General features: G+C 43.8%; 2 protein-coding genes and 2 long non-coding RNA genes across 4 annotated transcripts; 3 read left to right on the top strand and 1 right to left on the bottom strand.

The window, feature by feature from the left end:
* The first annotated feature begins 5,814 nt into the window (after positions 1-5,814).
* On the top strand, positions 5,815-17,137 carry LOC119399199 (activating signal cointegrator 1 complex subunit 2 homolog). The gene is made up of 2 exons (XM_049417567.1): positions 5,815-5,850; positions 16,688-17,137. The coding sequence occupies exons 1-2, from the start codon at positions 5,815-5,817 to the stop codon at positions 17,135-17,137; spliced, it is 486 nt and encodes a 161-aa protein (XP_049273524.1).
* A 27,045-nt stretch (positions 17,138-44,182) lies between these two features.
* Positions 44,183-48,596, top strand: LOC119400995 (uncharacterized). Its single transcript, XR_005185348.2, has 3 exons — positions 44,183-44,398; positions 45,395-45,421; positions 48,458-48,596. It is a non-coding gene; the product is annotated as an uncharacterized LOC119400995 (long non-coding RNA).
* A 12,623-nt stretch (positions 48,597-61,219) lies between these two features.
* LOC119400356 (uncharacterized) lies at positions 61,220-65,883 on the top strand. The gene is made up of 3 exons (XR_005185081.2): positions 61,220-61,477; positions 63,078-63,167; positions 64,486-65,883. It is a non-coding gene; the product is annotated as an uncharacterized LOC119400356 (long non-coding RNA).
* A 978-nt stretch (positions 65,884-66,861) lies between these two features.
* LOC119400994 (juvenile hormone acid O-methyltransferase) lies at positions 66,862-71,861 on the bottom strand. The gene is made up of 3 exons (XM_037667852.2): positions 71,140-71,861; positions 68,535-68,701; positions 66,862-67,045 (listed from the first exon to the last, which is right to left on the bottom strand). Exons 1-2 carry the CDS (start codon positions 71,683-71,685, stop codon positions 68,636-68,638), a joined length of 612 nt encoding a protein of 203 aa, XP_037523780.1. The 5' UTR covers positions 71,686-71,861; the 3' UTR covers positions 66,862-67,045; positions 68,535-68,635.
* Between the last annotated feature and the right edge of the window lie 228 nt (positions 71,862-72,089).

The raw sequence follows: 72,089 nt of genomic DNA, 5'->3' as shown, positions 1-72,089 counted from the left end.
CGGTTTTCTTTGGTTGGCTGGTATGCGTTGTTGGCGCTGCGGGTTGTTAATCTTTGTTATTCATCCCTCTATTTCCTTTTCTTTTTCATGCTTCACTTTGGCGTATATAAGGTGCATCATTCTGCCAATAAAACCAGTTGTCAGTCAGCGCTTTTGTGTCCGTGTCGTCTCTCTTGTGGGTGTGTGTTCGCGCTGTTACCCCCTTAATCTACAATATGAACCAACTCGCCCAAGAAGAAGTATTAACGACAATGCTGGTAGACTAACATGGCGGTTTCAGTGAAGTCAGTGTATCTATACAGCTACGAATGAACCTCCTGTAAGAAAACGTTCAACTTCGCTAAAGAGGATTATATATTTCGTGTGCCTCCTTCAAGACACCGTAACTTCGACTCCCCACCAAGTTAAATTGGGAGAAATATGCTTTTTTGTCACAAAAATGAGAGAAGCAGCTTTTTCTTTTCTAATATCTTCAATTTTGTGTTCTGATTATCAGCATGGCCTTTGGGCATATTCGTTGAAATACGTTGCACTTGCGTACAGCAAATTAGGAGTTCGATATTCCGGCTTCGGAAGCTGCTGGTAAAAAGCAATTTCTTATGAGCACCGATAACGTAACTGACATGCCTATGTAGACATTTTTGCGATTTTTTACAGAATTTCCAAAACTGATCTTTTTTTTTTATTCCTTCCCTTCTTCCGCATCGTACCTTCCCTTCCAGATCGCATCGATACGGTGAGTTATTCTCTGTTGGCCGCTGACATTGTTAACATACTTTCTTCAATTTTATTATGTGACTGAGAAACTAATATTTGAGGGTGCAAGAAACATGAGACCGGAAAAAAGGACAAGTAAAGAGGGACCAGAAACGAGGCACCAGAAATATACTGTAGCAAGATCGGCAACTGGGCTGGTTGGTACAGTTCCATTTTAGATTAAAGCAGCGCAAACAATAAATACGAAGTTACACAGACACAATAAGCGCTTACTCGCAACTGAAAGGTTTATAGGAAGAAGGCATAAAAACTAGTGCAGCTTTCACAATGTCGCGTAAGGCTGCGTCACAGCAGGGCTGGTGGGCACCTAGCTAGTCCTTGCTTGGCTAGGCTTTTGCCCTCTCAACTCTCTCTTTCCCACTCCTTGCTATACTATACTACACATGACTATGCTTTCTCTTTTTTTTTTTCAATCTTTTTTGTGTCTGTTTCTATCTCTTTCTCTCTATGTCTATTTCTGGACGTCTTTCTAGCTTTTTCTCGCTTTGTTCCCTTTCTTTCTCTTTCTCCTCCTGTTAGTAGTTTTCTCGCCTTCTATCCTTTCTCTTTGTTCTCTTTCTTTCTATCAATTGCTGTCTTTCTCTTTCTTTCAATCTCTTTCTCTCTCTCTCTCTGTACTCGTTCTCCCCTCCTCCATTCCCCCCGCCGCACCCTCACACCTGTCCTTCACACCCTCACTTTCCTTCCCCACCCCCTTGCCGTCTATACAAGGTTATACTATTGCTAATGTGCCTGGATAACATAGTAGTTACGATGCTCTCCTACGGATCGTGGGGACGCGGCTTCAAATCTCGCCTTGCCAAGAAATTTTTTTGGCCAAGAATTTCGCGTTTCTCTCTTTCTTTCCTTTTTTTCTGTCTCTCTCTCTCTCTCGATGCCTCACCCATCAGAGTTATTGCATCCCGCGCCGGAACAATCAGAGCACATGTTTTTACAATGAAGCAGAAGATGAAGAGGAGGATGAAGAAAGCGCGTGCCGGTTCTTGATCATGATTTTCTCTTTACGATGCACTTGCAAACCTCGACCATACCACCTCTGCTGTAAAATGAAGCCGATCTCTAGGCCAACTGCGGTGTCACCACAAATAGAAATCTTGCGAACTTGCATAAAAACAGAAAAAAAGTCACAGTTTCGCCGCAAGGGCGAAGCAATGAATGCGATAGCAAGAAATTAATGCTATACGAAGTGAGGCTCGCCAATGGATACTCTCAGTTTGAACAGCGCTCCTGTTGCAAGGGCGGCCGAAGCAGCGAAGGAAGCTAGCGTGCTTCAAGTGTAGAGCTGTGACACATGATAGTTCGCGCTCATCTTCTGTTTGTTCGTTTAGTGGCGTCCCTGAGCTCGAGTGACATTCGTACGCGCCGTAACATGAGCGCGGACATCACGGTGAAAGCTTGAAACATACCTCTTCCCCTCACCACGAGAAAACCGCGCGAGCAGACAGCGGAAGGGCAAGGTTCTCCCATGCGCAAATATAAGAAGAAGCGAGCGAGCTCGCCGACGACTTTTAAATGCGCCTGTCGGGCTCCTAGCGCCATCTCGCTGGTAATTAAGAAACGCTTATTATCGCCTGCCGACTCTTAGTCCGTCCAGCGGTGAAGGGTGTGTATATAACGCTCGCCGTTAGCTACGTGGAGGATCTGCGTTTCGTGGCGTAGTGGATAGTGCCACTGGCTGCGGAGCAAGAGGACCCTGGTTCGATTCCGCGCTTCGGAAGCATTTTTCTGAATTATTTTTCTTTGGGGCTTTTATATATATATACATACTTATACATATACGGCGCATGACGGCGGCAACGGCGACGGCGACGGCAAAATCCAGCCGAGACTGTCCATATAATTGCTATCGCAATAAAAGACAGGAAGCACGTTTAACAACCTGATACAGTGCCAAAAGTCAGTACATAAGAATGACAGCGCAGCATCGGAAAATCCTTACACATACACAACGGCCAAGATTATAACCGCCCCACCTCCAAGCAACCGATTTCTCTTCGCGATACCGCAAGATAGACCAGAAGATATAGGAACCAGTCGAAACAAGGACGAAACAAGGTACCAAAAGAAGTGCGCGACGTCGACGACACGTGACGTCCCTTTCTTCTGGCCTCTTCTATTGTACTTGTTTCTACTGGCCCTTGTTAAGGTTCTTGTTTTTATGGTCCCTTTTTTCTAATATCTTCTTCTGGTCCCTTGGTCCTTTGCACCATTCAGTTTTAGTATGGATTTCTGTCTGGCCCAGTATTCAGTACTTGTGTATGATTGAGAAACCTCTTTGTGAAATAGAACATCATATACCTATACCAACTCCTTTACATGCTCTCGCTCACTAAAAAAAAAGAATTTAGTTTACAACGAATACAGTGCACAGCCAGTCAGGCGAATTGTGTGACAGTCGAGTGAAAAGCCCATGATAAAAAAAAAATTCATACAGTTACTGAGTTCGCTCATTGTTTCCCCCACCTTCTTTGTGTGTCACTGCAGACGAGGCTGACGACAGTGGTGCAGACTATGAAGCGGATGAAAGAGCGTATGAATTCCTTTATTTTTTTAAGTTACTCGTTGTATTTCTATCACTTTTCAACAGCTTCGCAGTGTACTCTCGCGAGTACACTGCGAAGCTAGCCAAAAAGGTTTCCGTGCTTACGATAATGGGTTAACAATGATTTCCTTGCAGGTCAAATGAAGATGATGAGTTAGATTCAAGGGAAGGTAAGAAACTTCAAATTTTTTACAAGTTTATAGCACATTGTTAAATTTAGTGAGGGCAAAATCTACGATAATTGAAATATTCCCCATTTGCAAGCTACAACACTTCATGCGACATCTACAAGTGGAAGTAGGCTAGACAGACGAGGACCGTAACTAGGGGGGAGGGCAGTTTGAATAATCCTGACCACTCTCCCCAAAATTTTTTCATGTTTTAACTTTTCGGGTGATACTAAAATGTTTACCCGCCTTCACAGCGCCCACCAGTTGCCAAAGTTAGCCGTTCTACACACAACCCCCTCGCCCGAAAAAAATTCCTGGGCACGGCCCTGGGCAAGACAGAATAGTCGAAGGCTTCAAGAGATGAAAAGGAAACGTCAAGGTGTCGAAAGCAGTATGGCAGTGGCAGATGGTGTACTGAAATTATAAGTATTCGCCTAAGCGCGGGTCAGGAACAAACGGGCGTTAACGTATTTGACCAAATCAGGAAGAAGAAACGGGCATGGGCAGAGCATGTGGCGCGTAGGCAAGATAACCGCTGGTCATTAAGGGTAACCGACTGGATTCCAAGAGAAGGCAAACAGCCGAGGGGGAGACAGAAAGTTAGGTGGGCAGATGACATTAAGTTGTCTACGTGTATAACGTGGCGGCGGCAAGTACAGGACCAGGTTGGTTGGCGGAACATGGGAGAGGCCTCTGCCTGCAGTGGGCGTAGTCAGGCTAATGATGAAGCTAATGCTTAAGTGCTTTCAAGGCTGAGAGCCGCTAAACACGGTCTCTATTGTTCTGTATCTGTCTTTCATACGCCCACCCAAATGGTGTTGTTCAAGTCCAGGCCCCAGAGAAAGCGTCCTGCGCGTTACAGAATAGATATTAGAGATGCCAGTTTTGTGCTGGTTGCACGTGGCGGAAGTATGCGGAAATACGTCATAGACGTTGCGTGCTGGACACCACTTATCGGTTTGTGCTCCTGCGTTTCCGCACACGTGCTCTGTTCGGCAAGGTAGCAGAAGTATATACTACGGGCAGTAAAGTCTGGAAAGTCTCGTTTAAAAAAAACATTTGCATTTGAAAGGGTTTTTTTTACAAACTTCAGGTGTAACATATAGAAATGAACAAAAAAAGTCAGGGTCAGGTGGGCAAAAACGTAGGTGATGGGCAAAATTGCAGTGCTGGCAGCTTACTCAAATCTGTCTCGGACCGATTCTTTCGCGTTGGGCTCGCCGCCTGGTTTTCCGGCCACTTTCGCGGCGAAGCGAGTAAATTTCCGGTGAGTATTGCCGCTTTCGCCTCCTTCGAGGCCAAGTGTGAACACGCCTTAAACATCTGGTACTGCAAACTACCTCTATACGTAATGCGCGTAATTGCAGCAAGAATGTGAAAAATAACAACGGTATATCATTTCTTACAGACGAAGAAGCGGACGACGACGAGTAAGTCGTTATTGTGAATTTCATAACTCTGGGATCAAATAAGCTGTGTGTTAGCTAGAGGGACATCTGGTTACGGCTGGAGAGGGCTTTCCTCATCTTCCACGGTTTACAGCAAACTCTTTAGAAGTGAGGATTGAGGGAAACCGGTCAGATTAAGCTGTCTGGGCTATACAGCTAAAACGTAGGTCAATGACCGCAATAATTTTAATAAAATCAGCACAGCGAAGTGTATAGAATAAACATTCTTAGAAGTTTTTATTTTAAGATCACGAAACAATGCCAAACTTATTTGCTCACCGTATTGAGTAGTGCAAACCGAACAGGGATCAAACGAGTACAAACATATAATAAAAGAGGAGCTCGATGGAAGGGAATATAGTAATTGCAAATGTAAAAGGCTCTATTCAAAATGCAATAGCTAAGTCTTTTTATCGCGCGAAAAGCGAGGATGTTTAACAAAAAGCTGTACACCAGATATTCTACCAGAAGAAAAAAGAAGTTGAAACCTTACATATGTAAAGCAAATAATGTAACATGGACAGCGAGGAGGCAAGCTACGAAGCCCTAAAAAAGTTGCTATATATATATATATATATATATATATATATATATATATATATATGGAATTTATTTGAAGGCAGAGGGGTCGGTCTGAGCTAGTGCGCTTTAGCCTGCTACTCTGCACAGGAGAAAAGGAAAAGAAAAAAAAGGAGTGATGGGAGGTGGTGATGGGGATAGGAAAGATTTATTCTGCAGTGGCCTCGCCGCAATTACCAAGAAATATGTCGCCTAAAAACAACGCTGCGATTGCATTCTCACGGTGACCTGTGAAGATTAGTAGCCTTTTATTGATAAAACTTCTCCACTTTTGATATTGCTAGGTTGGAATCACCCGATGACCTATCTGACGAAGCTGACTCAGCAGATGAAGGTGAGCCATCCTCAAACCATAATATAACCACGCGCCCATTACTAACACATCATTTATTATTCACAACTTCTGTTACGTTGATGGTTAAGCCTTTCTCATTCTGGGTAGATAAGCACCAAAAAGCAGCTACATGTACGTAGTGACTACGATTACATTAAAGGGGTACTGACACGAAAATTTTCAGTTTTTTCTGCGTCATATGAAAGGCCAAGCCATCAAGAGCCTAGAAAATTTACTGCTAAGTGTGAGTGCACCCTGAAAAAGTAGTTGCAATATGTTTTTAAAGCTAGTTTCGGTTCCTACTGTACCCTGACGGCACAGCACGGTATGAGCTTCTCGCCAAGTTACTGCGCAAGATATCGTCACGTTTCCACGGCCGCTCGGCACTGTGGCTCCGTTGGTGACGCACAAGCGGTCATTTTGAATGTTTTGGTGATGTGCAATTGGCCATTTTGGTACTTTTTGCACCTGAAGTCATCACAACTAACCAAACCGCTGCGTGAAGTCACCAGAATTAGTACGGTAGCCTGACGTCAAGCTAGTGTTAATGTCGGTAGGTGCGCCATGGGGAAACTAACTTTAATATCAAAAGAAAATATCTTAGCATTTGCCAAGCTACACACTTAGTCAGAGCAGTCTCTGTATTCAGAAGATTTGTATGGCGGAGTGAACACCTTCGAAAAATGATGTCGCTACCCTTTTAAGCATATTGCGCAGCAAACTTTGATTAAAGCTTACTTTGCTAACGTAAGCAGCGAAGTAATAATCTTACATCGTCATCAATTTGCGGGGCTATTTTTTTCCACAAACAATAGCTGGCTGGAATAATGGAACTGAAGCATTTCCCCAGCGTCCGTGATCTGTATACCACGTAGGAAAGGGAAATTAACAACCACCCATCCGTAGCACGACGCCGCCAGGCGTTGGTCCCGGGTTCGATTCCCGGAGCAAGACAAATTTTCCGGCAACTAAGAAGCTTTCTTTCTGACAAATCCGTACGGTTTTTCTTGTGGGTCCGTGCTGCGACGGGTGGTTGTCCATTTCCTTTTCCTAAACTTTCCACCACCTTGCGGGATACCGCAGAACTCATTCTCAATGTGCTGTATACCATTTGGGTAAGAATTTTTATTTGTTTTTTGTGTATTCGTTAGACTTGTGTATCATAAAAAAGTTGTTAAAGTTCTTTTATGCTCTATACCTTATAACAAAAACAAATTGAGTGAGAAACATGTTACAAACTTGTTCCATTATGATCTTTTGTGTAAATAATCGTGTGTATCTTGTTCAACCTCCTTGGATTTGGTACTATTTATAAGCAAATAAATAAATCAATCAAAATAGGTACATTAATAAAGACGCGATAAAGCGTGAAACTATCTAAAGTGCAGTATTTCTTGCTAAGGACAGATGAGAAACGCAAAGGAGGACGCGACAGTGTTGGATGGAGTGACCAAATTAAGAAGTTGGCAGGCATAAAATGCAATCAACTCGCACAAGATAGGGGAAATTGGAGATCATCAGGTGACACCTCCTTACTACAATGGACACAAAATAAGCTGAAAACTCTTATGATGATCTAGACGTCTGAATCAGATGCTCGTTCTCATACAGCCGCTGTATAGTATAGCGGTGTAGCTGGATAAACATTGTTCGAGCGTCTTACGCTTGGAGACGCTACAAGTCTTAAGAACTTTTGTAAGCAGGGCCGGTGCCTACATAGTCCATTATGTTATATGTGTGCAGTTTACACGCACTAATAACCACGTTTCTGTATTCTTTTCTTCCTCCCCTGCAGAAAGGAAATAGACACGCTGCTGCAGATTATCGTTGAAAATAAATAAGCTAAAAATCATGCTATTGCGTTTTTTTCCTGTCAAAGCAGATTTTGTCTCTTGCGCAACAAAAATAAACTCTAACGATGTAAACTTCCAGCCCAACCTGCAATAGTCAATAAAGTAATCACAAATTTCTGTCTTGCTGAATAGTCCTCGCACGTCGCTAACGTGGCAAACTCTGAACTGACGTTCTACGACGCGACAACCAGTCTGCTGAGTAATAAAATGTGTTGTACTCTGTGTTTCGTTTACTTGCTCACTCAGCGACACATTGAAAATGATAACAGAACTTGTCACGAGGACGACAGATATTGCTGTTGTTACAAAAAGATTTCGCTGTAGTTACTACAGATTCCTGACAGTGCGACACACACGCACATTTCTGTCGTGCCACAGACATATTTTGTCACAACAAAAGTGACATCTGTCGCGTGTGTGTTCTTATAACAGAGAGCTGCCTCACTGCAAGGAATGTTTGTAGTGCCTCAGAGAAATGTGGTGTCACAATAGGCAACCACTTGTCACCACAGAAATGTCCCTTAAATAACGCGAAAACTGTGTTTAAGAACTACAGAAAGCTGTTGACACAGTAGACTCTCAACAGAGCCTCGCGACAGATGACAGGGTGTAATAATAGACTGCCATGTTCCAAAAGTACAAGGCACCAGGGTTTTGTGTCGTCGTAACCTGTCCTATTTTTCAGCTGGGATGGTTTCTCAATTGCGGGACGTAGAGTGTTTGTTTAGAAATGGCAGCCTTATAGAGAAGCATCCAGCTTTCTATCCGTAGTTTTGTATTTGGTGTTTATACTCTGCATGCTTCCTATAACTGTGCAATACTTAAGGGCAAGACTAGGACGGGGAGGGCTCGAGGAAGAAGTACTTTTGGCAAGGTCAGACTTCGGCGTCAGAATGCAATGTACAGACAGCTCGCAAACTGACATGCTAAAATTGAATGCACACAGTTTTCGTACATGAAGGAAAGAGTACACAGAGAAATGTCGACCAAAAATGAGAAGTTTGGTGACGTTGTGGCTCCTGGCGTTTTAAACGTTTCGAGACGTTGCTGCTTCAGTACAGAAGCTGAAACATCTGTGAAAACTTAAACATTTTAATTTTCGGTCAGCTTTTGTTTGTCTCTTTTCTTGATCATGCTTCTTCCCGACTAGACAAGTTCTCGCTGATTTCAGTTTTTCTGCATGTCTGAAATGACGATGTTGAGGTTAGTTTATTATGTCACTAACCTATATACGCGGCTACATTGTTTTGGACAAAGTAGTCTAGTGAATGCGTACACTTTTGGCTCATTATTTCCTTCATTTTTTTATGGAAAGCCAGCTGTCGGCGAATTACCGTATGATATTACAACTGAGCGGCATGTTGTTGGTATAAAAATGACCTGCTTGACACTTTTTAAATGGAGAAACACTTCAGTAGTTTAGGATTCATGGTCATGCCTTCCATCTTTTCAACTTGTTATGTCGAGTTGGTTCCAAGCGCGTGTGTGGGCGTGATGGACTTCATAGTGCGCCAGCTTGTGTCGTCTAGCAACAACTTTTTTATCAAGCGACTGTCCTTTACGTGACGACGCTGAACTATTTGTTGATTTAGCAGCTACTGCTCACCGAAGGTTCCTGGTCGGAATAAATGCTACCTGAACGTAATGATCTCTTACAACCATAAAATAACCGAAGAAATCAGGTTGAATAAGAAGTTTTGATTGAATCGATTCATTTATTGATTGGGTTCGATGGGCCAGCGCGAGGACATTGTAAGTAAAAAAGAGGGGTTACAAATACCAGACGCAGCTTCAGCTTTCTATAAAATAAGAAAAGTATGAAGCATTGGCGACTTGTGCACTTTAGAAGAAAAAGATGCCTCGCAAATACGAGAAGAGAAACAACGATAAGTAGAGAAAGTACCATGTGCAAAGATGGGCATCTTTAGGACTTGAGAACAAATAAAAAGTGACAGATGCATGGCAGGTCTGTTTTCAGGTACGTTTAGGCTGTAAACAACAGCGAAACGACATAGTGAACATGAATACCTGCACCCATATCGAATGCAAACGCTAATGCGACACAGCACCAAGTGTATGCAAGATGTTTTGTACGAAATCAAACAGCTTTTTTTTCGTAACAAAATTTATCTCTAACTTATGTCTTAGATATTCGCCATTTTTGGCGATGTCAGATCGCATTAATCCTGTCGCCAGTTTAACTTTTTATGGTTGATTTCCTTGTTCTTCACTGAAGTTCATGTGTATTGATCTGTACAGAAACCATCAAATAAATACAAACACGTGCCAAGGAGACCACAAAAATGAGCTCATCAATGTGATTTCTACGGAAGTATTGACGTGCTGCACGAACAGAACGGCAGTAAAAAAGACAGCACAGAGCGCAGTACTGTCTGCCTTTTCTTTCTTTCTGCTTGCGCTGCATGCCAATGGTTCAGTATAAACAAACTAGTCTGCAAGGAAACTTTGGTTCGTACTAGGGGTGTGCGAATATTCGAAAGTTTCGAATATTCGTCGAATATTACATTGGAAATATTCGTATTCGATTCGAAAATCGTGTATTCGAAAAGTTTCGATTATTCGATAACTTCGAATATTCAAAAAATTCGAATATGTGATTCGATTATCATGCATAAAATAATTCGTCTTCCACATTTCTGCTACGTTCGTATTACTAAAACGTTGCCGACAGGAGCGATAAACATCGTAAGTACACGGATGCACGATATCTGCCTGCGACGAGCGCCCCAATACGTATGATTTATTGCTGGTGCATCTCCGATGTGCATCGCTGTTGGCGATCATGTAACCGTACATTTTCAATATTATGCGGCGGTAACGTGCCGCACTACCACTCGTTCACTATGCGGGACCACTTCTGAAGAAAGACAGTGACCCACGTGACTGGTGGCGGACTGTAGGCACCTTCAGATACCCCAGTCTGGCAAAGCTTTGCCCCGTGCACCTCCCTATACCAGCCATTTCTGTTCAAAGCGAGCGTGCCTTTTCAGTGACAGGGGGGGGGGGGGGTTGTCTCTGTTACAAGGGAGCGCCTGCTGCCTGATCATGTGGAGCAACTCATATTTCTTCATGATAACATGTATTCATTACTTTCATTGTGCCGTGATATTTGCTTGTGTTGTGATGTGCATTGTGCTAGCCTGGACATTGTGTTCTGGAGATAGCAGTGTGTGTTGTGTTGCCAGTCAGGCTGTTAATGTTTTTTTTCTTCAAATAGCTACAGTTAAATAAAATATCGTTACTGTGGAGGCATTTTTCCTTTGATATTCGATATTCGATTCGATATTCGAAGGTGGATATTCGTATTCGATTCGTATTCGAAAATTTTGATATTCGCACACCCCTAGTTCGTACAGCTATAAAATATATTGATGTCATAGAGCGAAGTCCTATCTGTTATAGTTTGTAGAGAACTTCCAAAGTTACACAAAGACAAAATAGCTGTCTAAAAGAGCTGCTTAGGCTTGTTGGTACATAAGGTAAGTGAAATAGCCAGATCTTTCAATCTTACAAAACGCCAGGCAATGTCATCATGTGATTTAGTCAATTTCCCAGCCATTGTGACTGCTTCGGTTGTATTAAAAAGCACAAACCATTGTAAGCGCGTCATCCTATCAACAGTTAGCACTCTGCAGAGTGCTAGTCACTGGGAAGCACGCCACACGCGGCTGAACGCTAGTGGCAAAAAAGCAACTGGGCTCCCGCAAGCCAGCCATCACATCAGACGCAATGTGTTCGCTTTCTCTTCATCGGCACGTTACTGTCGAGAGTTGGTCACGAAGCGCCCCTCTTGAAAGGCAATCATGCGGCCCAGCAATTGGCACCGTCGCCTTGATGGAGTAAAAAGATAGAATTGAATGCAATGATTTACGCTTCTCAGTGCGAGACGCGCAAGTGCTCAGCTTTATTCAGTGAACCCTGACGAGAAATGAAAGCGCACTCAGAGCTTGTGATTGTCTTCATGTTTACTTTTAGAAGCGCTCCTGCGATGAAAGAGGTAGCGAATAGGAACAGAGACACCAACGTCTCAAACGTGTTTGGAGAATATAGTTGCGACGGCTTTAGTTGCGCACAAGAAGCGATGACGAAAAGATGAAAGGATGAACACATAGGACTATCTTTCATATCGAAATTTCGAGAAATATTCCCTTGCATGACTAGCATAGAGTGATCGATGGAAAGAAGATGAGAGCTTGCTCTATCGTGATTTGCGGGAAGGAGAAAATTTTGAAGGTGCTTTCAGATACAAGGTACACGTTCTGATTTCTTCATAAGACGATTCACACCCATTGGTGCGGATAGAATAAAAAGAGGAGCTTTGTCAAGCACGCCCTCTTTAAATGTGGCACTGTGCTCAATGGTCGCGGAGTCCGTCGCGGGAAATGTGTTCGCGATCAGCGCGGTGACGGTTGAACAGCCCATCAAAAGGTTTATATCGGTGCTGCTAGGAAAAAAAAATTTGGAGGTCTGCTCTAATTACACGCTTGGCCACATATATAATCATTTGGTTCTTCTTGTATGACTTGTGCGGTCGCCATGAATGGATATGTGCTTATCCTATGCATCCTGTCAATCTCTACGGGTAAGGCTCGTTCTTATGACTTCTGAGTTCCTTGTCCTATGAAGCCCATATTCTATTTACAAATTTTCTGCTTATACTGCTATAGGTTGTTAACGTCAGCACAAGGATGGGACAGACAGACAGACAGACAGACAAACGAAACCTAACCTAACGTGGTTGATCGTCAGGGCTTCATTTATATCAGTCTGTTTTTCCCGTCCTTGCGTTGTTACCCAGTTCTTCTACTCAGATTTCGCTGCTTTAACGTATTTCTTTTATCAGGAAACCTATTTTTTACACAAGGAAAATTCCTTCGGCTCAAACTTCAGACCTTCGTTTGATGTAAACGTAAGCTCCCCACATTTTGTTAATAGCGTTTTCTAAAAGGCTCTCTTTGGGATTTAGAAACTCTACATGTCACATGTTTTGACGTCTTATAGTAGAATTATGTGTTGCACAAGCGACGCTTTCAGTCAATTACCCTCTTTAAAGACATTTTATTGGTCAAATAATGAACTGCATCAGATGCTTTATACGTCAAAGTTTGTTCTCCAACTGCGGGAGGCGAGATGCTGCCCTGCTCAGCGGCAAATACACACAGTGCCCCATACCAGAGTTGCTTAGATAAAAAAATTAAAAAAAGAAATGTACGTGAAGGGGTCCTTGCTAACTACGTTACACGAAATCACACTCTAAATTGCAACGACTGAAAGGCATAAAATTGTAGCGACGCTGCGGTGAAGGTACCGCGTTAGTTTGCCGTGACATTCCTAATGTTGACGGAATTTACGAAGGACTTCATATTTGTTTATAAGTAATGAATGAATACATTGAACACTGAAAGAACGCAGGCACAATCAAATGTTATATCTTACTGTCACATGCGTTATTATACTGTGCTGTGGAGCTTAGAAGTATTTGTAGTCAGGTAAATTTTTTCGAAACATGAAATAAGCGAACTTCCTGGTCTACTTTCCCAGCGGCTGCCGAAAGTTACTATGGAGACGAAGAAAGGCAAGTAGTGACTATGAACGTCTGCTTTTCTAAAGCAATTCAGACTCAATCTGTGCAATTCTCGATGTTGAAATCATTCTATAACGTTATGCTCACTGCAAAACCAGTTGAACAATACAACAGAACACGATGACAGAAAATTTTTATGTCTTGTGTTTATAGATATGGCATGCTGTTGTTACCCTGTTGTCTGTCGCGAAGCTTTCTTGTAGCACCACAGGTCTCGGGGGTGCTAGAACAAATATTTCGGGTAATTTCAGGGACATTTCGGTTGTGATTCGGTGTCTGTAGTGGCAGCACGTTTTTATGTGGTACCCCAAACAACTGCTGTAGTGCTAAGCTCTCTGTTATAACAACACACACACAACAAAATTCACTTCCGTTGTCACGACAATATCTGTTGCAGAACCGAAAATTATGTTACTTCATCAGAATGCGGTAGTTACTACAGAGAAATGCTGTAAAAAGAGCAATTTTTGTTGTCCTCATGACTAGTTCGATTGTCATTTTGAGCTGGGAATGCAAGAAGTTAGGTGCTCTTATATGTGTGATTTGCGTTTAAAAGGCTTTTCTTAAGGTTTGGTTCGGATAATGGCGCATTTGGTGCTTGAAAACTGGCAGTTGACGCAAGCACCGATGTAACAATTGCGACAACTTCAGCATGCGTCAAACATTATCTAATGAAAGGTTCCTCGCACTCCCTTTAGTCTTTGTCCAATTACATGCTACATATACAAAGGTAGGTTTCGTGTTCGCCATGTCCACAATTCATTCCTAAGCTACAAGGTAAAGCGATTACCTCACATTGCTGCGAAAAGGCCATTATCCGATTATTACAATGATCACCTATTTTTTTCGAGACTTAAGGCAGGGAGTATGGCTACACCAAAAAGAAAGTCCGCTTTACACGAGGACACGCTGAACAAACTTATTTTGCACCATACCTTATGTATGTTAGTGCGAATGTTTCTGTGAGTGCTTGTCTACGCATATCCAAAATCGAGAAATTTCGGAATGGGTAGGGGTCGAACCTTCCCCCTTCCCCCTATACCACCGACCCCACTAACTACGCCAGTGTACAGAACGCTGAAGTGGTGGGGGAACTGGCAGAAAGGGCAACCACGTAGTTTAACATGAGAAACTGCGTATTTTCTTGACAAATACTTTTCTTATTGATGGAGGACTAACATCAATATATGGAAGCTGAAAGCCTAAGTTTGAAGGTTTCATGAAACGAGCCACCTCCAGCACTGCGTAAGTCTAAAAAGTATGCCGGTTGAAATAACTTTCCATTTATTGCTTTAATATCGCCAAGAACTTCGGTCTTTGTGTGTTCTGCAGGTGTTCTCATCTGTTATTTACATTATCCGCTTATTTGCTCGAGCCAACCTCAGCGCTTCTTTATCCATTTCTTAAATGAGTAGCACTTTATGAGCCCGCCTTGTTGTCCATCCACTGTCTCATGTCGCATTGTCCCGCAGCGGTCAATACCGGCCTAAAACAAGACTAACAATGCTCAAAACCAGTCAAAAATGAAGTACCAAGGTCTAAAATAATATAAACTAGAGAAACAACGAGCAGTCAGTCGCGGTAACATGCCTATAGTCGTGAAAGACTCTTCTGAATCATCCGGCTGATACTCAGGCCGTGCAAGAGAGGGCACTACTATCTCGGCAAGCGCGCGATTGCCAAGAAAATTGCTGCGTTGGCAGTGCTACGCACTTCTTCAGGTTTCACGGGAGTGGAACTGCGTTAGGCGCACGATTTAAAACTATAGCAAGACCTACACAAGAACGACATTAGCGCTACATTAACCGCAGAATTAGCGCTGAATACTCTGCATCGTATCACAATTTACAGGCACTAAATTTAACCTAGTTCTGAAGCACTCAATTTGAGTTTTTTTTCAATTAGTGATGGCATGTTGCTATATTCTATATTAGGACAGGTATTTATATTTCGCAGTTCTGCACTGAATATTGCCCTGCTAGAGATTATTGGTCAGTTGCCAGCTCGTAAAAAGATCACGTGCTAAGTGATGCCCACAGACAGAAAAGAGAGTTCCACACTTGCCGCCATTGCTGCGATCGGCACTGACTAATACTGCTATGTTTAAATGGACATATACACCCCATAAAGTGGACGGGAAGGTGACCGTCGCCGTAGCTCAGGGGTAGAGCATCGGAGGCGTTTTCGAAAGTCGCAGGTTCGGTCCCTGCCGGCGGCAAGTTGCCTTTTCGTCCACTTAGTTTTCTTCACATTTATATCCTAATTGCTACAAATAACATCCCCTATACTTTCGTTGGAATTATTGTCTGTTAGTTCTCATTAATATTGTGCCTAACAAAGAAAAAACGAGCCCTTAAAAGTAATCTTTTCTGCTAAGGCTCTCATGCAAAACTCTCACCACGAGTCTAACGGTAACGTGCATCCTTAAGATGAATATTTAGCTCGGGGCCAAACCAAATGCTTATATTCATATACGCGGAAAACGCATAAATATGGCCAATGCTGTATTGAAACGATCGAGCCGCATAAAGGGTAAACAGTTCCTGGAGATAAACGAGAGGAATTGAAGGGACCGAAAACCTTTCAGGACATGTCACGAGCTGCTGGTTTTAATGGAGGGGCCGTAAATTATAGCGACAGAATCGAGCCTGCTGTCGATGACTTAAAAGAAATTAAGTTTTTGAATTTTCGCGCTCATGGAGTCACGATAAACAGTACGTCCTTCCAACTTGCGAGGAAACACTGGTACTGATATGCTCATGGATTTGTATGTACTGTGTCCATAGCGAAAAAGGCGCTGCGAAACCAAAAACTCGGATAGGAAATCCAGGTCACTTAGATAACCGCCCCCTTTCTTAAGCTTTCTCTTAAGTTGGCACCTAAGGCGTATTTACGAAGCGAAATGTGCTCGTCCTAACGCCTGTTCTTGTGCTGACGATCGGTATTTACCATAATCTACATAATACGTCCTGTGATTACAACACTAACTGCACAACTATGTCTCTTAGTTGCTGCAAAAAAATTTGTGCATGTAAAATGAGCGAGTACTGCCGGTACGAAAAACATAAAATTGCGACGTAGTTATGCATAACTAACAAAATACTATTTCTTGTCTCTGCTAATTCACAGTGCCCGCCTTCTGAGTAGCGACCAGATTTATGATTACAGTGAAGAAGCCGCAGATGAGCAGCAGCATCAGCAGCAACACCACCAACAACACCAACAACACCAACAACACCACCAACAACAACACCAGCAGCACCACCAACAACACCACCAACAACACCACCAACAACACCAACAACAACACCACCAGCAGCAACAACAACAACAACAACAACACCAGCAGCAACATCACTACCAGCAACAACACCAACAGCAAGAACTGCGCCTGATACCCATCAAAGGCCAGCACCACCAACAGCAGCAAGAACGCAGTCCAACAGACACCAAAGGCCAGCATCATCAACAGCAGCAAGAACAGCGCCCAATATACCACAAGGGCCAGCAACCGCATCAACGACCGCAGCGTCCGATACACATCAAAGGCCAACAGGAGCATCAACGACCGCAGCATCCACCACACATCAAAGGCCAGCAACACCATCAACTACCGCAGCATCCCCAGGAACCTCAAGAACCAGAAGTCATGCCGGAAACTTACGGCTACTATGGCGGTAGCGAGGATACCGAGGGCCAGGATATGCGGCCCCTCGGATCGGCTGATCAGGAAGGCAGGATAGAAAGAGACGACATCTACGACGCTGGAGATTACGGAGATAACGGTGAAGAGAGGAATGATGAAGCATCGTTCGAAGAAGAAAAGTAGGGCAGAGGACAGGTCTGTGAATACGAGCCCCTGTCATCGCGGGAAAGCGCAGAGTAAGTACTGCCGAAGAATGTGTTGCTGGCCAAGATGATGTTTGCTAACTGACATATTGTAGCGCTCAAGCCTATTCACATGAAGGAACACAAGGTGACTGGACCGGCACTTTTCTAATATAAGACGAATGCCTCAAGAATTTCTGGAGGCATTCGCCATAAAATAGAAATTTTTTTTATTCTGTTAGCCAAACGGCTGTTTCATCGTATAACATGAAGCATAGTTTATTTTTCTGTATGTCCTGTTTTCCGCTAAGTCTTGTCATAGTAATATATGCCACAGATTGCTAGTCTCAGAATAAAGTTGCGATTTAGCGCCTGCCCCGTCATCTTGTGTTGTTTCTTGTGTGAATGTACAGCCGTAGGCATGGTTAACTCGAACGCTCCGCCGCGTGGCCTCAACCGGCTTCGACTGACGCCAGCGCCGACAAGCGTTGGGCACGGTACGTCCTTGATCCGATGTGGGATCCGGGCAGGTAGGTGTGGTTGAGTGTCATTTTGTGCTCTGTATCCCACGGCAGAAAAAAATTGGGGGGGGGGGGCGGTCATGGACCCGGTGTGCCACCCCCTGGCTATGCCACTGCTGCCAAGTTTGTGCATTCGACTCACCGGTCAGTCAGAAGAGCCACAGAAATTTACCAGTGAAATTGACCCACGCTCTATCGTTAGCTGCTGCAAACCCACCGTGTCCAACGCTGGGCGCCGCTGGCGTCAGTCAAAGCCGGTTGAAGCCACGGGGCGAAGCGTTCGAGGTAACCGTGCTTGCGGCTATATTTCAGCGCTACAAAATGTCAGAGAAGAACGGCGCGGAGACACTTGGACGCGTTAAATCGGCGACTGACGAGAGGTAGCCCAATCAATTTGATCTTGGGTTGGTCGCTTTGGTCGAAAAGCGACCGATTTAGTGAAGACACTCGCCCACCGGTGCTTCAGCTGCGCGAACTCGTTCGCGAATCTGGTGAACCAATCAGCACGTAGGAGCAATACGTCGGAATATGTTGAAGGTTATTTCACGGGACTATGCCTGTGCTATAGCAACGAAATAGTCGACAAACGCCAGACACAGACTTAAAAAAAGCAATGTAGTTTCTTTCAGATGAATACTGAACTGGTAACGTACTGGGCACACTGCAAGAGACTGAAAGAGACGGGAAAAGGGTATGTGAGGTTGAGGTAGCTAAAAGGCGCTACATCTGCAGCCGTACGAAAACCGACGACTCAGCGACGGCAGGGTTAGTATGCGCTTTATCGTGTGACGCTCTCCTGTGGTTTTCACAGCACCTTAGTTCAGTGTACACTCTAAAGTTACGTTGTAAGGAAAAAAGTGCAAAGTGCACCCTATAGGTAAAAAAAGGTGTCTATTGACTCTATTCTGCTACGTACGTAACGTAACTCTCTAAAGAGATTCGTTGTCTCTCTTTTGAAGACACATGGGGCGCATGACTCTCCAAAAGAGAGCTAACTTGTCTCCTTAAAGGGAGTTATATACGTGGTAAAAACGAGCCAAAGTATACATCGCGGTCGCCGGTGTGGACATTGGTTCACCTGAGCACAGCAGGTCTCGAGCGCGCGCCTCTTGACCTGAAATGCTACTCGGTCACCAGTCTCTGGCATTTGTAAGCCGCCGATGTGAGCGCTGCTTTAATGCTCCTAGTGGCACTACAGCCCTTCCTACCACTACTTAACAATTACTACTTAAAGCATATTTTTACACTCACCGAGACGCTCGCACGTCGGCTAATGAATTCAGTCTACCAATCTCGTGCAGTACCATAATTATGCAGCTTATTGCAAGAGCTCTTTGTAGCAACGCTGTGAAAGTCCACAACTTAAGAGATAGGTGCAAGGGGTCATGTTTCGCCCAAATACTGCATCGTTCATAGTCAGCGCTCCCACCTGGACGAATTTGTGAAATAACGGTAGTTCGGATATAGCCTTCTTTTGATGCCCCAACTAAGCACGTGTCTATGCAGTTTTTATTTATTTTGCAATTATGTGATCTTCAACAGAAAGGGTGCCACTGTAACTAGCAACTAGTGATCCCGCGAATGTCAGATGGCAGACCTTCATCTGGGGTTACTCGATTTATCATAGCTATAATATGAGGGCGCATATTACGACAAACACAGCCTTAAGCGAAGAGACGAAGACCATGTATGTTTTTGAGTTTGTCCTATAATTTGCACTTATCAATGCCTCAATGTGCAGCTACGCCTACCCTCAAAGTAGACGAGTAGTGCTGAAAACGTCCCCTTAATTTTTTCTGAATATTGCGCATAGCCTACATGCATTTAAGGAAACGCCATGCGGTGATAAAGTTGAGACGAAATAATACATTTGGCGAAAATAAACTGTTTTCTTCGTTTCTCCCTTTCCCTCTTCTTTTATTCCAGGGCGCGGCGAGAGTGGCAAGCAAAAGACAGCACTGACCTGCAACAGTTCGTACAGAAATAAAAAAAAAAACGTTCTACCTTAATCTCCACCAATGGGCGGGTGCAGTTTACGACTTCGCTCGCAACAATGACAAACTTGTGTCAGAATGCAACTATTACAAGTTGTGAAGCGTGTGCTTTGGCTTGTGGGAAATATATGTTCGCTAATTTTCTGTTTTTAACGAATCGGGACGTGTTCCCGTAGGAGACGACAATTTTTTTATAACATCCATCGTCATAATTGCTAATAACTTTCTATTTAATGTGTGTTTAAAGACGGCTCTGAAATGTGGCCGTAGTTACGACGCTTTAAAAAAATCGGGAGGGGGGGGGGTTAAAAGAAGGAGGGGTGTCCTAAACTAGCCCTGAAGAACCGTCTCACTTCTATGGAAGTTCGTTCTAGCCGTCGTTGGTATGTCTTCGTTTCTTGGCAAGAGCTAATAGCGTGAAACTCAACGCCACTGTTTACGTACAAAAAAAAAAGCTTCGAGGTCAATACGTTAGAGATAATAATACAACTTTCTTTCTTTTCCTAAACAAAGTAGGCGACTATAACTTCACATGAGTGGCTGCAATAGATTAGTGCACACTCCCTGGCAGTCACTTTAAGACCGCGATAACCATTTCCATTTGGTCGTTGTGAGGACGAAATGGCAAACCTATGGGCATTGGCAACAACGTGTCACTCGTAAGAGTTGTGTTTCCACAATTAAACACGGCGATCGAACGGCTCCAACGCCTTAGGCCTACCAGTAATCACAAAGCACATTGCAGAGCACGAAATACATAGAATAACGGAGAGCTGAGCTAGTTTGTAGGCATTCATATTAAAGAGAAATGGCGTGCAAACACAGACACAAGAGAGAACTCAGAACATTACAAACGGCGCTTGGGAGTCCTGACTTCTCTGTGTTGTCCATGTTTGCGCGCCCTGTTTTTTAAACAGAAATGCATAGGTTCCAGATACGCGTGAGCGTTTTAAGACAGCTTAATTGACGCGATATATTATAAATTGTTTATAGATATCTTTATAATGTTTGTAAACTAGACAGTTATTACACTGCATTATTAACAGAGCTTTTGCGGCATCACGTTATCATTAAAGCTTCTCTTCGGTGAACTGTAATTCGAAAGATTAACAGCTACTCTGCCAGGGCTTGGGGCAGCGCATTTCGCCATTTCTCACAGCTGAGCCATAAATAAAAGCAATACTGGTACTTTCAAGTGATGTTTTGAGGTATTTTTTATTAGTATCGCAGCTTGCTGCGGCGTTCCGCGTTGAGAATTCAAGCGTAGTCTTCGCTAGAACCAGCGACACGTCATATACCGGCATTTTGTATGTGGTTTCATTCCACGGGGCCTGCTAATTACTTTTCAAGCAATCGCAAGCGCCTAAGCATCACGCTTCAGAAAGACGGGCGTTTATTACGCGGTATTTGCATGCTCCGAAGGCAAGCGATTTCCCGCTGGCAACGCACATTTTGTTCGCCGACGAGCAGCTGTTTGCGCAGCTGTTCCTATACGAAGGGATGCAAGACACTTGAGAAGACGTGATGTACAGGACGCGCTCGAATATACGTTGGGTGGGAAAGAGGCCGCGCCTTCGCCGCATGCGAACCTGACGGCTCTTGCAAAGCTAAACAAAATAACCGTGTAAAAAAGTAATGCTCAAGGGTTCCTAGGTGGGCTTTGGTTGATGAATTGAGAAAAAAGCTAATGGCGCAAAAAGGACGGGGACGAAGTGAAGACACGAACTGACACACACGGGCACAAACTTCCCACTGTTCAATGCCAGAAACCACGCTAATTTATACATGCCGCCGAACAATGTAATTTCATTACAGACATAACACTGATGAACTAACAAAGCATCATGAGCCGCTGATTTAACAGACTCGAGACGTGCGCCTGAAACTCCATACAAAAGCACGTATCCATTATAGGATAAATCCGAATGAGAAGCAGATAAGAAGCAGATCATTGCAATGGCTGATGCTTATCTCAGTGGGGGCATAGACATATGTGCCATTCCGTTGAATTGCCACGACGAGCACAAAGTTGCTAAAACCCTTCTTTTGATATTGCATTTCGTCCCCGTCGTTTTGGCGCCATACCTATTTTTCTCAAGTAATGAAGCAACTAGCTCAGCAACAAGCCCTCTTGGTTCATGAACATTACGGATGAACAGCCCAAAACGCAGAAAAAATCACAGGGTCCCTTATGCAATCGCCAAGGACGACTCAAAGTCAAAAGCCATCGTTTTTATTGTCAGTCAATTGCATTGATAGAATGCCCTTTGGTATTCTATCAATGCAATGCTGCGATTGCACAGTTTTATCATCGCAGTGACGCATGCTTATCTCAAGGGGCATGAACAGATGTGTGTTTCCGCCTTTGCCACAACGAGCGCCAGGTTGCTAAAACCCTTGTTTTGATCTTATCATTTTATTGGTCATTCGTTGCTACTGACTAAGAAACGAACTGTACATAGCCAACATTTTTAAAGTATATTAAGATGTCGTACACCAACGCAGCCTTTTGTTTCGAAAGCGTCGCATCTAACGAAGCAGCGCACCGTAGCTTTTGACATCAGGTACATCAAGATAATTTTCAGCCATTTCTGGTTTCAGCCATTGCACTAATTACTATAAAGGCATTGTAAATAACGCAATTCTGCTATTTTTCTTTACAAAAGTTGTTCACAGTCGGTATGCTGAAGCGAATAACGAGCGCATTTGCGAAACCAGCGGAAGATTGACTCGGTGGCGCAATGGTAGCGCGTCTGATCAGAAGGTTGCGTGTTCGAATCGCGTCCGGGTCATGAATTTTTTTTTAAAGCTGGATGCATGCAATGTTTCTTTTTTACGTACACTATATATTTAGTTGCACAAGTAAGAGATGACGCTCTTGTTTCTTTTCCATGCACTTCCGGTCGAGCACCTACAGTTTTCCGAATATTTCGGAAATGTATTTAGAAAATGTATTTAGAAAATCAAACTGGTGCGAAATATATGGTTCCGGTCCAAGTTAAGAGTCATATTTGACAGATATGACATTGCAGCGTAAGTTTAAAGCAGGGCTCATTAACTGTCAAGATAATTAAATTAATTGATTGAGTTCATCGAAAAAGCGTAGGCTTTTCTTGTGAGCAGCTGGGATCATTGCGGCACCTGGCAGAGCAGATCTTATCCACGCATTTCTTTCTACGTGGCCTCCGAAATCCACTTCAGCAGCGTGCAAAACACAATGTTAACCCCAATATTAATGAGAACTAACAGACAATCGGTCCCTGCCGGCGGCAAGTCATCTTTTCGTTCGCTTTACTTTCTTCACATATATATTCTAAATACTACATATAACACCCCCTGTACTTTCCTTGGCGTTATTGTCTGTTAGTTCTCATTAATATTGTGTCTAACAAAGATAAACGAGCCCTTGAAAAAATCCAATGTTAACCCCAGTAGTATACCAAGGCACAGAAACGCCGAGGTGCGAGTGCTGCTACCAGACTCATATATCAAGGATTAGGGTGGCTCCAGATATTTGCTTTCAAGCAGAACTGAACTTTGTTATACGGCAGCAAAATTAATGACGTGCGACTGGTGCATTTGCGATCGCATATTCACTTTTGAGTGGGTGTCCATTTTAGGGACGCTTTTCAGAGAGCTTTAAAAAGAAAAGAAAACTTCCATTTGATCTAAAATTCATTAAAGTTCATTGTCTGTCCGTCCGTCCGTCCGTCCGTCCGTCCATCCATCCATCCATCCATCCATCCATCCATCCATCCGTCCGTCCGTCCGTCCATCCATCCGTCCGTCCGTCTGTACGTTTCCATTTGATCTATACATGGCCTATGCCATTCGACCATAAATAGTGATGATGGGTTAGCTTATGATTCAGTTATGCTTATGGGCCAACACAGCTTACGACGCTCTAGAATGGCTCGCCACCACTCCGCAACCCGGATGCCCAACCAAACTGTATGCACTTTTGCCTCTCATGGCAGGCCCGTAGCCAGAAATGGGGGGGCCCTAGGCCTCCCCTCCGAGATTTTTGTGAAGTAGATGTTTTTACCAGAAATAAATAATGAAAATAGGTGTTCTTCTCAAACATTCAAGATTTTGAGCAAGAGCCTCCCCCCCCCCCCCCCCCCGAAAAAATTTCCTGGCTACGGGCCTGTCTGACGGTATAATATGATGAGGTTCTAAAAGAACACCAATGTGTTCCTGAGTGACTTAAGAGCATAGAGTTTCTTACAATAATACCTAGAGGGGAATCTGGCGCTAGTGTCTACGCGGGCTCCTTGAGACGCGCTTCAACCACCATGGGAATGATGGGAAGTACAGGCTTCGGATTTGCTTCGGATGGATTAAGTTCTTGAGATTCGCAACGCTTGTTTGCCGAGTGTAATACAAAGTGATATGAAGTTAATTCCAATTAAAACTTGCTTCATTCTTTTGTATGTAAAACTTCTTGCAAAAAGTTTGCGTGATCGTGAGATGGAACTGAAACCTGGACAAATTCAACCACCAGGGTATGCATTGCTCTGCAATTGTGTTCCAGATTTGGCATCACCAAATAATGAATTATTTTTGTACAACACTTGAAAAGAAACACGCTTGTTTTTACCTCGAAAGTACGCATTATCTATTTGTGGAAATAACAGTACTGTATTGAGTGAGAAACACTTAACGTATTGTCTGCTGCGATGCCAGGTGCGTCTGTCGAAGTGGTCTGCCTCCAACGCATCTCTCGTTTTGTTGTGAAGTCGAGTCTAAGGAGCGCGACGGTGCGTCTACTTAGCTTCGCCGTCGTTTTGCAGCTGATTTGAACGAGTTTTGGTAAGACGCGCTTATCAAACAAACGTGAACTCGATGCAGTTTGCTGCACTGACATGGGACGCTACATCTGTGCGCAGCGGTGAGTGCACGACGCTTTGCTAAAACTGTCAAATACAACCTGTAAAGCTGCAGCGTCGCAGCAAAGCAAGAGATCTAGCGGTCTTCAGTCTCTTTGAACAACAAAGGCGCTGCTTGAATGCTTTGAAACGCACCCCACTACCCACGCCTCGCGAAGAACGAAACTGAAACTGTAGAAAAAGATCCGTAGAAAGTTCGCTAGCTAACGCTATCCAATCCGAAGCCTGCACTTCCCATCATTCCCATGGTGGTTGAACGATCGCAGCGCCAGTCTCTCTAGGGTATTGTATGAAACTCTATGCTTAAGAGGGTCGGGATTCTTGTTTTATCAAAACAATTGCGAATGAACCGTCCCGCCAGCGTGACGAGTGTACCTGAGGTATTACGTAATGACATTAGCAGAATGTCTGCCTTGGCTTTCAGATGCGAAGCACCTCATGCACTCGGGCTGTCTGCGTCTCCTGTCGTCGTAGCCCGTCGCGGTAAAGGAAGGGGCGAAGAAGACGGCGCGTGTGTTCAGGAAAAGATCGCGAGAACGCGCGCTTGCCCGAGAGAGACAACGCCACGTGTGCTTCTCCGAGTGGCAAATAAGACGGCGAGTTGGCTCAGGAAAAGCTGTTTCTGCGATGGGCGCTGGACGCTGTCTGTAGCAAGGAGTAGACGCTGTCCTCTCGTTGACGTGTCCCTACGGCGTGTCCCTATGTCATTGACGTGTCTCTATGGGAAACACCAGTGCTTCGCGCGTCCCCATTTTTCACGTTAGTGCAGGTGTTTTTTGTTTTTTCAAGCGGAACTTGCTCTAAATCGCAGAATTCGGTGGCGCCGAATGCAAAAAAGAAAGAAAAGTTAACCTGTTGCAGCATTTTGCGTGTACGTAGAAACGTGCGCGAGCAAGTATTGAACGATGATTGCGGCGCGGACAATATGCCTGCGTCAGTACGCAGTATGGAATTGGGATGCTTTGGATTTGCGCACTCTATGGAAACCGACAAACACGCACTACACAAGGACGAAGTTTTCAATTTTCGGATGCAATTCATGTCCGGTCATAATTGACTCGAGCATTCTTCCCGCATCTGAAGTGTCTAAAAGTTGGAGAGGTCAAAAAGATGATCTCAAAGAAACAAGTCAACATACCCGTGCAATAAATTTAGGGACTGTCTACCGTCCTTCATCGCTCTTCTGTTTTGTACCGCAATAGAAAGCGTACCGTCTGAAGTGTCCAACTTTGCAGCGGTTTCTCTGGAAAGTGAGTAGAAATTTTTAAAACAGAATTTTGCGATCTGCGTTCGGTCTTCTTCCATTGGCGTGAAACATGCCCACAACATTGGTAGGTGGACGCGATGACGATTGTAGTGCCGGTAAAAATTAAAATCGAAAGTATATGTGATTTCTGCAGGATTACTTTATTTTCGCTGAACACTATTGTAATGAATGTAGCAGTCGTTTTCAGCGCGCTAGCGGGTAAATGAACCCTTAAAATACGATTACAGAACACTTGTTTTGCTGTAATCGCAGTCTATGCGTTTATCTTAGCACTGCTGCCGCAATTCAAGCCAAGTCGATTCATGAAAAAGAGACGATAAATGCGCTCCTTCACAGCGTATCACATGTGAGACATCCTAAAACAATACAGTGGCACATTACGACCAGCGCGGAGAGCCGCTTGGCATAGCGCATGAGTTGAAGCAGACGAAATCGAAGACGGCGCCGCAAGCAGCGCCACCGGCCGCCTTTTTGGATGCGTGAGAAAAAAAAGCAAGAAATTACTTTCTGACGCAACCGAAAGGTGCCTCAAGTGCATAAAATACAATTACAAGTCATACATGTTTGTTTTTAAGTGAAATGAGTCTACGTGCGAGGATTTCTTGTCCTATCAGTAGGTTGAACCACATCGCCGTTGGGTGAGGCTAGCGGTCATTCTTTTACGATTTTCAACATCAAATTAAAAATATAATTATTTTTTTATGGGGCAGATGCATACTCGTTGCCGCCTATGTGACGAACGATCTTCTAATTTTCACCACAATCAGAAAAATTTTTCCGAGCGGTAGACAGTCTCTTTAATTTTATGGCAAGAAGCAGTAGAAACTATTCTTTTACGTGCCGGAGAACAACGAGTGATAGCGCTAGCTTGCGATATCTTTAAAGAAGACGGAAGAAATAGACAACAAATAATCTTATCGCAACATGCACCGGAAACTAGACTCCGGTTCGTAGGGGAGAGACGGGTGACATTTGTAGCTCAAGACAGGCGTGCCACAGTCGACCCCTCTAGTTGATAGCCACTGTTTGGGTTGTCTTGTTCTATGCCTTCATGTTGAATGCCCACCAACAGGCTAAACCTTATGTCGTCCTTACCTAAACTACCCCTGACCATCTCGCGTTCAAAGACGACGGAGTGCTTTCTTTCTCGCCTTCGCTACCCTTCCCACAGGCGATATCTCCTCCTCGCCACTTATTTCTTAAAAGCACGTGTACAACATCAGCACTAAGTGTTGAGCCTATCAGGGTTTAGCGCTTGTTGGCTAGGCGCTGTTATCTCCGTTTGCGCAGTCGGAAACACAGATAATGAAGTGAAATCAGTCGATCCCGCACGATAGTCATGCGAGACAAAGAATAACGGTTGGGCGGCTGCATGGCAAAGCAGTGTAGGAGAAAATTCACAACTGATATTTCGCGTATATGGACCAATCGAGAGTATGTACCGTAATAACGTTACTTGAATCACCGTTCATGCTTCAAGAAGCGCGACAGACAGACGAGAAATGCCTGGAGAGAATGACGCGCTCGTTTTCTTTTTTTCTATTTTCAGAGGCTGGTGAGGGGCCTTTTAAGTGGTATTCGCGAATATGGACGCAGAAGGCTACATGCTCAAATGCCACCGGCGTCCCTCTCATTCTTTAATGCCTAGCCTTGCGACGGTTCCGGCATATCTACTTTAGCCACAAACCAGCGTATTGCTTTATTTCAAGATGCTCTCGAATTGATTAATGGAGTGGCATGGTAACAGGCTTACTGTTTTGGAATTTGAAAAATAAATCTCTTTAATGAACAATATACAGTGAAAATTATTTATTCGTCAGCTCAAAGCGGACAAGTTACATAAAAGACCGCACATGTTATCAGGAAGAAAAATGCACCGTTTTTCGCAATGTTCGGGAAAACATCATAGGCATATGATCACTGCTGCTACTTGTATTTCATTGACTAATGCCGACCCGAAATATGGAGCACGCAAATCAGTACTAAGAAAACTTCTTGCTGGGTGAGTTTCTTCATATTTATTGACGCCATTGCAGAGGGAAACAGAACAAGCATAAATATATACTCTGCAGTGGACATCCGTGGTACGTTTCGGTGCTGCGATCTTCACTCGTGTTCGTTTTGTGCTGCAATGAAGCCATCCGTACTCAATTTTCAACATACCATAAAGTCGACGCTCGTGATTTTTTCTAGGTCCCAATCATCCGGAGGCTCCATCAAAATTGCGCAGAATTATCTGACAAAACACGAATGGCAGGCTCAAATGTATAACACAGTTTCCGTAGAGGTTTTCTGTGGTATGCTGAAGAACAGAACTACCTTAAATTTGGAATGTAACTGCGTTATTTATAATACGGTTGAAACTCTGTTTAATGAAGTGATGATGACGCCCCAAATATTTTGTTAAATCGAGCGCCTTTTCGATCGCTCGAAAGCTGGAGTTATAACGTAGCGACAACGAAACGTTACCAGGGCATTGTTTTTGTCATCAAGCCAGGCCTGCGCGTCTGAAAAGTTAGCGACGGTGGCCCGAGGGCTGCCCAGACAAAGGGGACGCAATGTCCGGGCAATGCAGGCCAGGTAGACGGTCATGTGAATCTATGACTGGCTACCGATATGCAATAACGCGGAGAACGAATTCAGTGACTGTGCGAGCAGGACGAGCGCGGAAGATGCGAGGAGATCATTAGGACTATCTGTCGCATAAGCCATTCAACAACGAAAGCAACCACAGAGACCTCAAGCTCCATCCGGTACATAAGAGCGCTACCGACTGCCGCTTCAGTTGTTCCGTGCATGGGTGAGGCAGGTAGCCTCGTCAAAGTAAAGCTACGGCCGTAACTAGGGCGTCTCATTGTTTTAACGCTATACCGTCAGAGCGCATGATCGAAGAAGACCCTATTTTAGTCAACATTGCAAGGAAAACAGTTTTTTTCACTCAGGTATCTCAGGAAAAACTTCTCTGACCCTTTCAGACGCACCTGTGAAGAACCGTCTATAAATGCGTCAAATCAGTACAGCTTTATGTCAAGGCGCTCAATGGCCTATTGCAACAAAAATAATGTCATAATATGTTAACTTGTGTGTGTTACTGTAACTAATCCTAATTAAATTGTAACTCTATTAAATTAAGTTGTCTATTTATCCTGCAGTCCTTGATGCTCTGTTTTTGCACAAATGGAATGAAATCTCAGGCTAGAAATATAGTGCAACTTCATTTTTGGTTACATCCACTTTGAGCAAAGAAAAATTATACTTTTCACATGGCTCGCATTAAGTGGCACGTCGAACGACTCTTCGAACGTGGTAGTGCCTTCAGCAAAGCGATGATATGCAACAGTACAATGCAAAATGAAGTTAAATGACGGCAAATTTATTATGCGGGAAGTTCAATTCCTCCAAAGCTCGATATATCTCGCTCTTTGTTAGCCCAGACCTAGTTAATACGAATAGCAAAAACAGGTAGTGTACACAATTGTGTACACAGCGTGTCAAAGGGTTAAATCGGGTATGGAAGTGAAATTATTTCGTTATTTCGGGTTGGTGTCAGCACTGAACCCGATGTGTGTCCACCGGGGGACGGAAATTTCTTTGAGCGGGAATTTTGTAAAATCTGGTTTCATTACATAGAGTTTAAACTGTAGTGAACATTGTCGCTAGGCGGACGTGGCGATATGCTCGCCCTGAGATGACGTGTAATCAAATTTCTTGCCTAGCGCCACGTGTTGATTTGCTATAAGTAAAATAAAATAAACAATGTTCCACGGATATTTTTCATTTCAGTTTCGCGTTCATGCTGACTCATTGCCTTGTTCTACGCCTAAAAATTTCGTTACTAAACGCCTTTATTACTGACGGTAAAGAAATTATACTGTTCTAAATTGGAGCATTTTCCTTAAAAAACGAGCTCACAGAGTTCTCTCACTAGCGATCGTAAACTAGCACTAGGCTTTGCAAGGACGAACAGCCTCAGCAAGCGTAATTATTTTTTTTTTGCGTTTGCCTAGCATTTCGAACAATAACCGTAGAGCATGCTTATTTTATTCTACACGAACAAACAAACGCCGACCATTGCAGGATACAACTATCAGTCACAAAGAAAGAAAATACGAATTCATTTATGACAAGAATCTGATTATTTCAGGAAGAATACCCGCCTTTTAATCGTTTGAAGCCGGCGTTCAAGATTCAGGCTATATATGCGAGATTCTGAAGACTGTTTCACACGTCGCCTTGGTGGGAAGGCTGGTCTGTTAATTTGCACGGGTGAGTTATTGAGTGAAACCATTCCTGCATCAGTGCCTCCTCCTTCATCAAGGAGGGGGCAGTCATGTCTCTGTACCATCAATGTGCGTGTTATAAGTTGTTTTAAGATTATAGAGTGTTTATGCGCGGTGCTGTAAAATAACTCCGTTTATATATCGCGTGTCCTTGTTCGTTAGTGAGTTAGGAGAAGCAAGTTTTTTTTTTGTCAAACGCACAAGTTTTACACTGAAGCCGTTATGATATCACAACAACAGCCAATTTTGGTGGAGTAGTAATCTGTAGTTATCTGGCAATTATGATGCACTCTTCGAACACCAGTTTAAATCTGCAATCCCTGCAATGAATGGCTAACCAACCACCTGAGTGATTTTTCACCTTATTCGCGTGCTCTCGCAGCATGTCATAATGCCGCTTGCAAGTTAAAGGTATGCGGTACACAATACAGTCATTGCATGCAAGAAACACGCGAATAACGTTAAAAATCAGTCAGGTGGTTGGTTAGCCTTTTATTGCAGGGATTGCGGATGTAAACCTGTGTTCGAAGAGTGCATCAATTGCCAGAAGCAGAAATGAAATGACGCGTTTGATCATAGAAGCGCATAATATCTCATAATTGAAAGATAGGTGCGTCAGTGAGGCTTCTATAGCATTGTCAGAAAAATAAATTGCTTTTTTGAGTGGTTGTGCACGTGTTTGATGGTGTTCCCTGAGACATGCGCATTTATGTACATCAAGTATGTGAAGGGTCACTCTGCTTCGAAATATATTGTTGAAAGTTTGCGCGAAGTGTGTTACGTCATCTCTTCTCGTGTCCGTGTCCTTTGTGTGCAACGTTATACCCGCTCATGGCAAACCAACAGGCCCAAATTTTAACCTTGGGGTAGCTATAGCTTCTGTGTAAAATGATGAATAATGACATAGTGGGAACTACCCGACTTTGCATTTTAAAGCCGATCGTAATAAACCATTCGCGGCATGTCAACCCGTAGCATTTCAGAAATCTCGTGCTCTAACATTACTTTTGAAACTGAAATCAGTTTTCATTTTTGTAGTTAGTTTTTGCCCTTTGGAAGGTCTTAAAGGGGTCCTGCAACACTTTTTGAGCATGGTCAGAAAACACTGCCGATCGGTAGTCGAGGCTGCTGAGAACATGCAAGCCAAACATTATAGCGGAAAAGAATCGACATCTGGGCTGTTTGGTTGAAATGCACGGTTTGACTCAACTTAGCGCACTACAGTCGAGGACGAAAAAGTCCTGTCCTGTTGCGCTTCCTTTTTCGTCTTCGTCTGTAGTGCGCTCAGTTCAGTTACAACATTAGAGTGTAGTACGCGGCATGGAATTCACAATCAATTTCCAACGTCAGCTACAAATCGGTCGCTCTTCTCTCGACAAATGATGCCATTATCCAAAAGGAACGCGTCATAAACACAAAGTCCGCGGCCATTGGTTGATTTGAGCATCCTGAGCTGCATAGTTACCGTGGCTGCCGCAGAATATTGCGACGTTCCCGCGCTGCACACTGAACGTAAGCAGCGCGTTCGAAGGGAAAAAGAGAAAAGAAAGTGCTCGAGGTCATGACGGAGGAGGAGAGGAAAAGACGGTATTTCTGCAGCCCTAGTAGGGAGCACGGCGCAGCTTCTGTAGGGGAATGGGGATAGAGGGTAGAGAAAGGGTAGAGAGAATAGAGGGCAATAAAGATGGGAAGAGGATAGTAGAAGAAGAGGAAAATGGCGTCCATGGCCGAGGACGCGGTGGGCGGCTTCTGTAAGCGGTCGCTGTCGAACGGACGCAACTTCTTGTCCCCTTGTCATCCCGCTCCCTGCGTAGCTTTCAGTGCGCTCGCTAGTACGAAAGCAGAGAGAAAACGCTTGAAGCGTGCGGCAAATCCCCTGTGATTTCGCTCGTACTTGACATGATTCTGATTTCTTTTTTCGGCAGTCGATTCGGGAGGCAACAAACTCATTTAATAAAGTCATTCGGTGATTACTTGGAAAAGTGTTGCGGGGCTCCTTGAAGATTTTTGCGTTTATTTTACGGATAGTGCGATATACGTCAATATCAAAGTATTCAAATATGATGTTTGAAAGCTAAATCTCGAGGGGGAGGGTACACTTGCAAGGGGTGTCTTCACCCCCTAGCCTGGACACAAATACTGTCAGACCCCCCCCCCCCTTCCTCCTATAATTTACGCGAGTAACCTCACGGCACCAATTTCTAATTTACGTTTCTTTGTTTCTGCAGAAGCAAGACGTCCATAGCACTCGTCACCATGTCTGCAGTGAATGCGTGCCAGAAGAAACCCGCTAGCGTCCGCTACGCAGCTGTGCTTTTCGTGGTCGCATTCACAGCTTCCCAACTGTGGAACTCCGCGGTTGCTAACAAAACCGAAAGAGCCGACAAGACCCCAGAGGGCGTTGCCAGCGCCAGTCCTCCCGCCCCTCACCATGGCAAGGAGCCCGCACCCGTATTTACCAACGTAACTGAGCCCCACCTTCACAATGGCGACGCCCATGCTACAGGTGCCAAAGCTAACCATGCTCACAAGAGCTAGACGCAGCTGGCGCATATCCAGGAAACCAGCCAGCGCTTATTGAATAAAGAAACCAATATCACGTTACAAATGACTTTGTTGTTATTGTTTGCTACTGCGTGAATCACTGCAGTAAAACTGAAAGTTGGACGAGTTTTTTCATATTCATCGCAAAATTTTCGGGACGCACAAAAGACAAGCAAACAGTGTAGGGGACAAACGAGCGTTTAAGGGCCCCTAAACTACTACCTGTAATATTTTTTTTTAATTTCAGGTGAGCCCGTGCATCGAGTTCAGAATGCCGTCATGATGAACAATGCCAAACTCGGCAGTGGTACGAGCCGCGCGCGGGCCATAAATTTTGAGAAACAATCCCTCCTCTCCGGGTCTTCTGGTAATCCCCAGCGTTGGCCGTGACGTCACCGTTGGCGCATTCGCCACATCCACACACACAAAAAAAAACCTGTTTGTCTGCTCGTAGGTACGCGCGCTCGATGCTCTTCCTCCTCGGATGGCGAGGAGAAACACCCGGCCAGGAGGAGAACTCGTCCAGGACTGCAACATCACAACTAAATTTCAAGCGCTGGGCGGTTTAGGGGCCCTTTAACTCTTAACTGTTTTATTTTCTAATAACAATAAATGAACACTTGAAATAACTGAGACGTTCCACAAAAAATTGCGCCGATAGACGTATAAGTGAACCTTCAATTGTAATCTGTCACAAGGAATTTGCTTGCTTGAATTCCGCATGCGGTTTGTATGTGTTTTTTATTTCAATTCTGTATTTTGTTATTATTTATGACACCTTACTCATGCCCAGTGAAAACTGCTGGTGTTTGTGTTCTCTAGTTTCCCAAAATAAACGATTAAGAGATAAGCGCTCGCTTGTAGCCTACACTGTTATTGTCTTTTAATATAATGATTGTTAGGGTTCCACGGCCCAAAACCACGATATGATTATGAGAGACACCGCAGTGGAGGGCTCCGGAAGTTTGGACCACCTAGCGTTCTATAAAAAGCAATATAAACGAGCAATATAAAATTGTTGGCCTACAAGACATTCATGAGACCATTACTAGAATACGCTACTCCTGTCTGGGGCCCTTACACCCAATCAAACGTAAGCGAACTCGAAAACATACAGCGGAAAGCAGTCAGATTTATCTTTAATTCTTACCGTCGTCATACATCCGTCAGTGCTCTTTTACAGGACGCGAACCTCGAAACTCTAGAGGTACGACGCTATCGAGACAGGCTCAAGATGTTATACCTGATTTATCGACAACATGTCAAAATAGATAGGGAATTGTATATTAAACCGTGTAGTAGGCGCCCAACCCGTTCATCTCATTCGTTCAAGTTAATCGAATACTCGTGCCGAACCAACATGTTCAAAAAATCGTTCTTCCCTCGTACAATCCATGAATGGAACGCATTGCCTGAAAATGTATTACAGAGCCCAACCATGTCGTCGTTTATGCACGCTCTCGCTCATCTATGACCGAGATGTTTCCTGTGGCGTCTGTCGCTTTCCAGATGGCGTGCGACATTGAAACAAAAGCCATTACACCCTTCTTATCGTTGTCGAGCAGACTACTGCGTGAACATGCGCTCTTTTGCACATTCTTCTCTTTTTTTTTTTCCCTTGTAGTTATTTTGTTTGTCCTAAACTGAAACATTTTTTTCACCCTGTGGTCCATGTATTTTCTTACCAGTATTTTCAACTGTATTATCGTGTGTGTTTTACTGGAACCTGTTGTTTCTTGTTTCACATACTGAAAAGATTGTTCAACACTGTTTTTAGTTTTATTTCACAGATTTGTTTGGAACCGTTCTCACAGATTGTTCAACATTTTCTTTTGTGTACAATCCACTCCTGCCTATGGCTTGTAAAACAAGTTGGCAGTATTAAATAAATAAATAAATAAATAAATAACGTACGCCTGAATCTAAGCGTACGGACCTCTAGCATCTTGCCTCTACCGAACTGCGGCTGCCGCGGCCGGGATTTGATAACGCGTCCTTCGGGTCAGTAGTCCAGCACCATAATCACTACACCACAGCGACGAGTTCCTTCGTTTCAAGAAATCCACTTTTGCGACACCTGTATCTAAGACAATATCCAAACTCCTCATCCACAAAAACGTATAAGTTTCGCGAAGGTTATGCAGAATAGACAATAATATGAAAATTTGAAGATAAGAATACTTTAAAACCGGTAAACAGTTGGCACAAAACGAATTGGGGCTGAAAGTTTCATGTTTACGTTCATTGGTACATTCAGTCAGGTGTGCTATTTGTTTATACGTGAAAATATACATTATAGTTGCACTTTCGTGTGAATATACTCTTAATTTCTTAGTGATTACCGGCGTATAGTGCATTACAGAGATTGAAGTTAAATGAGATATCGGGACACTGCTCCACGACACTTCATGAAGAATGCATTTCAACAATACTTCGAAACTTTATGTGAAACACGTAGAAGACGCACATTTTCACGCAGAACAAAGAAAAGACGTACTTTCCTTCAGTCTTATTCTGCTAAGTTCTAGCAATTTCCACGCATGCAACATAGCACATTGAATTTGCGTACGTTAAGAAAATGTTCACACTAGAAAATTATTCTACGTTATTTATCCGTGCATTTAGAGTATATGTAAAAGTGGTCCTTCAGTTTGCTTTTAAGGTGATTGTACCTGCGTGTGCTATCGGGTACGCACTGTCGCGACAGGGTATTTATTGGATATCTGTGGTAAGCAGATTGTCGTATAGTTTCCAGTTTAGAGAAAAATGAAGAAAAACTTTTTCTACGTCATTTCCGTGACGGAAATACGTCACTGAAGTCTAGGTGGACCCCAGCATAGAACACTTTCGTGTTAAAAAGAAAATTAAGGCCGCTTCGCACTTGTGCTGCCAAGCATGAACGAACAGCGGCACTGGCTGGTCTTCCTTGTTTTTCTTTTTTTTTTATCTTTTTAAATGCGAAGCATCTTATGGCGGAGTACAAACCAGTGGTGTGCGGCGTGACCACCCTTACTGCGCACGCGCAAACCCGGTCCACACACCTCCTCCCCACTTGCCATCTCCCTCCCCTCTCCCCTTCCTCCTCTCCATGCGCCTCTTCCCTCCCCCTCTGGAACGCGGGCTCGGCATGCCGAAACGCTGCTTCGCATCGCCTCATGGCCCCCTTTTCTTCTTCCCTTTCACTTTCTTTCTCTCTGCTTTTTCTATCTCATTTCCCCCTCTGTTTCTTTGTATTTCGCTCTCTTTTTCACTCTTTTTTATCTTTTTTCTTCTCTATTTTCACTTTCTCTCGCTATCTCTCTCTATATTTCTCGGATCCTCTCTTTCTACCTTTCTCTGTCTCTCTATTTCTTTCTAACTTTCCTTCTTTCTCTCGTTCTCATTCTGTCCTGCTCTTCTTTTTTTGTCGGGTTCTATCACTCTCTCTTTGCCTATTTGTCTGTCTATCTGTTTCTGTTTCTTCCCTTTCATTCTCTGCATTTCTCTCTTTTTCTTTACTTATATCCCTTTCTATTTCTCCCTCTTTGTGTATCTATATCCCTTTCTGTCCATCTCTCTGCGCTCGTTCTCCTGCCCATCCGAGTTATTAGATCCCACGCCGGAAAAACTGGCGCAACGGGAGAGTGCACGCCGGGCGCACGTGTTCGGGGAGCGAAGCAGAAGATGGAGATCAGGATGAAGAGAGCGCGGGCCGGACGAGTAATTGCGTTGCACGCGCTAGGTGCAACTGTGACAGGTGGTAGGGGACGCGAGATGCCATATAAGATAGATGCCGCTCATGATGGTGATAGTTTCTGTTAACACCTCGTAGCGAACGTCGAGATAAAAAAGCTCCGCAGTCAAAATATCGGAAACTATTTTAATTACTGCAATAAGGAACGACCGAAATGGAGGTTTACAACTTCTAGAGTTCAACGGCTGGTATACCAAAACCAAATCGTGAAAAAGACAGTCGGTAAAGACAACCAGCGCATTCGATAATTTGGAATGCGACGAACGATGATCGACCCACAGATTCAGGAAAAAATATCGCGGTTGAGAAAATTCAGTAAAAATAGCGCACGATGAGCTACAGTAGGCGACAGATGTGAGGAACTGATGAACGCGCATCACCTTGTGCGTGTCTATTTCTTTTCTTTTGTCCTTTTGTCCAGCCCCTGGCAGCGCGAATAAGCCATGAAGTCCTACAACTAGCGTCTATAGCAGCTTTACCTGATAAATGGAAATGACTGAGTTCAATTATAAAAAATAAGAAAAAAAGAAAACACGCCCCCAAGCAGTTCCTGTGTTGCTGCTTATTCAAGGACGCTGTTGAAATTTGTCATGGGCTTGTCAATGAGTAAGAGCGCCTGAAGCAGAAGAACCTAAAATTAATGGAACAGATTGACAATTGTGTGCTGCTGTATTCTATGGTAAGTGGGGCGATGAATCTGCAATGAAAAATAATTCTGTCTTGTCAAATACGCGTTCCCCTTGACCTTTGCATAATCGAATTCTCAGAATAGCCAATGCATATTTCGCATTCTAAAAACTACTGCCCTTAATGCCGCTGTACAATACATCATTGCGTTTGCTTAGCAGCGAGATGGGTACTGCTATGTAAGGCAGATGCATCACAATTTCCCAGAAATATTTGCCGTATGTACAAACCACCATAAATATATTCGCGCATTCACTAACACAGAACGTTGCCCAACGAAGACCATTACATCTACAATACTTTCAGAAGTGTACAGTGCGCATGCGTTGCAAATTCATACTTATTTTGCTTCTGCCTTTGTTAATATTCTCAGGGATTGCGCAACCTCGCTGACGTTATCGTTGCATAAATGTTGCAAATATTTAACAGTCCTACTTGAATAGTTTAGTGTAAACGTAATGATTACCTGTATTCTTTCTTGTTTTTTTATTCTTCGCTTTCTTGTTATGTTTATTAGCTGTCACTTTCGGCACATTCGAGAATCACGCTAATGCCTCCTCTTGTGCAATGACGTCGGGACTGTGAGGCGACATAAAATTGAAGGCACATGCATGACAGTGGCGTAGCCAGCAATTTTTTACGGGGGGGGGGGGCGGTGAAGTTCAACTGCCCCTTATGTATGTTATGTTGCAGCTGTATATAAACACATTCAAAAATGAAAAAAAGGAATTGAGAGGGGGTTGATTGTCCATTTTCGCTTCCCCCGTTTTCCCGGTAAGGGACGGGCTCCTGCATTTCTTTAAGAGGGGTACGAGCTCGTGGGTGTGCAGAGCCCGAATGACAACTCTTCCCAGAGGTTGCTTACAGCGGAGACTGGATACCTAGTTCTTCGACAACTGACTTATGCTTCACTCTTTGAATTGGAAATTTTTGACGTCACAAAGAACACCCGCGTCGCCCAGAAGCCTCTCCTTGTTTAACGATGATGTACCGCTGCCTGTCGCTTCACCATTCCTTTGTACGTTCATTAACGAACCTATTAATCATTTTAAATTAAATCTACACTGCTATGAAGAATGTAATACGATGTTCTGTCGCCTTATATAGGCCTTTTTAGCGCAAAAGAAGTGATCACGTGTTCCGGTACGGGCAGAACCAGGAAGCGCTCAGCACGACGCTGATATTACACAAACGAGGAAAGAAACGCTTGGTGTTCTTCGCAAGGCTTTCAACTGAAGCGCAGATATAAACGTGTCAGGCAGCCATACAAAGTATTCAGTCATTGAGGTGCGAGCACCATGGCGGAAATTTCAATCTTTCGCATTGTCGCCTTTGTGGTAGCATTCGTTTTTCTTCTGTCAACGGCGCAGGACGACGACCGGTCGTGTGTCAGTGCGGCATCAACGGCTTTGTTAAAAAAGAAATATCTTTTAACACATGGTGGAATGGATCTAAGAGGTATGTGACCACACTTTTTGTTCCTGTTGTCTTGACGTTTTTTTCTTTTTTTGCTTATTGCCTCGAACATGTTGATCGTACTTCGCGCGGCAATCACAGATGCAAGAAAACAGTCGGTCTAAAGTTGCGGTCATTTTGACAGTTTTTCCTAAACGGGACAGAATTCTTAGCAATGTGGTCCTATTCCGCCGTAAATAACGGCACTATTCGAAATGGACCTCTACTGTGCAAGTTTCATATTCTACAGTTAATGAAAACCAGCCGATAATAAGCCAAGGAAGGTATAAGGGACGCTATTTGTACTCTTTTAACTATACTGTGCCAATTACAATATAAGTGTGAAGAAAGTAAAGTGGACTAAAAGACATGTTGCCGCTGTCAGAGACCGAACCTGCAACTTACGGATAACGCGCCTGATGCTCTACCAACTGAGCGGCGGCGGTGGTCATCCTCCTATCCACTTTATAGGGTTTTTTCTGTGCATGCAGACCTGGGACTGTTAGTCAGCGCCGCTCATAGCTATGACGGCGAGTGTAAAACACTATTTTGTGCCAGCTTTTCCGTCCACTTTACATTCTTCTCATCTATGTCGCAATTACTACAATACACTTAAAACGGTACAATTAACTTCTACTATGCCTTCCTTAGCTTTATTGTCTGTTGTTTTTCATTTAGGTTGTGTCAAACAATAGAAACAGGCCCTTAAACTTCCTTCCTTCGTTCATATTCTACAGTTTAACATTATTCTGACTCATTGAAAAGAGCCCTAAATAACCAGGGCTAAAGAAAGACTAGACGGGGCAGGCGCTGACACTGAAAATGGCCCTTTGTATTATAAATTAGACTAAGTGTGACAGGTTGGCCGTGTTGGTAATGTCGCATAGTGACTTATTGAAAAGCGCTAAATCACCGCCTTTCTTTTGACCTGGTTATCCAGCGTTCATCGATAGTCACTATGCAACTTTACGAACCCGCCCAACTCGCAACATTATCCTGCATAACTTGTGACAGGTGTAATCCAGGAGGCGTTACTTACGGCTGGGAGTTATAAATACTGAATTTAACTGAACGTTCCGTACATGCAAACAAACGGCTTTGTAAATTACAAGTGGATTAGAAGGACATGACTGGGGATAGCTAGTATGGAGTGGTATTGCAAACATCGTAGGGATACTCACGCATATAAGCGGCATTCCAAATGACGGTCACATGAAATTGCGCGTCTCTACTAGACTAACGTACCAGAACGAATGTTTAAGAATGTACGCGTTGGCTTTGTAGAAAGTTAGGTGGGCAGATGAGGTTGAGAAGTTTGCGGGGATAATGTGACCACAGCAAGAAACAGGACCGGGTTGATTGGCGGAACATTGGAGAGGCCTTTGCCCTGTAGCCGGCACTGTGAGGCTGATGATGATGAACAGTTCTACTTGCCTCGCAGGACGTGACCCAGGACGGAGCCTTGGTGAGGGACGTCGACCCCCGAAAAGCGGCAGAAGACGTTTCGGCAATAGAACAATTTTGAAACTGCCACCAATAACTGAAATATAGTACTGTAATAAAACATTTCCAGTTCTCAGAATAACGACCCGATGAAGTAGCATAGCTGTCATTTCCTCATGCTACGCATTTAGCCTCAACCTTCGAATATTAACCATGCAAGCATTGCATCTGAGCATGAAAATCACGATGACAGGCAGAATCATCTCTAGGCTGCGCTAATCTTGAAACATTCGGCGCAAAAGTAGAAAAATGACTAAACAATACATGACGTCACTTCTAACAAGATCTTGAGAAGAATACGGGGACGCACTAATGAACATAAAAAGACGAACACTGAAGGCATCATGAGCACTCAGGTCCAGTCAGCGCTGGTTTTGGGTGCGCGTGTTTGGTTCGGACTCGCCGTGTAGCTTAGCACGTAGGATGTCACGTTGCTATAGCAACGCGACACTGCGTGCTACGAGCTTACAATCTCTAGCGCGCGGCTTCGATTTTCAGCCATGGTGACCGAATGTCGATAGGAGAGAAATGCAAAAAACACCAGTGTACTTAGATTTAAGAGCACGTTGAAGAATCGCGGGTGGTTGAAATTGTTGCGGAGTCCCCCGCTACGACGTTCCTTATAACCACGTGGTTTCGGCACGTAAAACCACAGCAACTATTGGTATTATTAGTGTTATTCGGTGCGTGCGTTTGCTTAACCTTGCAAGTTGTAGCGCCAACTCAACCCTAACTAAAGCATTCCTCGACACATCAACTTATACATGGTTTCATCCAAGCTCGACTGTCACTGGCTAGATTATCCATACAATTGCGTTGCGAATTAAGATGAAACCAATCTTACATTGTCTTACACAGCTAGGTGGTATGGGCTGAGAATGAAATAACAGAAAGCAGATAAATGCAAAATGTTATTGTAGCGGTAAATGAGTTAAAATAGCCTTAAGTATTGCTGAACTGTGCTGCTTTTTTTTTCCTGTTAACGGACTTATGCGATGTACGATGGCGTGATTCCCGACTAATAATAACGTTTCCTGTAACTCGTATATAACAGCAGCAAATCATGTAAAGACAACTCGGGATTAAAATGGTACAATAGTTCGAGTCCCTAGGGCAAGAAATGGAACGTTACTTTTAACCATTACGACGGGATGCATCAACATAGTTATGCATATTAAGGAATTCTACACATTTCAATTTTGTACAATTTCATTTTATCTGTACAATTAAAATTGACACCGCAAATGTCGCACTCTACATATATACCTTGACGTAAGGTAAAACAAATGCATTTCAGTGCATAACAGTCTGGCAGTCCCGGCAGTGCATTACCATACGGCGAATGGGGAACAGAGAATTTTTTTAATTTGGAGATCAACGGCGACGAAAGCGCTATTGATGGTTATTATCGTTGCTGCAAAATACAGAGGTCAAGTTCAGCTTAAAATATCTTAAGTTGACACGTAGAAGGTTCAATCTAAATCATGGCAGAACATTGGCTGAAACAACCATCACAACCGGCCAGTGGCGTAGCCAGGGGGAGAGGGGGGGATTCCGGGCCGGGGCCTCCCCCCCCCCCCGCCCCGGAATTTTTTTTGCCATGGCGTATAGAGCATAAAATGACAAACGACCACCTCTGCCTGCCTGGCCCCACTTCAGATCAAGGAGGTGACCCCCCTCCCCTTGAAAAAAATTTCTACCTGCACCCCTGCAACAGGCAGCCAAGACGAAGGAAGCATATATACATTGACAAGAAAAAAAGCTTCAGTAACAAGAAGGATTCGCATAACAGCTGGAAAAAGTGGTTTGGGCAATTAAAAATGAGAGTTGCCCAGTTAAAGATGAATAATTGCAGAGCGTCTGCACATATGCCGCATATATCCGGTTATTTCAAGGGCGCACCTTGAATGAATCACGGATTTGCCAATAAAACGCGTTGCGTGACAAACACAGAGGCGCAATGTAGAAAAGATGTAAGACGGACGCATTGCTGATTTCGAACACCGATACATTCAAGAATATTAATGACGACCATGGTATCCTAGGCTGTAATTATTGTCGCGATATTTGATTGAAGGTGCGTGTTACAAGACGATACCCAATAACACCATTTTAATACGCTGCAGCGCATACGTCAATGCATATGCTAACCAGAAACTTGAATAATGTAAATGTGGTCTGGCGAGCACAGCTGTTTTCGCAGAAGATTTGTCATTGTAATCATTACAATGAATGTTCATATGTACCTCAATTATGCTTCCTTGCATCATTGGTTCTTATATGCTAATTGTATATGAGAGTAGATAATGTGACATGTGAACCTTTACGGCTTCATGAGGCCTATGACACAACTGGCTAAAGCGTAACTGTAGAGCGGGATGCCACTTGCTGCTGACGACAAATCACAACCAACAAGGACCAAAGACGCGAATAGGTCGATTAAAGAAATAACATGAAGTAATAAGCGAAATTAAAGCGGAGGAGGCACTCCAGGCTAGAAAAATATGAAGCAGTGTGATGTTATTCCTTAAAGGTCTCAACTCAACATTTCCTCACTCACCATCATCGAGTACACATATCTCACATCACCGCAACCTTGCGCTGACATTCAGTGCGCGTACAGTGCAGTCTTGCGTCATTCGTCTCATTGCTAATATGAATCTTACGTGCCGGAAGGGACAGAGAGACATCCGTTACTTCAAGAAGTTGGCTAAAAAGGGGCGTCGTTAGTCCAGGAATATTTTGGGCTCGGGCAGCGTCCTCAGCCGTCGAGGTCAGCCTTAGCTGACCCTCGAGGTCGAAGGTTCTCTCCCAAAGTTCGTTGAGACATGGTGAGTCGCTTTGCACTAATGTATTCGTCTTTAGTTTCTTGCTAAGGAAACTGATCGCTTGTGAACAGTTCAGATGTCGCACTGCAAACACAGCCTATCCATGCAATGAAACACCTGAGCGCCGCGATTTTAGAACGAAACCTATACTACTCCATGTCGATCAAGGTCATTCATCGCGTCGTAATGACCTTGAGCCGCCGGAGCGCAAGTGTGGCTAGCGTGACGTCACGCCACTTGATCCACTGCGGAGAGGCGTCGCAGCAACGCTCGCTCGAAGCCTCGCCTTTGCGGTGCCACGTGACACGGCGGAGTTTTACTGCGGCTTCGCCGGCGCTTGGTCTCCCAGTCTCGCCATGAATGGCCACACTGAGCGTACAGAGAAGTACCTCTATACAATGAAATATTTCGCGTTTTGACTGCGAAGCTGTATATATATCAACGTTCTGGCGGATGGCGTCCGCGGACAAAATGATGCGTAGAACAACAATTTTTGGCGCCCCTCTCTCCTCGACACAGGTGCCCCTCGCCACCGCCGATGCCACTGTTACAAGTGTCGCGATCCTCGGCGGCGGCACTTCCTGCCAATCGTTGCGCTTATTTGTCTCGTGACGTAGACATCGCGCTGGCACCGTTATCAGCAGTTGTTCTTTTCCAAAATATGGGAAAGGCGCGTGTCGTTCGTTAGGAGGAGAAAGAGCGGGAATTCAAGGACCTTCAGCGTGCACAGAAGTGCAAACAGGTGCGAGAACAACGTGAAGCTGCTGCCAGAGAATGCGCCGCCGCAGCCGCTGCTTTCGCTGGATTGCATATTCACAGTCATGCTTGATTCGTGTCACTGCCGACGTGGATCCTACGTGGCGCAATGCAGCGACAGGATGAGCCGCTCCGCAGTAATGTATTCATCTTTCGCTTCTCGCAGAAGAAAATTGATTACCTGTAAAAAATTCAGAAGTCATATATAACCTATGCCTCAACTAGGAAAGATGTAACAGGAGCGCTGCACTTTGGTTTTTTCATATATTTCTGAATGTGCCCATTATTATCGCTCTCTCTGCTGCTCTTGTGAACATATTCTGTTTCATCGTTCCAACTGATTGCTTCACTGTTCTTGTTCTGTTAACACTTCCCTTCGTAATGTCACTTAGTTATGGGGATAACGTAAATGAAATCACATTATAGCAATATTCTACCGCTTCTTACGCGGATAGAATTCAATAAATGATTATGCGATTATGTTTATTCTTAGAAAGCATACATCGGTGGCGAAATAACGAGATTGAAATGCCAAACATAAGTTAGCTCTGGTATTGCTCATGTACAGGCGTGTATTTAACTGTGCCTCGTTACTCGTCAGAATATGCAGCAGTTGTGCTGCATAAGCCATGGCGAAGGTTTCAGGCTGTCGCATTTTGCTCGTATTGGCAGCGCTCGTCCTTTCTTCTAGCTTCGATGCAACACGACGGCCGGTCATGTGCTGATGCAAGACGACGTCCTCGTCGTACCAGAAGAAATATTACTGCCACCACTACACGTGCCCCGATTGTGGGTTTCGGTCCCGGTATGCATGTTACTCATAGTTCTTCTCTTAGGTGGTACCTAGTAAATTGCGAGCTTGCCTGGTGCAGCGATTGCATATGCACAAAAGAGCCCAAGCACGCTGCCGAAAGCATCACATCGCTGAACTGGATCTAAAAAAGCACGTTTCTCTGAAGAACAGTGTGATTTGTTGTTCTGCATTACGTATAAGACATTTTTTGGCGGGTTTACAAGCACAGAACCAGAAGTTCACAGATAGCAGAGACGTCCTTGCATTGTGCCCTCGCAGTCTGCGTCTTTCGTTTTGGGCTATAAACGTATTAATCAAGAAATAACACCCGCCTATATAGTTTGTACTGGTCCTAATTGTCTGCATAAATGGTAAGTCAGTGGTTGCGTACAATTTAAAAGTGCACTAAATAAGAAGAATGTACGAAGGGGCTGTTGCATAAGTTTAATTCAACCGAGTGCCAAGAGAAAAAATGTTGCAGAATAAAAATAGCATTAAGCGTCCGTTTGCTGAAACTACCATGTTTGTACATAACGTTTACATCATCAATTTCAATAGTTTTCTCTTCACGTTAGCCTTTTCTGCCACTGGAAAGTTCTCCCTCTAATGGAATGTGGCGTACATAGTCCTTACTATTAATACTTCTTCCTGGGCGAGTTGGTTCATATTGTAGATTAAGGGGGTAACAGCGCGAACACACACCCACAAGAGAGACGACACGGACACAGCGCTTTTGTGTTCGTGTAGTCTCTTTTGTGGGTGTGTGTTCGCGCTATTACCCCCTTAATCTACAATAGTCCTTACTAACAAACATAACCAGGCCCAACATCCAGAGCCGAAGTTATTTCAATGTAGCCTGATCTTACAAAAGACTAGTCTGATCTTTTCTTTTTTTTTTCTAGTGTATCATCCTTTCTGTCAAAATAAAAGTAGACATCTTGCTGTTGCAAAAGGAGGATACTTTAGAACAAGCTAACTTCATATTCTTCTTTAATCTCTCAATAACAGGAGGCGTGAACGTGCTCCTTGGACCACGTAAGTATGATAAAACCAATTTAATAACACACTGTAAGATTTCTCATCAAACAGTCATAGAATTTCTTCGTAAGCCGATTAAATCATTAGGATGCTAATGTGGCTTTACCGAAACCTCCGACAGCCACTTTCAGATGGTTAAATGATATGTTCACTGAACAGCCTGTGCGGTAGCAGAGAAAAGCGCGCATGCGCGTATTCTCGTTTTTTTTTTTTTTTTGTTTGCCGCTGCGCTCCATTGTACGGCGCTTATCAACCAGGAGGGCGACGCACGCGCGTTAAGGTTAAAAAATGGGCGGCTGTACGCACCAGTCGTGTGGTGCCTTTTGCTTAAGAGACCTACATTTGCGTGACTGCATGGGAGAACATTATCAGTAGACGTACAAATAACTTAACGACGCCACCTGGAACACATGAAATTGGAAGAAACTGAAAAAGTAGAAACTGGCAAGTACAGGCAGCAACACCACAGGACATGGTGTCGACCACTAACCTGCTTAATACTAACACTCCAAGGATGACAAGGCGCCTTTGACAAAGATAGGTGCTCCTATCGAAACGTCGGCCAGCCTGTCTGAGGCACTTTCTCCTGTTTATACCACTCATATTCAGATTGTGTTACCATCCGCCTGCCCGAACCTTTAACTTGGAAGGTACATAATCACCACAAGCAAGAGGAATATGACGAAAGTGACGAAAGAAACACATACGACAAGACTGGTTCTGGTGTGTTTCTTTCGTTTTCGTCATTCGCGCTATTTACGAACCCTGCAAAGATGAACCAACTCGGCCAAATCAAGGTATTAAGCCTCAGATGACTCATCAAGCACGAAAATTGACCGTCGGGCGTCAACACTAGTGATGAAAAAAAAAATCACGTGATGACGTCACCGTGTGCCGGTATAATGACGTCACATATAACCAAAACTTGCGCCGTCATTATGACGTCACTTAACGTGACGTAACAGGATGACGTCATCACACAACATGTTCGCCTGCTACAGGTGTACCAATCACGGAGGCAGCGCAAATTCAGTTGAAGTGAAGAAAGCTTGCAATGCCTCCGATCTTGGAGGCAGTGCAAAACCACGTTAGGTGCAGAGCACTTTCAGATGGGATGGGGCGAGAGAAGGGACCAATACCTCAACTGAGAAGAAAGATTTCATTCGCCTTCGAGTTGTCTTAGGCGAATTCATACGGGACCCTGCGAGTTTTTTGCTTGCGTGCTTGCTAGCGCTCTTAAGGTAGCTGATCGCGTTGGTTACTCCAGACTGATCTGGTTGGTAGTTGTAAAGCGTCATATTAAAAAAAAACATGCTTTCTCTATCACCGAGAGAGAGAGAGAGAGAGAGATAAACTTTATTTACAATAAAAAAAATTCTTTTGGGGGGAACCCTAGTCGAGGGCCCCACTGGCCTTGGCCGCCCGTTCAACCTGGTCGATCAGCGCTTGCTGATCGGCCAGGTCTGAGCTGGACAGTCGCGCCTCTCACTGCTCCAACGTGTGTGTTGGTATCGTGCCTGTGTGTGTCAGGTGTGGGGGAATCGGTATAACACAAACGTGAACCACGTCTTCACTGGAGTATAGTTGATTGTTTATTGCATATTATTGTATCAGAGCTTGCACAGGGTTTATTGGTGTTTGGCAACTATAGCACCATATGACGTGAATGTACGCACGTTGACGCCTAGTGGCACATCTCCATCCCGAACACTAACGCCAAAGTTCATGATTCAGCCCTTGTGGTAGCTGAAATAATTAACATACACCTGGAGACGACATATGCTGAATCCCGCGTAAAGATGACATCAACAAGCCCATAACGCTAATACTCGATATGCACGGATTGAAAGCGTCGTCATTTCAGGAGCGACACGCCAACGTGTGCGCTCCCCAGTAATAAGGCAACCTACGCCTGTGCTCCATGTTTATACCCCACAGCGCTTCAGGAACAGGAGAGGCAGAGTTCATTGCTTAAGCTGTGAACTCGGGAAGGCGTTCCGCTTCCCGCTGGCGTGTCCCTCGCTCCACCGAAAGCTAAAGTTACAAAAGCGCTCCCTGTCGTCGCGCGTTAGTGTCATGACGTAGTACTTCACCAATCCCAGACGACAGCGCCGCGCACCAACGAAGGCCACTGTGAAAGGTAGAAGGTGAGAGAGATAATACGTATTTGTGGAGCCTCATGCACGAGCGTCGGTAGTTCAGTGGGTAGAGCGCCCGTCTCCTGTCGCGGACCGAGAGGTCGCGGGTTGACTCCGAGGTCATTCAAATCAACAAAACACTTCCTTCTGGCTTTTCTTTATCTGTTCGTGTACATTTTACCGACGTCACTTCCGTGACGGAAATGATAGTGATGTCTTGGTGGACCCCGGCATTAAACACATTCATGTTAAAAAATTCAGGTACCATGTGTCAATGAATATTTCTTTAAATATACGAGAAAAAGGCGAGCTGCGCTAGATGCAATACAACTCTTAAATACGACAAAGGCACTTTTGCACTCGGCAACTAGATTTTATAAATTTGACCTTTTGCGTTGTTGCTCACACGCAGTCTTACTATACTCGGTTACAACCTAAGAAAACAATGCCAGCTCCGCCCGCAATCATCGCTCTGCCTCCCACAGAGAATTTGCATAAGAGCTCCGTCGAATAGCGCTTATTCATTTTCGTGGCGCCAAGCACTTCTGGAGAGTTTTAGATAGCCGACTTTAGATAACCTACATTTGTGTCGCTGGTTTACGGTCAGAAACTAACGTCCTGGAAAATTTCGTCAGGGATTCTGATATTCCCGCACAGAGAGACGTGAGGTAGTAACGAAGAACCTTTAACTATTAATACGCGTAGTATTGACATTAGCCGAGAAGAAGTACTTATGGTTCGGCGCATACCAGCAACAAAAAAACAAAGAAGAGGATGACTATTTTTAGGTCTTTTTAGTTGTAAAGTGAAAGGCAGAGTCTACATTTTCTCTTATGTTGTACCTTACTATTAAATGTTTTAAAAAAAAGCAGTAAACATATATACTTTTCTACAGCTTTCGATTGGAGATTGCCCCTCCGAAGGCATCCAGGTCGTTATCCTGGCTAACGAAACTTCGCCTATACGTGCAGAAGGTTTCACCCACGGCGAGTGACTGTATGAAGAGTGCAATAAAGCATACTGGAGTCATTAATAACACAGTAAAGTGTGAATTTCTTTCATTTATGTATTATAAGGCCGACGTGTACCACATTCGACGGCAATATTTCATCCCGAAAAAAAGATGTGCACCAATTGTGCAGTGCTCTTAGTTTAAGCGACTTCGGTTTGTGTATTTGTATGTCATTTATTTATTTATTTTATTTATTGAGATACATACAGCGCCCGATGGGCATTATTGTAGGGGGAAAACAAGAAAAAAAGGAAATGATTACGGGTAGTGTAATAAAACATCAAGATCAACAATATACTGATGAGATTACAGATAACGTGACATATCTACATTCCAAACATAACATAGCACTCTGAAAACATAATCAGAGTTAAACCAGGAACAGTACATCACAACATAGCTATAAGATAATTAACGGATGGATGAACAAGGTTTGAATGCTGCATAAATGTCACATGCGATACCTAATGAAACAAGAATAAAAAGGGCAACGTCAAAGGAATTGGGTGGCGACAAGACAACCTCCTGCGGGAGACTATTCCATTCATGAACTGTTCTAGGAAAAAACGAAGGCTTATATATGTTAATACGACAACTATATTCCCTAAACTTTAAAGAACGATTCAGGCGGGCTGACCTGTAGATATACGATCAAGGATGTATGTTTCCTTCCACAGGCCCGTTGCTGCAACAAAAACTTTGTGAAACAGTTCTAGGCGCACGTATTTCCGCCTATCTTACAACTCATGTTATTAGCAGATTTACGAATGACTTATGAATGCTTGATATCGGACGAGTTGTCACATCGTGATAACTGCCTCGATATCAAGTGGTGGCGCCCTCTCGCGTGTGAGGAGAGATCGCAGCTTTCATGGCTGCAATGCGGGCGTGTTGCTTTATGTAAAGGCACCTTGAAGCGGCAGGGTGATTTGCCCTGCTGGAGTTATTCCAACATTATATTTTGCATGTTCCTAGAATAGCATATACAGAACGGTCCAGAATACCCTGCTCCACAAAATGCAACAATGTCGTCGACGATAGCAGGCTTAGGACTAGTTTACATGAATGTGACAGTGTTACACGACATCGCATTTCTAGCACATCGTATTCAGGTAAACAACTGTAATGCGCGAAGGCACGTCGCGCGAAGGCACGTGCGCGAAGACACGTCGTAGATAGTCATGCTCTCTTGGAACATGAAAAAGCAGGCGTGTCGAATTAGGAATTGTAGGAATGAATTAGCTGCATTGTTGCCGCGCTCGTTAAGCAGCGGGCGGCTTCTGCAAACGCTGGCTGACATCACAACATTTACAGGAAACACCATTCACGCCGGATCTTTAGCCATAGTGCACAGACATTATCCTCGTGCGACACCATGCAGCGCTACGTCCTCGGGAGTTAATAGACGCGTTAGATACATGACAGACATCGCATTAACTTTCCAAAACGCGCTTGAAAATGCAACGCACTGCTGTCGCATTCAAGTAAAGGCGTAATTAATATATATATGGGTTATTCCTGACGTCGTTTGTTATGAACACACGTGTTTACACATGCGTCAACTAAGTGAGTTTCTGATTGCGGTTCTTCTGTGGCCGAGGCGCCGTCACCAGCTCAGAGCAAAATACCGGTGTTATTCTGTTTTTCCACTCGTTTGTGCATGTGTGAGTGAGTGTGTGTGTGTCACACACAAAATCAAGATAAAGCAAAATAGGAAGAAAAACAGCACTTCTTTCTCTGCGCTTGAGAGCTACAACAGGCTCTTCAATATCAGCCCGTAATTTGTGTCTTAGACGTTCCCTTCTTCGTGAACTGACACGTGGTCTTCCTTTCCACTTTATTTTAACGCGATAGTGCTAAAGAGCTCATTTCGTAGAAATTCCGGTGTCGGCGTCGTTGGTTGTAGGCGGAAAAACAATCTTGTCCGTGACCGAAAAGTGCAGAAAGATGCAAATAAAATAAATAATAAAATCTCAGGTTTCAGTGAGAATCGAACCCAGGCCGTCTGCGTGGCAAGCAGGTGTTCTGCCACAGAGGTACGATATTGCTTTAAACTGCTCCAAAAAAAAAAAAAAACGCTATATGAATGTCATGTAGTGGAAGGAGTCTCCTTAACTCGTGTAACATTGCGTGGCAGAAGCGTGGAATCCAACGAGGTGTCAAAACATGTGAATTGTGCGACGCAGGGCTGTTTTAAAGGCTCACCCTTTACAAAGCGCTCAGATATATTTAATGATCATCAGCTGCAAGAGCACCAACAAAGCGAGCAGCTGCGTAGGTTCGCGAGTTGCCTTACGGACACGTAGTGGGCCCTTCGCTGATTCGCAAAAGGAAGGATTATGACGCAGTGGACACTTAGCAACTGTACTTGCAGTAGGCATCCTAGGATGGTTTGAAACGGCCAGTGTTAATGAGCACACTCATTTGTTTTCTTACGGCCCGATTGAGGCATGCACCGAGAACCGAAGCCTCTTGAAGGCGATGCTCAAGCGTCCTCCAAATTTTTAACAGCGCCGTCCGACTGTCGATTGAATCTGGGTTTGAGGGTATTCGCCACACGCTCTCGCGTTCCCACTCATACTACTCACGGTAGTAGCTGTAAGATACGGTACAGCTAAGACGAAGTATCTCATCTACCGGTAACATGTCACAATCGGCTGATTTCCAGATGTTCAGTTATAAAAAAAACCGTTCCGTAGGATGTTCGCTTATAAATCAGTGGCAGTTTACCTGAGCGTTCTAGGTTAGTTATTTCACCATACCTTCTTCGGCAACTCACCATCACTTACGCCAAGCTTTTTACTGCATGTACGGATAATAATATTATTGGGCAGATCAGACGCATAATGGAAAATATAAAGCATTGCGAGCATAGAATTCTTGCGTATCGCGTAGTTTTTAAACTTAAGCATAAAGGTGCTTACTTAGACTACAACCTATGACGTCCTTGCTCATTCGTGTTTCTCCTAAATTGAAGATTACTTATCATGTGACATATAAGCATCGTTATGCACTTTAACATTTCACGCATTTGTACTTGTGCAACTTTGTTGATTTAATCATTCAAAATTAGGACAAGAAATCTTGCATTTTATATGTATGTACTGTTTTACGCTAAGGTAAATTCACTTGAGCACACCTCAGACTATGAAATCGCCAATCATTACTTAGGACCAGATATCTGCGGCGACTGGAAAAGAGTAAAAGTTTCTATTTTGGAGGATAACGTCCAAGGATACGCTCGCGATGGTTAGTTCTTCTCCTGCAGAATATAACGAGGCCAAGTTAACCACAAGTCAACTGAAGTTTACGCGCAACGCATTGAAATCAAATCATGAAGCAAAGTACTGGCTGAAACAATCATCATAGTCGGCAGTCTCAACCGAGATGAAGGAAAATCGACAGCGACAAGGAAAAAAATGTCAATGATAAGTAGGCACGTCCATAACAAATTGCGGCAGCTGTCGTCGTATCAAGCCGCAAAATTTATTCGATTAGTTAAAGATGACTAATCTAAAACACTCTACAGAAATGCATCTTCTACATCCGATAAATTGAAGTACAGTATTTCAATAAATCGGGACATAGCCTATCAACAGCTTCCCGTATATTTTCCAGATATGTTCCATATGTTCATACGGTCCTAACGGTCATACGGAAAGTTTCAATAGGGTAGGGGCAGGTAATATGGAATACTGATCCCTGCTACATTCTAGAGTCCGTATGGCAGCCAAGATACTTTAGACTGTAATCATAGCATATGTTTGAATGAATATGTGTGCGCTGTATGTTACAAAACGATGGCCAGAAAAAACATTTTGTATGCCACATTACATATGTCACTGCATATGTTATTCAGGAGCACGATTATGATAAATGGAGTCGGAGGATCGCAGCCATTTCCGCAGCACATTAGTAATCATGACGATATTACTGTGTCCACATGTATATCTCATATGCTCATTCCATTTGTGAACTGATTATGATGTATGCAGTTTATTTGTGCAAATGCTAGGCCAGATCCTACTGTTATTACGATGAATCAAATACATGCAATTTTATTTCCAGTCCATATACACAATGTATGTGTTGGTGAATATATATACAGTACAGTATACTGCACACCTTCGAGTGCCCTGAAACAAAGTCGTACCATCACAATATAGCAGAAATCGTGGCATTCCAGATCGAGAGACTTAAAAACTAGCTAACCTTATGCACTGATCATGCAGATGTGTGAAAACCAGATAGTCTCAATCAAACGGTAGTATAAAAAGAAAAAAAAGAACGATGCACAAAAGCAAGCAACTATCCGTTATCCTTCATTGTGAATAGATTCATTGTGAATAAGGCTCTCGTATGGAAACCGAAACGATAGTAAATATATTTCCCCTTGGTCGGCACCGATCAATGTTTTCACCAATAGTATCACGTCATTTCGTAAACATTGAAGAAGTAATGTCATCCTTTAGCATAACAGTCTACATTGGCTCTACCTTGTGCTATCATTCACTGCACCGGCATTCCACTCTTGCGCCATTCATGTCACTGCCAACGTGCATCTTACATGCGAAGAGTAGAGACATACGCATCACTCCGCAATAATTTATTTCTCACTTCATCCAAAGAAAATTGATCACGTGTAACAAATTCGCATCTCACACTACAATGTAAGTTTCAGCAATGCAAGGAAATACCAGAACAACACAATTTTATTACACCTTCGTCAACGCAACCAATATTTTCGCTCTCTCAGCTGCTCTCATCAACACCTTTGATTCCATTCTCGCAGCTGGTTTTCTCATTTGCTAGTTTTGTTGTCAATCCCCTTCAAAAAATATCGCATCGCCTTCAGTACAAGATGAATGAATTCGAATGAACGTAATATTCGGTCACCTTTTACGTAGAATCATATGTGACAATGAAAGCAGGTGTTTTATTGACGCTTACTGTGTACAGGTTTGTATATAAACGGGTCTGGCTGGATGCCGGAACATGCAGCACTTGAAGTGCGTAAACTATGGCGAAAATTTTAGGCGTTCGCATATTCTTTGTTCTGGCCGCACTTGTCTTTATTTTAGCAGCGATGCAGAAAGATGGCCGGTTCTCTGCTTATGCAAGACCACGTACTACAACTAGCACTACACGTGCCCCAGTTGTGGGTTTCGGACCTGGTATGCACGTTATTTACACATCTTCTCCGACTTGATGCCTCGCAGATACCGAGCTAGTTTGGTGCAGCAATTACAGAGGAGCTGTGGTCTTTAAAGGTGCGGTCGAAAGCCCCGCATGCTGGCTTATCTTATTTCAAGCAGAACGGCGATTGAAACAAGTACAGAACAGTGAAATGAAGTCCAGGCTTATATGGCGCAGCAAAAAAAGGCAGGAGCGGACACTACGTCATGTCTGGTGTCAAAGTGATTAGAACATGCAGTAGGTTGTAGGTAATGAAAGCATGGTGTGTCTTTGAATCTTGAACTATCCCTTAGTGAATGAGCACAGTGTTTTCAGTATACGTATGCGTTAATTAGGACCTTTCACAAGGCGGCTATGCAAATGAGGAAGTATTTAAACGTAGTTCTTTATTTTCATAATAAAGCAATAGATAGTTCCCTGCATGCATTCTTGTGAAAATGCGCGGCACATTCCTTGTAAATCTACCATCATGCTCATGTTGTATAATCATCTAATCACCACATAAGTGCTCCAGCAGTGCTGCTCACCCCACGAGGAATGTGGAAGGGTACGCAGATATTTTCTGTAAAAATTCGCAATACTTACGACTATGTGGTGAACGTAAATATAGTACGTAGTCACTTGTGCTATAGAAATACTACATCACAACTAATATTTTATTCATTCCTACATTGCTTACTATTGCACAAGCTATAGTGAAGCACAGTATAATAACCTGGGAGCTCAGACTTGAAATCATTTGATTTTTACACTGAAAATCACTTAAAATTAGGTTTAGATAAGTGCGCTCAAGGCATTACCATAAAAAATATCAGAGTAGTGTGTTATTGTAGGCCGCTTTCTTTGCAACCTATTCTTTCGATTACGTAAATACATTAGGTCCCAGCTACTTCTACATTCCTACATACATGATACAACAGAATGCCAACACACAATCCCCTCTTTACCACCCCTAATAAATGTACCCAGCAAACGTTTGTGGTCAGAATGTGCATAAAATCCCCGACACCAATAATTCATCAAGCTTACAAACAGTTTGGGGGCTGGCTCAGCCTCATTTGTGTCACAATTTCTTGGGTTTAAAAGCACAAAATCAGAAATGAAGAAAGTACTCACACACGCACTTGCATTGCGCCTTTTCTCTCTATGTCAGATTTATTTCTGTAAATATATAAAAAATTGAGAAATAAATACCGAGACTGTTGGTATTCGTCGCATTGGCATTTTGAAATTGTGAATGATTATTTGATTCAGTTTACAGGTTGACTAAAAAGCAAAAAAAATGTAAACACGTTACGCTCGTCAATACTGTCTTGTAAGTTTAATTTAACCTAGATAAAGCGACGGAAGTAAGCCTCCCTTTTATAATGATAAAGCTGCTTCCTTGGTGGAGCCAGGTTTCACCACAAATCGCAATATATTTTCCTTCACGTGGGACTGTGCTGGCGCTAGAAATGTTATCATCGAATGCGAACTACATCTTCATTACTAGCAGACCGATAACCAGACCAATATAGATCATGCCAAAATCTGAAGTCATTGTCATGTGCTGCAGAAACTTTGGCGGAAACAATTACACTCAATTTTGCATTTTTGAGTTTCCACATCTCTCAAGACATATCTAACCAGATTTTGCTATTAAGCGTAATTCTTTTTAAATGCAGCTTAACTCCATATTCCTTTTTAATTTCTCTAAAACAGGACGCGTGAATGCCTACGCACGTAAGTAAAAACAGGGGAATTTTGTAACCTACCGTCATATATGACACCACAAATGATGTTCTCTTGTGGTTAGGTGATGTAATTAGCCCGACTGACGTGTCGCTTCACCACGAGTCTGTCTACCCCCGTCAGGTGGTGAACTAAAGTTAACTACAGAGCCTATGTGGTAACAGCGAATAACGGAATAGCCTCTAGTATATCACGAGTGGTTATCTCACCGGCGTTTGGTAGAGTCACTGGAAATAATTTTGCTGCCAGTTACTCCTCACTGACTGACTTCCGCAGTGTTTCTAATGCTGGTATAGATAACAAAACTGGTCAGAGAAGTCATGTATAATTTATTCTTACAGCCAACTCCTAATTAAGACAGTGGCTCAGTATCAGATTTGCAGTATTATCAAATTTCACTGGCGTAGAAATGAAGGGTGCTTGAAGAGACTCATGCCACGAACGACGCAAGAAACTATACGCTGAAGATATGGGCCGCGGTACAGAGAAAGAATGAGCGGGTGATAGACAAGAAGCGGACTGACATTTGTTTCGTGAAACATACTAACAAATTTACTGATTGCCGTACGGGTGTGGTGTATCAGATTCCGTTTAGCTGCGGCCGCTTCTACGTAGGAGAGATGGGCCACTGTGTCAACCAGAGATTAATGGAACGTAAGAGATCGCTAACCGGAGGCGCACAATCTAATCTATCTTTACAATGTCGAGAGTGTAAGTGCACGCCAAAATTCGATGAATGCGCAATTTTGTACCGGTACAGGAATGAAGAAACGCGTTTAACCCATATGTACCCAGTGTCCTACATATAGGACGCTTCTTTCATGCACTCTATCATTGCCATTTTTTTAGCTGATGAGTAGCGCCCCCTACAGCACATCAAGCAAGTCTCATTGAGGCCTGCTTGATGTGCTGTAGGTGGCGCTACTCATCAGCATGTCTAAGTGACACTTTGACATATTGCATCACGTGCACTGCAAGAAAATAGCGAGTAAAAGGGTGTCTTTTTTGTCCCGCAATGATCGTCATCATCTATCTCTGGGGCCTTCCACTCATTATGAGCGCGCATCTGGTCCTTCCAGGTTACGAACGGCATGCATGTTATCAGCGTGACATAACTTGTTGATAGGAGAGTAGTGAGAGCAGGGTTTTCAAGAAATGAAACGCAAGCAAGGAAATAACAAAACGTACAGCCGGGCTAGTTGGCCTTGATTCATTTTGAGTTGACTCGTACAGCGCAAAATTAGAGACGGAAGACGCACACAAGGACAGCACTGCAACTGAGGCTATATTGCATACGATAGAAACGTGAACGAGCACCCGCATGCGCTGTCCGTGTGTGCTTGTTTGTCTTCGTCTTGTATTTTGCGCCGTGCAAATCAATGTAAAATACAAGCAAGCAAGCTGATTACTGCTGTGGAACAAAAAGACACTTTTTACCGGCTCTTTTCTTGAAGTGAGTGAAAGATGTTCGCATCGGTCGTGCCGTGTTCTTTGTCTAATCGACTTATATTTGTGCAACTGCGAGAATATCACTAAAGGACGTACGGATAACATATCAGTAGTATATTGGGCTAGTTGGCATTCCTTAATATTAGCCCAGAAGTCTAACTCCCTCTCGCGTGTGAAGACTGCTCGCAGGTTTCATTGCCGCGATGTGTGCGCGTCGCTTTATGTGAAGGCAGCTTGACGCAGCAGGTAGATCTGCGCTGCTGGAGATATTGAAATATTCGCTTACATGTTCAGAAGAACTTCTTCGGAACGCTCCAGCTCCAGAACAGAATGCTCCGCGAAAAGCAGCATAGTCGTGCTGTGTAACACGCTTAATCCGCGCTGAGATGAATGCTATAGCGTTGCGTGACACTACTACTTCTAGCTCATCGCATTCAGTTAAACAGCGGCAATGTGCTATGAATGAGTGCCGCATTATTGCGCCAGACTGGGGTAGATTTACGGCTCCGAGTCGGCACACGGAAAACACGTAAACAAAGGCCCATCAAATGAGGAATTGGCGAGAAGCAATTAGTTGCAGTGCTGCTGCACTGGTTATGTTGTGGGCAGCTTGTGCTAACGTTTGTAGGCACCTCGACTGTTCAGCACAGCCGGCGCCCACAGGAAACCGACAACGCCGGATCTTGAGCATATATAATGAAAAGGCGTCGCATTACCTTTCCTAAACGCGGCTGAAAGCGCGATGCGGTATTGTTGCATTCACGTTAATCAGGCTTTAGGGTGGATTACACTTTGGGTCAGCTGTTAGCCACATATGTTTACATGTGCTCCTATACTGAGAGAGTCTGATTACGGCTGTTCTGTGACTGAGGTGTATTAGCAATGAATGACTGTCCTTTTTATGACGAGTAGCTGCAGTATTCGCACTACCGAACAGATTTGTTTGACAGCAGTGCCATCACAAGATGGACTTTACTAAGGTACTATGCACACCAAGTCACGTTGCCCTGCACAGTAACGCTGTTCACCACAATATAAATATATTACGCTTTACTATTCCCCACAACGATCATGTTTAATTGTGGGCTCATGCTGTTCTTTTTTAGTTACGTTGCTTCGCCGGAGCAATGATTGCGCAGGCGTCAGGGCCTCAGTCACATGCATACTAGCGCATTTAGTCCTGATCATTTTGGTTTTCTGTAAGCAAACTGAAAAAAATTGTGAATAAAAAGAAATAGCCGTTTATCGACCAGTGTCTATACTGCGTGCAAGAAGCACATGACACGATGACTACATGATATGTACTACGCTACGAGCATCTAGAAAGCAGCACAACGAACGACGCTTGGAAGCGGCCACATGTGTGCAGGGGGCCCACAAGATAGCACGCGTAAAAAAAAAAGCGATCGCCGGGCTGGTACTGCGAGTTTGACAGGCGTGCTATGCACACATACCACACACAGGAACGTAAGCGTCTTTCAGTTAATGCAAGCAAACCTGAAAATTGGCACCTGTTTTTCTAAAGACATGCACACGCACTATTCGCCAATTTTTTTTTTTTGTCTAGCAAGCGCTGCAACTACAAGCAACATGTTATACAACGCATGGTGGGAGGGAGGGACCGCAGCACGAAACGGAAGCAGGTCACTTGCTTTTCTGCGAAGCCGTGCACTTACCAGCCAGCGTTCTGTCTTTTAAGTAATTCGCCACGTCGTGCACGGAGCATGAACGAACAGTGAAGATCAAAGCCCCGTGAAACATCCCACAGGCGATGAAAAATCGTTGGAACATGGGATGCCGCTGGAGCCGATGTTTCGACAAGTGGACAAGCGAGAGGCGCACACTGCAAGCGGGGCGTCAAGCAAAGGCTACTTGCATCTGCGTTGCGGCTACAGTGTCACACTAAATAGCCGAAAATGGAATGAAGTGACTAACAGTGACACTGACCTCCTGATTCATGAGATGGGTAGGATGTCTTCTGTTGCTCAGGGCCACGAGGACGACTTTGACACTTTCGCTATTCGGACGATCTTGACACTTTCGCTAAAACTACTGCCACCACTTCGCTGCGGCTGCTCCCGTTGCCTCCCGCACTAAATTTATATTTTTCTTTACTTTTGGTTTTTCCTGCTGCGCTATACCTGCGGCGTAACGAGATGCGCATGCGCGGTTATCACATGGATTTTGGTCGCGCCACCGCCGCTACGGCAGCACACACTCTCACCCTTCACTCTCTTTTATCGTCATTCTTTCGCCGGACAGTTTTCGTAACGAGCAAAGGCTTTTTTTTTTTGTCGGATTACAGCCCCAATGCTGTAATATTTACGTTGTTCTACGCGTAAATATCACAGTGCTTGTTACAGTTGAGCTGTGTGTACGTACGTTCTCCATAACGACATTGGCGACGTTTTTGGGGTGCCTCTGATTCTTGAGAATTCACGCAAAAAGATGAACTCTGACATAATTGTTGTCTTCAGTTGTTAAGTGCTCGTTATTTTCTTTCCCCATCAACCCTCATCAATAATAAGCGCATGTGTGCTAGTTTCCTTGTATTCGCTTTCATTTTTAGATTAACCCGTGTTTCACTGTCAGACTGTACATATATCTTCTCTTGTTTTCCGACTCTGACATTTTCACTGGGCCAGGGTTAGTACGGAACGCCAGTACTTGCAGTGCAGTCTTCTTTGATTCGTGTCGCTGCCAACGTGGATCTCACGTGGCGGGGAGAGAAGACAAGAAGCGGCACTCCTAATTTGTGTATTCATTTCTCACTCCTTGAAAAGCAAATCGATGGCTCGTAAAAATATTCAGACGTCACACTTCGGCCCAGGCCTTCACTGGAAAATATGTACCGGAGCGCAGTGATCTTTTCTGTACATTTCCGAGTATATGCTTCATTTCGACCATTTAACTGCTCTAAGAAACACAATCTGTTGCATTGTTTCAGGTGCTTCTGTTTTACTTGTTTTTATACCATGTCTCATAAAATGTCACATCGCCTTGAGTGTAACATACATCAAGTGAACACGATAATATGTCGCTTCATACGTTAGTTGTGATCGCGCTTCAGTCTTAGCTGCACAAGTTGGTGATGTGGGTAGCGAGATTGATACGTTGAAATGAAGCTGTTGTATTGTTCATGTGCAGTGTACCCAACTGTGCATATATCGTGTCTTGCAGCTAGCCAGAACATGCAGTGCTACAGGCGCGTAAACTATGGCGAAGGCTTCAGTTTACCGTATTTCTCTGACTCTAACCACGCTTCTCTTTCCTGCTCTCAACGGTGCAACAAGATGGCCCGACATGTGCTAATGCAATGCGACGACGTTTGCGTTCACGTTCTCTTTCTCCTGTTGCTATTGCTAACAGTACTACTCCTGCTCCAGTTATCGGCTTCGGACAAGGTATACACGTCATTCATGCATTTTATCATACACGGTACCTCGTAAATGTTGAGCACGCTTGTTGCCGCAATTGTAGACGAGTGTTGTAGTCCAAAGGTGCGGAAGTATCACGTCTTTTCATGTATGTCTTCAATCACAACGATGCTTCAGTAAGTGGAACGGTCGCGGGATCGAATCCCGGCCGCGGCGGCTGCATTTTCGATGGAGGCGAAAATGTTTGAGGCCCGCGTCATTAAATTACTTCTCAACTTAGTGGAGCAGTGGTGAGTAGTGGGGCTCGCCCCAATTTCTGTGGCACATGCCCGCCAGGAGTTTTCTGTGGACACCGCGGACGTTCAGGCTGCGCTACAGACAGCTTCAATCTAACAAGCGTTTCAATCATTGGTAGCCTTATCAATAACTCGCCATCATCATCATGATTACCATCATTATCAGCCTTACCGCGCCCAGTTCAGGGCAAAGGCATCTCCCATGCTTCACCAATTAACCCTGTCTTGTGCTTGCTGCGGCCCCGTTATCACTGCAAACTTCTTAATCCCATGTGCCCTCATAACTTTCTGCCTCCTCCGCGCACACTTGCCTTCTCTTTGAATCCAGTCTTTCACTCTTAATGACCAGCGGTTATCCTGCCTATCGACAGATAGAGTGAGCCATTCGAGCATTCACCATAGCATGTTCTCTGCTCCACGCTCGAGGTGAATGGCATCGACCCAGAATGAAATGTTTCCAGAAGGGCCTGACCCGCTTTGGCGGAAAAGAACCTCCTATCACGTCATGCCAGCCTGACCGTCTTGTGGGCCATATCTTATCTCAAGTCTGGTCCACGCACGGCCTTTCGAGAGCTGCTTACGCGAAGGAGTGCAAGCAGCGGCAAGGACTGCGAAGATGGTTTCCAGCTGCGGGTAGAAGGAGAGGGCAACAACAGGGCTGTGACACACCGTCAGACTCATGTGATCCACGTAGGAAAGAATACTCGCTCAGGGTACACCATGCAACCGTTGTTTCGTGTGTGACGCGCAGTTCTCTTTATAAAGGTTTGGGTCTGGTTGCCACTTCGAAGCGTTTGGCCTTGCGCTGAGAATGAATACATTTTGGATTACGTTTACCATACTGACGCTAACAGGTACGTATTGTCCATCGATGTTTATTTGAGGCTCACTTTCAAAAATTTCATGCGGTGTTCTAGAGAAGATGAAAGTTTTATGATAAGGTAGATGGAGAGAGAAAGAGAGAGAGATACAATGCGAAAGGCAGGGATGTTAACCGGAAAATAAATATCCAATTTGCTACTCTGCACACAATTGCTGTAAGCGCAGCATTTTGTTAAATTTGCGACAGCTTCTCAACTGCGTGATTTGAAGCTGTAGGAAACGTATACTGACGCCTGCGCAGTGTTTTCGGACGAGCGTGACAGCTAAGTACGGAGAAGTGGAGCAAGATGTGCGATGAAGAGTTGAGGACGTGGCCAAACTTTTAGCCCGATCCCAATATTCTGATCATGAACTTTCAGTGACGAAAAAAAGAAAAGAAAAAGAATGAAATCTATCACAGAGTGCCTCCGAGATACAGCGAAGACCTTCAAAACAGCGAGCAACATGGTACTTCATTTGCCATTGGCAACCAGCATGATATCGTTCGGAGAAATTTGTTACTTGCAGAGAGGCACGCTTAAACTGTCTCAGTGTATGGCACACGTTCGCTTAATAGATGCTTTTCATTTTCGAAGAAAAGCTGCTTCTACTGCAGGCAAGCAGTGTGTCGTATTTTAAAAAAGTGAAATGCGTAGTTCACTAGGGCAAACGTTACGGTTTGCCAATAATACGACGTTTTTTTTTCTATTTGGAAGCCCGAGCTCCTAATTTTCAAAAAGGCTGCAACAAGCACATGCTACGTTTTATTCGCATTAGTCTATCTAGCAGCAAGCGATGACAGTCTTAATACAGAATTACTTGCATTGAGAATTTAAGGTGAAGGAACGTTTACCATCTGATAAAAACATTTTCTTACGATATCACTATCGTGCTGAGTTTTCAACAACTTTAGGTGGATGAAAAAGCGTTAGAAATTTCGTTGTTATAACTGCTAATACCTGAACTGTTTAGATAAAAGGCCAGCATGGTAACGACGACACATGAGCCGATAAACTGTCTGTCACAACAGGTGAAATCACATAAGACATTCGTGAAAGCATTGAATGCGGTGCGAGGAGATGTATTTTTGAGAATTACCTCAGCCCCGATCTCCAGGGCATGACAGTTGGAAAAGAATAAAATAGAACAAAACATAGTTTATTCGATGAATAAAATATTTTCTCAGCTATCATGCGTTTTTTCTGAAGGGAATAGGGTTCATGAAATTATTTTGAGTCGCCAACTATGAAAACCAACTTATTTTCAAGTTATCAAGTGCTTTTTGTCCATGAATCATAGTCTGATAAGAAAAATTACATTGTAGATGCTTCTGTAATTCAAAGTAGTTTGACTGGCTCTTAAACGTATCTATATATCTATAAAATGCATCGCGGAGAGATCAGCGCGCAAAGCTAAACAGTTTTTGGAGCAGCTTCATATGTTCGTTCTCATTTTTGTCAGACCTCAAATTGATTTGGTTTAAAGCTTATTGTTAAAATAAATACTTTTACGTTACTTGAGCCACATTTAATTTTTCTCCTCTTTCTAAGAAAACAGTGGCATGAAACTTGCAATATTGTTTCATATCGACAGGTATCCTCTGCTCTGACAGTGAACAGAGCATGACAGAAGTGGACAGCGAAGGCAGCACCACAACAATCCCCGTGGAGTCCTATAGATTAGGTAAGTGTACCTCATTAAAAAAAACTGCGCTAAAGTTACTGGGACAAAGGAAGTTAGGGAAGACACGTTACGAGGTAGACACAACAAGGTCGCGTCTACTTCGTAACCTGTGTCCTCCCTAACGTTTGTCCCTGTAACTGTAGCGTAGTCCTTTAATCATGCAAATCTAACTAGCCCAATACTTCACTTTGCTGAAGGTAAGTATACGATTGTATTTGTGAAGAAACTGCCATTTCAGTGGCAGAAAGTCAGCTAGTTGGTAAGCATTAATCGCGAAACAGGGTGGGCGTGCAAACATGGACACTGAAGCAGAGAACAAGACGACACAAAAAAAAAATGTCATGTCTAAGTAGTCATCTTTCGAGTGCTCCGCACGTGTGCTCGCTTGACAGGTTGCGCTCCATATCTGAGCATGCGCGGATGACTTTTGTGTCTACTCTGCTTTTCGCCACTGGGCGCACTGGCAGTTGATTGTCGGCGTTTCTGTTGTCTCTTTCTTTTCTCCTGCGCCCGTCTTGCACGCCCAGGCTATTTTGTGATGAAATTTCAAATTATTTATTTTTATTTGTTTTGACCAAATAGAATAGAAGGTCGGCATATAATTGCACATTCGAAGGTCCCGAAGTAACAACTTTGGGGGGACCTTCAAAGAATGAAAAGGGGAGTTTAGAAGAATCAGGTTCAACTTGACCTGTTGTGCTTAGTCATTGATGAAGTGCTTCAACTTGACAGTTTCCGATGCCTGTTCAACGGCTTACATGAAAGTACACTGCCTGTCAAATGTTTTTACGGCGAAAGCCATCAATGCCTCATCAGACGCGAATATTCGCCGTCGGCGTCAGCGCGAGGGCTGCAAAAAGTCATCATGACTCGATGACGTCATCACGACGCCAGAGGTCACCGAAATTAGTGACGTCATCACGGTGTCACTATGGCGCCACACGATGACGTCATCACATGACATGATCGCTTGGTCAAAAGGAGGCCGATCACGGAGAAAGTGCAAAAACAGATAAGGTGCAGAAAGAACGCTTTCGGAAGAAGGCGGGGGGGGGGGGGGTGAGGGAGGATCAATACAGCGAATGAGAAAAAAAGTTCAAGATGTCTTCGCATTCTAGTCGAGCGGGGCGACTGCATAAGGGACCTTCTTGAGTTTTTTTTTTTTTCTGAGATATACTAAGAATTTTAGGGAAAGCTGTTGGCGCCTTTTTGAAGCAATCTGCCACACGTTGGAATTGTCAGTGCATATTCACTTTATGCTTTCTGTAGTCACTTGTTCATATTTCGCATTTACATTATTCGTTCAACTTTCTTGCAGTGGGCCGCGCTGGCTGCCCTTCGTTTCGCGCTTGTCGCAGCCGCTGCTATCGCCGAGGGCCCTACTCAAGTGGTAGGTGCATCGGTGTGCGCAAACTCACCTGCATGTGCACTTCGAGTGTTCGAAGAAACAGCGGTTGATATTCTTCAGCGTTGCAAATATAGCTCCTCCAGAAGCGGCTCTTTGCATGACATTAAAGTTGGAGTCATGACAAAAAAGATGCCGGAACAATTTTACTGCGCAACTCGGAAGTTTTGATGGCCAGCTGAATTGAAACGAACATCAAGGATAATCCTGCAGATATGAAACCACTGCCAAGTGGTTCGCAACGATCTTCGCTACTAATCCTACGATTAAAAAAAAATTCGATATGGTCATGACGTGACTACGCAAGAATCAGGACACTGAAAAACGTTTGTTACGCACTGGTTCGCTACAAACTGTCGACCAACAATGAAAGAGGTGTAAAAAAGGATCTGTAAATTCCGGAACTGAACTGCAGGACGTATCCTTTCACAGGAACCTACCTACAAATGCGAAACCACTCGGCGTTGGTACCCGGCAAGCGATCATTGCTCTGGAAATATTTCTGTTTACACTTGCTGCGCTGTCGATAACGCGACGAGGCTCTTTTTGTATACTGATTAACAGTGACACGAATTATCAGCGGCATACACCAAAAAGAAACGCTTGCAGTCCGGCTATGACGAAGGACGCATGAGAACGTTTATATTTCACCATCGGCGCAATATACACTTGTTCGCTAGCTGCAGTTAATTAAACGTATGTGCTTACCTACGTGAATATGTAGATGTTTTTTGTGACTGTATCGAGGCTACCGCGCAGTACGTAGGCATGAAATAGTTTCTTGTGCATTTCCCTCGCCTGTGACAGCGTTTTCTAAGTTTTTGCAGCATTAGAAGTAAGCCAGTATTATATGTGTGTTTACATGTAAGTGGAATGTCACAAATCACGTTTTTCGCAATCGACCTTTAGAAACATTTGAACAAACAATTCACAAGTATTTGTACTAAATTTATAACCATTTGCACCTCATTTGTATTTTTGCAATGGTGAATGCGCTGAGAAATTACAATGTATTTTGTCCTCTCAATTTCGATCGACTACGATATTGATGGATTCACGAAAAATGCGTTTTGAGTACGTACACGAATAGGCTGTATATAAGGACACCCCATGATCATGTCAAGAACGTTCACTGTTTGTGCGAACTATTCTTTGAATGTGCAGTCGTGTTGTGCATCATATACATTTGTATTTGTGTTTGACGAAGACAGTAAAACAGTTTTTTCCTTCATTACGAAGACTCAATTTCCTTATTTCCTGATGGGAGCCCATGACATTTATTCGAGAATACAGGAAGTGCCCAAAGCAACAATAAAGTCTTTTCTTCCATAATCTACGTCAGAGTGTCCTTTATTTTTAGTTTTCAAGGCATGTAAGACCTAAAACACGATAATGGCTGTATGAACATTACGAGAGCCTGCTTCGGTCAATCACCACAAAATGTGGTTGTTGAAATTTACTTGATGGCAGTGTGAAATGTCGGCGCTAACAGAAATAATTAGTGAATACAGTTAATGGCTTATTTCCTCCTGTACATATTTTCCTGCTGGCAGGAAACGTAAGTTAACGCAGCTTACGTTACGTGTACAGTGTCGAAATTCTAATGCCTTAATTTCGTCTTACAATATTTGCATAATTAAATGAGTACAATATGGCATTTTTGCAATCCATAAAGTGCCCCTGAACAACATCTAAAAATACAAACAATGAGCTCGTCATTCTGTCCTGGCGCTTCCCGTCTTTACGGCACAATTCGTGACACCAGCAGTCTGTTTATGTGACGGCTTGAGGAAATAAGCTATCGATTGATCCGTACACGGAGCGAAATCGGTTGCGAATTGTTTTCTCCCTGCTGCGCCACTGAGACCCATGCCCGCTCTGCCGTGTTTCGCATAACCATCGTGGGCGATCGGCTGATTTCGCTTCGTTTCGTGCGTTTTCGACTGCTCTAGCAGAGATAACAGCGCGTAGCCAAAAAAAATGCAAAATCCTGATAAGCTCTACGCTAAGTGCCGACGTTGTCCACATGTGTTATGAGGAAATAAGTGGCGAGGAGAAGATAGCACCTGTAGGAAGGACAGTGAAGGCGAGGAAGAAACCACTCTATCGACTTCGATTTCGGAGGGATTTAGGAGCCTTTTAAGACATTTTTCGGCATTGAAATCGCATATGTATTTAAATATCTGCGCCTCTTACTAGTAACGAGTACAGATCACAATGTGTAGGCGCTGTGAATGAGCAGAACGACTTCAAAGGTACGACACAACAATACATTTTAATACATATTACGCGACATTGCCTGCCTGCGGACGATGCGACGCGTGTGCCACGGAAATGAGAAACTTCAATTGACGACCCCCTTCGGGCCTCTCCTGCGTCTTCTTCTCGAGTATTGTCCTCCACACATTTTTAAATGCTTCCTTCTCGGCGTCAGGGACCACTTCCTCCGACCCGAAGATGGCGAAGAAGAAATCTGCAAGTGAAAACGTGCGAACAACATTCACTAAGCGAACGCCCAATTACATACCGTTCCCTTCGGTATCACGTGCTGTTGCGTAAAGAACTAGGAAAGCTACAAAGGAGCTTATTACAGCTAAAATATTTATATGTAATCAGACGAAAGAGGGGTGGCGGGGGGGAGGGGTAGTTTGACGGCTTGTTTTCTTGTTAGGCACATCCTGATAAAAAAACATAAAGTGAAGCTGTGGAAGTCATAGGGGACATGATTTGCATGTTTTAACTGTAGTACAGCAGTTATTACATAAATGGAAAGGAATTAAAGTGGTTAGCTGGGGGAAAACAGGGCAATAAAGGACGAGGACGTAGGAACACAGTAGACTGGACATCCTCGTCCATTATTGCGCTGTTTTTTTTTTCCAGCTAACCATGTACCAACTCGCCCAAATCAAAGTACTGCTCGATTAAAGTGGATTATTGGATGTGGGCCGAAAAGACAAGGACGAAAGCAAGAAAGACACAGAATACTTGCCGCAGGTAGGGACCGAACCTACAACCTTCGGATAACGGCTAACACTTCTAGAACTGCACAAGCATAAATACCCAATAAAGTGGATGGGAAAGTGGCCACGGCTGTAGATCAATTGGTAGAGCATCGGACGCGTAATACGAAGTTTGTAGCTTCGGTTCCTACCTACGGCAGGTTGAATTTTCATCCACACTAATTCCTTGCCATTTATGGCATAATTGCTATAATACAGTTCAAACATACAAGTAATGCCTTATATATGTGCATTTAAACCTAGGAGTGTTAGTCAGCGCCGACCGCAGCCATGGCGGCGAGTGTGCAACACTCTTTTTCTGCCGTTTGGCGTCACGTAGCACGTGATCTTTTGGCTACATAGTTGTACAAGCTCTGCGTTACACAAGCGTGGCTACATAGTTACACAAGCACTAACATTTCACTTAGCACGTATCGACATATCGCCGATATATTAGGTATCAACTGGGCGCCACTATTCAATCTGTTTATCATGATGGAGTTGCGGTCGACGAACCCTCGTATGGGACTTTTAATTTAAATGTGAACATATTCGACAGAGATCTGTCTGGCTGGGTGAAAATTCATACGAAAGATAATAAACTTTTTAAAGTTTTTAAAGTTTAACTTTAGCAACTTTGGACTATAAGTGGCTGGAGAGTTTAATATTTTTCGTATGACTTTTAATTTGCACCATAATGGGGATCTTAGTTGTCACTTCCAAGCTTTATCAGGCGCACTCTGGCACCAGTACTGCAATATTTCTGGCTACACAACTGGAACTAAGGAAGTATGTGTCACAATTTCTACTTTTATTAGTGAACTGCCAAACATACCTTCCAAAATGAGGAAATATTTGAATAGTGAAGCCTGCTGTCATAAGTAATGCTGGCCGCGTAGTAAGCCTGTAGGCGACGGTAGCAATGTTTTCAAGTACTCGAAGAAAAATCATGCGCACACTTACGTATAATGGTGTCGATGTCGGGAAATGTCCACTCGTTTTCGTAAATCTCGCACCTGACGCAATGCAAACCGGCCTGTGTGACCAACTTGCTGGTTTCTTCTTCAATTTTGACGGACTGGCGTAACACAGTTGAAGCGGAAGTGGGGTGAGAATATATCCTTTGGATCCTGGAAAATCAAACCTGGAATTAATCCTTCAGGTCCTGGAAACGAATGACATGTGAGATGCTTGATTTTGATGAAGTAAAATCTATCTATATATTTATTTGTATGGAGCGAAACGAGATCAGCGCGAGGTCTAGCCTACGTATTCTGTTGCATTCATACTAAACATTATTATGCAGCTGATCATATTTGTCACTGCAAGTTGATAAACCAGCGACTCATCTGTCCGATACCTGCTGACGCTCGCCTAATCCTCGGTACAGACTACACATTTCGACATCGCCAACTAAGTGACACATCTAGAATTTTTTTGTCTGTTCTCTCCGCTGACATTTATAACTTACAATGCGTAAATCTGTGCATTAGGGTGCGAATGTTCAAGCTCTGGACAAGGGGTTTCGCAGTCAACGTCATGCCAGACAGGCATGATGTTGACTTTCTGGTCTAGGTCTTCTGTTTGCTCCAGACTTTTGGATGATATTAGGTCGACTGTAAAAAGATGCGATCAATTAGCTTTTTTCCTATGCACCCGCAGCGGTGGTCTAGTGGTTATGGCGCTCGACTGCTGACCCGAAGGTCGTGGGATCGAATCCCGGCCGCAGCGGCCGCATTTCTCATAGAGGCGAAAATGCTTCAGGGCCGTGTAGTAAAATTTATGTACACGTTAAAGAACCCCAGGCGGCCGAAATTTCGGGAGCCCTCCACTGCGGCGTCTCTCATAATCAAATCGTGGTTTTGGGACGGTAAACCCGAACAATTATTATTTTTATAAAATATATCCTTACTGATTGTAATGCAAACATTCTGTACATTTTACATTAGCTAGTGGGGCTTTATCGCGACATACAAAAAAAATAATTCAATGCTAACATTTACTTGCAACTCCTGATGACATGGAATAAATTAACGCACGCTACGCCATCTATTTCGTGCATTGCGTTTTTTGAATGGGAAGTTGTGTGAAGAAATGTGTATGTGTGTGGGCTCTTTTCTCAATAAATTTAAGTTAAAGATAAGTAGTTCAACTGGTAGTTCCTCATCTTACTTTTGTCCTTGAGTACATAATGAAGGCAACACGCAATGCGCCTTTTGTGTCTTCTTCTGGTTTGCTTGACAGGTAAATGCAATTCATTGCAAATAGTGCAAAGACGGGGCACGGCCGAGAAGAGACGAGACAAACGCTGTCACTACGTTATTCACAAGGAAAATTTTCCCAATTTTTTGGGTTATAATTCTCATAATACTACATTGTAACATTAGCCCTCCACTACGGCGTCTCTCATAATCATATCTTGGTTTTGGGACGTAAAACCCCATATATTATTACATTGTAACATTGGAAAGTAACCATGGAACATTGGATAGTAACGCCAGTATTTGCGCTCTCGTAATCTGTCATTTTGATGCTTTGAGGTGCAAGAAAACCACGAAATACACTCAATTAAACTTCTAAAGCAGACAGAATCCGTACATTGCCTAACATTCTAGACAAACTCGTTACATTCATGCTGGTTTTTACCGCTCTGACCCCTGATCATCATTTACAGGCATATTGCAGACCGATCTTTACAACACCCATTTTGTTCGTCTCTATGCAACTGTCCAGAACAATGTCACTGTGACCCTCAATGTTTATAAAATAATAACAATAACAACAACAATATTAATAATAAAATTATAACATTATTAAAAATTATTGTTTTTATTATTATTTTTACTATTATTATTGGTTGTCGTTGTTGTTGAAAGAAGCTAGTTCAGTAAGCAACCTGGAAATAAACCTCTTATGAGCTGTAAAAAAAGGTGTGCCAAAATTAACATAAAGTGTTAATGAGAGTGTGCCGCATTATTTCAATATTCATTGTTATGTGCTTACGAGGAAAGAAATCGGGGGGGGGGGGGGGGATCGATAAGGCTCGAGAGAAACATTTTATGAAATTTTACCTCGCTGGAAACGGCAGTAATTTTAAATAAATATAAACTGGGTGAGACAAGAACATTACATCAGTCTATAGTGGTTAAGGTGCTAGACTACTGACCCGAAGGTCGAGGGATCAAATCTCAGCCGCGGCGGCCACATTTCAATGGAGTTGACGTGGTAGAGGCCCTTGTACTTATATTTAGGTGCTCGGAAAACCACCCCAGGCAGTCAAAATTTCCGGAGCCGTCCACTACAACGTCTCTCATAGTCATATCGTGGTTTTGAAACATAAAACCCCCAAAATTATTATGATTAGGAAAAGGCGCGCCCACATTGATGTAAACCGGCAGTTAGACTATGTCAGATTATTTGTGTATCTAGTACCTAATATATGAATACGCGAGAACAACTCGATACAATTCAAGATACAAATTCCGTGAAAGCACGTTTCGCCAAACTAAACGTTTTTAAAGCTATATAAACTACGTGAGTTAAGAGGAGTGCGTCCTTCGGAACTCACCGGCACGTACGACTTCCACTTCTGCGTTTCGTGCACCTGAAGCCAAACGTCCGTGAGTTGGGTGCTCACGCAAGATACCACGACGCACTCGCCGTCTTCGGCCAACAGCCGGCGCACGTTCCTATACGCTGCAGGCTGGTCTTTCACGAAGTGGAAGCACATGAACGAGTACACACGCTCGAACTTCCCGTACTTGTCAATAAAGCACGTGACGTCATCATCCTTCTCAATGTCCAGCACGTCGTAGAAGATCTCGGGATGCCACGTGCGCTCGCGGGCGTACTCGATTATCCTGGGACAACTGTCAACTGCCACGAGCCTTCGACAAGGACGCGAGAAAGGCAGCAGGTGGTTGCGCGTGAAGTTACCCAGGCCGCAGCCGACGTCCAGGTGTTGGTGGTGCCTCTTGGAGGCCTTGCAGAAGCTGATCCTTCTCCAGGCGTTGAGGTCTTCCTGACACGGATACGACTCGACGCTCACGTACGTGTTAAGGTCCACGCTCATGTTCGGGGGCCTCGCAGTGGGGTAGCTGAACGAAGACTTCATGACTTGAACTACGATCGCGAGATATTCTAAATCTATAAGCCACAAGAACCTAAGGATACGAAGTTATCTGTTTTAAAGCGTTTACAATGCAGATACACTGCAAGTACAGCACGGAGTCTCCGGTGGCTACATGGGACAGAGGCTTTAGGACGTATCATTGTCGCGAGGCACTGTCGGGCAGCGTCAACAAAGATAAAGTCGCTGCACCGAGAGAACCAGAGATAAAGGAAATCAGCGTCAAGTGAGCCGTGGCACAATGCTGTCGAATACGACTGTGCAAGCAAGAATCGTCGATTATCAGCCGGCAAGAGGCTGCCTTCCAGAAGCACTCGAGTGCTGTATTCCAAAAAAAAAATGCCCAGTGGTTTTAAAATGGAAACCTCGAATCATGAGTCGAAGAAAGC

The sequence above is a fragment of the Rhipicephalus sanguineus genome, chromosome 7, assembly GCF_013339695.2.
Source record: "Rhipicephalus sanguineus isolate Rsan-2018 chromosome 7, BIME_Rsan_1.4, whole genome shotgun sequence".
Taxonomy (NCBI): domain Eukaryota; kingdom Metazoa; phylum Arthropoda; class Arachnida; order Ixodida; family Ixodidae; genus Rhipicephalus; species Rhipicephalus sanguineus.
This window is presented reverse-complemented; position numbering and strand designations above follow the sequence as displayed.

Excerpts from the sequence above, each read along its gene's own strand:
- LOC119400994 (XM_037667852.2), bottom strand. The coding sequence starts at position 71,685 with ATGAAGTCTTCGTTCAGCTACCCCACTGCGAGGCCCCCGAACATGAGC. Across the intron at positions 68,702-71,139 it reads AGTGGAAGTCGTACGTGCCG|GATCCAAAGGATATATTCTC; the intron begins GTGAGTTCCGAA and ends TTGATTTTCCAG.
- LOC119399199 (XM_049417567.1), top strand. The coding sequence starts at position 5,815 with ATGACCTATCTGACGAAGCTGACTCAGCAGATGAAG. Across the intron at positions 5,851-16,687 it reads AGCTGACTCAGCAGATGAAG|CAAGAACTGCGCCTGATACC; the intron begins GTGAGCCATCCT and ends CAACACCAACAG.